Consider the following 72,089-nt stretch of genomic DNA (forward strand, 5'->3'; position numbering starts at 1 on the left):
AAAGAATGTTTATCCTTCAACTCTGGATTAAAAGCTCTGCAGATATCAGTTGGGTCCATTTATTCAGTGGTGTAGATTAGCTCTGTGGGTTCTTTGTTGATTTTCTGTCTAGTTGTTCTGTCCATTGATGAAAGTGGGGTGTTAAAGTACACCATTACTATTGAATTGGAATCTATGTTTCCCTTTAGATACATTAACTTTGTTTTAAATAGCCAGGCACACTGGCACTGGGTGCATATACATTTTTTATAGTCACATCTTCCTGTTGCATTGACCCCTTCATCATTACATAGTGTCCTTGTCTTTTTAACTTTTTTAACATTTTTGTGTTGAAGTCTATTTTCTGATATTAAGATGGGTACACTTGAATGTTTCTGTTTTCCATTAACATGGAATAACTTTTTCCATCCTTTCACTTTAGGTTTTCATGTATGTTTGTTGGTGAGATGTGTTTCTTGTAGGCAGCAAATAGATGGGCCTTTTTTTAAAAAAGCAATTTAGCCAGTCTGTATCTTCTTTTAAAGACTTATTTTATTTACTTGAAAGGCAGAGTTACAGAGAGAGTTAGAGAGAGAGAGAGAGAGAGAGGTCTTCCATCTGCTGGTTCACTTCCCAAATAGCTATAATGGCTGGAGCTGGGTCAGGCAAAAGCCACGAGCCAGGAGCTTCTTCTGGGTCCCCCATATGGGTACAGGGGCTCAAGGATTTGGGCCATCCTATGCTGCTTTCCCTGGTGCTTTAGTAGGGAGCTGGATCATAAGTGAAATAGCTGGGTCTCAGACCAGTGCCCACATGGGATGCCAGCACTACAGGCCATGGCTTTAACCCACTGCACCACGGTATTGGCCCTATCTGTCATTTAACTGGAGAATTTAGGCCATTTACATTCAAGGTTACTATTAATGAATAACACTTGGCCCTGACATTTTCCTGTAAATATTCAATCAGTTTCAAATAAAATACCAAATGTAATTGAAGGAAACAGGTTTAGATCTATGAGTTCTTAATATTTTTGGGAAGTAATAATTTGTCATCTTTTGAGGATGCTGGAGAATCTTTTTGTTATTTTGGAAACTGATGCAGGGAGAGAAAGGAACAAGGGTATATCCTACCTTCCTCTCATGTGAACAGCACCACTGGGCAATCGGAAAGATGGTAGGAGAGGCCATTTTTTAAAAAGAGGATTCCTGTCAGTAAATGAAAATCAATGACATAATTAGGATATGGTCATCTGACAACCCAAAGTGGAGCCCAGGGGACTGAGCATGAATTTGATGGAACACTGTCTGCCTGCAGAAAACAGAGAGGACAAAGGAACAAGTTAAACTTAATCCAGAGAGTCCCAGACTGGAGAATTGCACCGGTCAATTTTCTGAGATTATAACAAATTTTAGGAGAGCAAAAAGTGGGAGTAGGGAGGAGGAAATGGTTTTCATTAAAAGACGTCATACTACTTTTTAATGAAAAAGACCAAACCATAGTGGTGGAGACATATGATACTCATAAAACTATAGAGTCAGACAAGAAAGGGGTGGCTATAAATTTCAGGATAATGACTACTTTTAGAGAGGCCTGGGATAGAGGATCTTTGGGGGAGAGGGCAAAGTTCAGCTGCTATACCAGAGAATACTACAAAGCTCATTGAAATAGAGCAGCTCATGTTGGTGCACAACTGTTTCCTGTGGATTCCTAAAAATCATATTTATAAAATATAGAAAAAATATGTGTGTACTTTGGAGGAAGGGCTAACAAGGGACAAATTTAGATTTTGGAATAATCTTGTTTTGGGAAAACACAGTGTATATATGAAAATAGAATGTATAAAAGCATTCAGTTGAAAGTGAGTATGTATCCATTGCAGACTTCCTCTAAATAATTACAAGTCCTAAAACAGCTAAAGTCTCTGGACAATTATCTGATTTGTAAGATGCTTAAACTTGGTACCTGTGCTGTGGCATAGTGAGCTAAGACTTCACCTGCAGCACTGGCATCCCATATGGGTGCCTGTTTGAGTCCTGGCTGCTCCTCTTCTGATCTGGCTCTTTGCCATGATCTGGCAAAGCAGTGGAAGATGCCCCAAGTTCTGGGGCCCCTGAACCCATGTGGGCGACCCAGAAGAGGCTCCTGTCTCCTGGCTTTGGGTTGGCCCAGTTCCACCTGTTGAGGCCATTTGGGAATGAACCAGCAGGTGGAAGACCTGTCCAAATATCTGCTACATTGCGAACACCTATATTTTGTTTATGCATTGTTGCTACTTGAAGACTCCCTAATACAGAATATATCAGCTATTCTTGCTTTTGCATCTACTGGGTGGCACATCGGTAGCCTCTTAAAACATTCTGAGTACAATTAGTGCTTTTCTACTTTTCACATAAAATGTAAAATATTCCCAAGCAGTGGGTCCCCAAACAGTGGCATATCATTAAATCCTACTGTGTGCCTGGCAGTATTCCAAAAGTTTCAAGTTAGTGATTCAAACTGCAAAATGATCTCAGGAGAGCTACCGTGGTTAGCCTCATTGCCTGCAGAAGGAATCAGCCTAGCCAGCTCACAGCCTTGGATGCAGTGATCTAACCCATCAGCTGCAAGCAGGAAGGCAGATGGTCCAAACCAGGGGATGAGCCTGACATACAAGAAATCATTCTGTCTTCCACCAATGGATGTAAAAAATTGACACAACTTGCTTTCTCACTGCAGGATCCAATGATTATGTACTGTTTGCGGATGGCTGCAGCTCCTCATGTGTAGGTTTCATAGAGGCATCTTCCTCTTGCAGATCACTCTGAAATGGAATCCCTTCCCTGGGAAGTTCAAGCAATGCATCTGCACTGGTTTTCCAGTCTTCAGTAAAACTGGATATGTCTTGTGGAAATTCTCTGGCAACAGCTGTCCATTCTGTCTCCAGGTGATACTTGCACACCTTCCAAGCCTGAAAGAGGTCTGAAGCTACTTCCCTTCTCTCCTACCATGACCTCTCAGTTGATTTCCATCACATCTACAACTAGCCCTCTTCTCAATGACCCGGACAATCAGCAGGGGATCCAAGGACAGCACTATGTGATGATGAGAGTGACCAGTTGAAATCACTACACTGTTGCAAATGGTCTATCCCTGCAAGAAATGCTACAGAATTTTTTCACTTTGGATCTCTATGCAATAAGGCAATTTCACTTATCTCTGAGAAATGTGCCTTCCTTCACTCATCCCCTCTTCACAACACCTGTCTCCTGGGATTGTTGGATTAGAATACTCAACTTGAAAACTGGTCCTATAAACCTGATGAATGCTGCATCCATGAAAAGCAAATCACAACAGGTTTTTGCTCCACTATAAAGTAGGCATATATGGACTGGTAGATATCTCCTTTCTCTAAGCCTGTCCTGTTTCCTAGCAACCATCTGGACAGCTAAGGAGCAACAAGTAAGAGAATTCTGTGTTGGGGAGAAGGAAAGAGTAACACTACAGTTAGAAGCTGACCATGGGGAAAATTTCCAGGTCTCTCATTTCTCTCCTTGGTTAATGACATCTTTGTGAGGTCAGAAACTTAGAGAAGCTCATCTTCCCTCCTTCCTTCCTTCAGCACAGGCTGCATTCCCAACCTCACCCCCTCACAGACTTGTGGAGACAGCCACCAAGTTCACCAGTGCCCCCCTCCCAGCATTGCACACACAGCCTCACCTCCTTCCACACCTCCAACTCATATTGGCTATAGTCACAGTGGATGTTCCTGAGTCCAACTGTCACTCATAGCAGACATGGCCCCACCTGCATACCTTTGCTGTGCCACACCTCTACCTCCATTGTCTTCCCAATGTCTTCCCAGATTTTGATAAAAGCTGACCCCTCATATCCAACTCAAAGCAAGCTGTCTTTCAAAAAGCACTGGACAAGGCCAATCCTGGCTCTCCCAAATCCAATCTCGAAGACAGTATCATCCACACGGGGTGCCAGCTACACACAGCAAGTGTATTTTCACAGAAATCATGTCTTATCCATCTACCAGACACTTACTGTGTACTAAGGAAATGTTTGTTTATTCAAAGAATAGTCAATTTCCTGGTCAAATTCAAAGGAAGAAGGAAGGAGACCAAAACCAAGAGAAGCTAGTCGGTATCCCACAGAGACCATCGGAGTACTCTGGATGCTTCTGGGAGCCATTCTGCACCCAAAGTAGGAGCTACAACTGCTAGACTCTAAGCATCGCTTCCAGGTTCTTCCACTCCACTGCAGACTCTAGGAAGCAGTCACTTTTTTTTTTCTATTTGTGCAGTCTCAGAGACTAAGGGCAAGTGCTCCAAGGGGGATTTAGAGAATGAATGAAAAAATTAACGACCACAGTGCTGTATGACTATGGCCATTAAGTGAATTGTTTCCACAGATGAAAAATTATCCCAACAAACACCAGCTTTGTCTTCAGGCCAGAGCACACTTCAATTTTTCTCTTTAGCCTCTAATGTGAATCTTATGTCCTGGATGGGAAACTGGCATTCTGAGCACCAATAATGCATGACCACCACCAGCTGTAGAGACTCATAGATCCTACAACTTGGGCAGCGAAGGCAGTACTGAAACAAGCCTGACCTTGTGTGCTTTCTTTGTGGCCTCGAGTTGCCAATACCAGCACCCGTAACAGCAGTGACTCTTCTGAGGAAATCCTTTCCTGCCCATTGAAACCCAGTCATTTCACCTTGCCCTTGTTTCAGTGTCCTTGTCTCTGGTTGGTTTTAGAGACAGGCCACCACAGCGTCAGTCTGCATGCACAGGGGAAGGCAACAGAGACCCAAGGCCTGGTGCTAGGGGTGTGGGTTGCAGAGATGTTCAGAGCATGCCAAGTGAAGTCTTCCATCAGGAGAACATAACAGCTCCCTCACACCTATTAAGAAGAATGGGCAGGGGCAGGTTCCAAGGTGCAGTAGGTTAATCCTCTGCGTGCGGCACAAGCATCCCATGTGGGCACCGGTTCTAGTCCCGGCTGCTCCTCTTCCAATCTGGCTCTCTGCTGTGGCCTGGGAAAACAGTAGAAGATGACCCAAGTCCTTGGGCCCCTGCACCCACATGGGAGACCAGGAAGAAGCACCTGGCTCCTGGCTTTGGATTGACACAGCTCTGACCTTATGGCCATTTGGGGAGTGAACCAGGAGATGGAAGTCCTTTCTCTCTGTCTCTCCCTCTCACTGTCTGTAAACTCCACCTCCCAAATAAATAAATAAAATCTTATAAAAAAGAACAAAACCAAAGAAGAGTGGCCAGAAGAACAGGGTCCCCTTCTCCAGGACCACACACGAAGTCCGAGTGCACATGGCTTGATACCAGCAGATGACATGGAGCACATCTTTTCTGTAGTCTCCCTGGGGGAGGTGTGTGGTAAGTAACCATCCCAGGAGCCCACATTCTGGACTGGTGTTCCTGGCCTGCCAAACAAAAATAGTCCCTCTAACTCGGGCCCTGGGAGGGGTCCACCCATGGGGTCCCAGGAGTTAAGAGTCAGCCAAAGACAAGCCCCAGTTTCAGTAACAGCCCCTGTGCAGCAGGGCTCGCGATGTCCTGGAAAGTGTCCTCTCACCCACGGTCCCCTCTGCACTTTCGACTGAGTTCCTAAGGACAGCGTTCTCTTCTACCCTGAAAGGGAGGAGGACCGGACCTGAGCTCCCAGACGCAGTCTACAGCCATCGGGCTCCAAAGGTCAGAAACAGACTTTGCTCCGCCGGCTTCGCAGTGTCGCCGTGGTCACACACGCTTCTCCACCGCCCCTCAGGGAAGACATTCGTTTCCGTGAGGGCTGGGGTCGGCGGCTCGCTGGGTCGCTGTGCAGGTATGCTTTTGTGCGGGCCGAACGCAGCCACGAGCCCAACTCCACGCCCCTCTGCCTATTGCCGCCGGTGCAAAAGGGCGCAGCCGCCTCCGGCCCCGCCTCCTGGTGACGTCACATAGGGAGGTGCTGGGGGCCACGCCCAGCACCCAGTGTTTCCAATTGACCGCTCCTGCACCCCTGCCTCTATAGCCAGCGCTTTTCTGGTTTGTTCAAGTGCTAGAGGAGTTTGAATTAAGTAGGCAGAATCGGGTGTTTTGAATATAGTTGTGACCTCAAACTTTTTAGCTCTACGGAGTGTGTCACGTGTAAAAGAATCTCTTTGGGTTGGCGCTGTGGCATAGTAGTTAAGCCTCGGCTTTGCAGCAGCGGCAACGTATAGGAGCGCAGTTTGTGTCCCAGCGGCTCCGCTTCTGATCCAGCTCACTGCTCTGTCCTGGGAAAGCAGTAGAAGATGGCCCGAGTGCTTGGGCCCCTGCACCCGGGTGGGAGACCAGGAAGAAGCTCCTGGCTCCTGGCTTCAGATGGGCCCAGTGCCGGCCGTTGCTGCCATTTGGTGAGTGAACCGGAGGATGGAAGACCTCTGTCTCTGTCCCTCTCTCTGTAACTCTCTCTCTCTCACATAATTAAATATATATTTTTTCCTTTTTTGATTTATATTATCTTAAATAGAAAAATCATAATTGTATATATTTTTCAGTACAGTATAATGTTTTTTTAATCATTTTTACCATTTATAGGTATATGTTCTTTTTTTTTAACTTTTATTTAATGAATATAAATTTCCAAAGTACGACTTATGGATTACAGTGGCTTCCCCACCATACCTTCCCTCCCACCCACAACCCTCCCCTTTCCCAATCCCTCTCCCCTTCCATTCACATCAAGATTCATTTTCGATTCTCTTAATATACAGAAGATCAGCTTAGTATACATTAAGTAAAGATTTCAACAGTTTGCTCCCACACAGAAACATAAAGTGAAAAATAATAGATGATTTTTTAAATGATGATGAAATCAGATCAGACCTATTGTCATGTTTAATCCCAGTGAGAGTCAAGTTGGGAATTGATAATTTCTTCTTCTTTTTTTTTTTTTTACAGAAGATCAGTTTAGTATACATTAAGTAAAGATTTCAACAGTTTGCACCCCCATAGAAACACAAAGTGAAATATACTGTTTGAGTACTCATTATAGCATTAAATCTCAATGTACAGCACATTAAGAACAGAGATCCTACATGAGGAGTAAGTGCACAGTGACTGCTGTTGTTGACTTTACAAATTGACACTCCTGTCTATGGCATCAGTAATCTCCCTATGCTCCAGTCATGAGTTTCCAAGGCTATGGACGCCCTCTGAGTTCTCCGACTCTTATCTTGTTTAGACAAGGTCATAGTCAAAGTGGCGGTTCTCTCCTCCCTTCAGAGAAAGGTACCTCCTTCTTTGAAGACCTGTTCTTTCCACTGGGATCTCACTCATAGAGATCTTTCATTTATTTTTTTTTTGTCAGAGTGTCAAAAGTCAGTTATTTTGTTTTATAGGTGTTCCCTTGCATTTCAGACCCAATTAAATTACACCTACCCCGTAATTACAGCAGCGGTTCTCTCTAATATTGAACATTGGGTTAGTACATTTTATGTTATATATAAAGCTGATGATTTCGTCTTTCTCTCAACCTGGTGAGCCAACTTCCCAGCATTGACAGGTGGAGGAAACATAGACTATCACCTTGATTTCTAAGAGAGCTAGTACAGATGTATAATAATAAAATTGTATCATCTTTAAGGTCAGGCAAGTGAAGTAACAAAAACTTTTGTTGTGAGTTCCAGTTTCAAGTATTACAGCTTTAGTACAAAGTGGATTTTACTTGAAAGATGTTCGATGTCTAGGGTTCTAATTGTGAAATGTTGACACTTTGGGATAATTTTCTAATATATGCATTTCAAATTTGTCACGTAAAGTGGGGTATTTAGGAAGTCATGAAAATATTGCCATGCGTAATATATGGCATAAAAAGGCTAAATATGCAATTTAAAGATGGACTAGCATGAAAACAGCTATTTCTTGTCAGGATGGATGTAATGGCCAGGTGCTGTTTGCTGCAAAGTGTAATAGAAGGAATTTAAGATCTTTAGTTCTTTTGAAATAGTAGTTACAGAGAGGGCTTCTTCTCACTCATGTTTTACTAGAGCAGCACTTATCTGTACCCTGAGGCACACTTAACTGGGGTTCATCTGATGATCACATTTTCTAATAGCACTTTATGTGAAGAGAGAAAGACCATCATTTATGAATAGTAATTGCACAGAGGAGATAGGTTTTTAAGTGCATTTCAAAGCATATCCATCCATGTAGTTTATGAATCTCTTGCTGCTGAATTGCTCAATCACTTGCTTTGACTAGGTAAGAGCACTAGGCACAAAAAAGGAGACAAAACACAACACAGGAAATTAGGGAGTTGGGAATGCATTGGTTTATGGAGAGCATAGGTTGTGTGTCTACGTGACTCTGTGTGTGTGTGTGTGTGTGTGTGTGTAGATCCTGTTGGGCCCCAGGAGCCTCCTTAATATCGAAAAAGTCCTGTGGTCAAATTTGAGGTTGATCTGGTATATCTTTTCCTTGAAATCTTCCACCATGGCGGTCAGATACGGGTACCTTTGTTTCAGAAGGATATTCTTGTCTATTCATGAATTGAAAATAATACTACTTATGAAATGGTGATGGATTGGAAAAAACACTTTCCCTCTACTCTCTCAGATTTTATAGCTGAATCTATGAAATAAACCCACCACAGAGCATTTAGCAGGAGAAAAGTTATACAAGTTTACAGAATTTAATATTATGTGCATGAGTGTATCTTAAGAAAAGAAGTGAATACCCCCACAGCTGTGATGTTTAAGAGTTTATACACCCTCTTCATATGGAAGAGGTACATAATCAACAACGGGAGTCACTGTGCACTTGCTCTCCATGTAGGACCTCTGTCCTCAATGAGTTGTCCTATGAGAATTAACGGTAAAACTTGTCTTCAAACAGTACTATATACTTTGTGTGTCTGTGTGGGTGCAAATTGTTGAAATCTTTACTTAGTATAGAGTTGGTCTTCTGTATATAAAGATAATTAAAAATGAATCTTAATGAAGAATGGGATGGGAGAGGGAGTAGGAGGTGGGACAGAAGTAGGAGTAGGAGGGTGGGCATGGAGGGAAGAACTGCTATATTTCTAAAGCTGTACCTCTGAAGTTTGCATTCATTAAGTAAAATCTTTCTAAAAAATCACAATCATATCTCTCCTGCCAGGAATTCTATAAGACAGAGTCCCTGGAAACAGCAGAGAGTGAAGTCACTCCACTGCATTCATTCAGAAGTGGCAAAGCAAAATTTTAAATGCTATCTCTAGAACCCACATACTTTATTACTGCAAACACAGTTGTATAAATTCTTTCTCTCTCTCTCTCTCTCTCTCTCTCTCTCTCTCTCTGTATGTGTGTGCATGCATGTGTGCGTGGTTTTAGATAAATAGTTTATTTTGGAATAACTATGGTTGAGTAGCAAAGTTGCAAAAACAATACAGAATTCTCCTCACTCAACTACCTGTAATGCTAATAGCTTATATAATCATGACGCATGTGAAAACTTAAAATTTATCATTGTTTCCATGAACTAAACTACAGGTATTATTAAGATTTCATCAGTTTTCCCATAAATTTTCTTTTCCTATTCCAGGATTCCACTGCTGCATGATGCATTTTTTAAAATAATTATTTTATTTATTTGAAAGTCAGTTACACAAAGAGGCAGAGAGAGAGAGAGAGAGAGAGAGAGAGAGAGAGAGAGAGAGAGAAGTCTTCCATCTGCTGGTTCCCTCCCCAATTGGCTGCAATGGCCGGAGCTGTGCCCAACCGAAGCCAGGAGGCAGGAGCTTCCTCCAGGTCTCCTGCATGGGTTCAGGAGACAAGGGACTTGGGCCATCTTCTACTGCTTTCCCAGGCCATAGCAGAGAACTGGATCAGAAGTGGGGCAGCCAAGACTCGAACAGGCACCCATATGGGATGCAAGCACTGCAGACAGAAGCTTTACCCGCTACACCACAGTGCTGACACGGATGCACGAGTTTTGACCCTTAAACACAAAATAAACCGAATATTGAGCTACTGGTAGGGTCAAGCCCTTTCACTACAGATTAGCTGTGTGGGATAAATAGCACTTGCAGCTGATGCTCGGTGGAAACCCTATTTGAATTAGAACACTTAGAAAAGATGTGCAGAGATAAATTTTAATTATTTTAAGAACTTTAGGTATTTTACATAATTCAAGTACTTTATTCACATGTAGCAGATCAGTAAGTGGATTTGTGTATCTCAAGAAACAAAAAATCTCTATACAGAGAAAATTCTACAAAGAAATGAACTCCAGTGTTTGTTTTTTTTTTTAAAGATTTATTTACTTACTTGAAAGTCAGAGTTACACAGAGAGAGAAGGAGAGGCAGAGAGAGAGAGAGAGAGAGAGAGAGAGAGAGGTCTTCCATCCACTGGTTCACTCCCCAGATGGCAGCAACGGCCAGAGCTACGCTGATCCGAAATCAGGAGCCAAGAGTTTCTTCTGGGTCTCCCATGCAGTTGCAGAGGCCCAAGGACTTGGGTTATCTTCTGCTGCTTTCCCAGGCCATAGCAGAGAGCTTGATTGGAAGCGGATCATCCGAGACTTGGACTGGCACCCATAGGGGATGCCGGCACTGCAGGTGGTGGCTTTACCTGCTATGCCAGTGTGCCAGCCCCCCCAGTGTTAAGAACTTAAAATTGAAGATGCATTTGAATCCCAGTACATTCAGTACTACTAGTACATTCAGTAGTACTTCCCCTGAAAGCAGAAGCTCCTAGCCCTTGTTTCCCACTGGAATCACCAGGAGATCATCAAGAAACACAAGTGGATTAGGGTACCTTTTTCCCCAGGTGTCGCATCAACTGAGATGTCCATCAACAGATGACTGGATAAAGAAATTATGGTATATATACACTCTGGAATATCACTCAGCAGTAAAAAAAAATTAAACCTTGTGTTTTGCAACAAAATGGATGCAACTGGAAACTATTATGTTTAGTGAAATAAAGCAGTCCCAAAAAGGCACATATCATATGTTTTCTCTGATCCGGGGTAACTAATAGATGCCTAAAAATGTATTATATTGGGGTAAAATGGATATTTTGAGATTCGATGATTTTTTTACAGCTTTTTTTTTCTGCTGTTGAGTAACAGTATTTTTTTTCTTCATACTATTTGTTGAACTCTTAGTGTAGGGTTAACTTTATGAGTATAACGAAAACTGAAAATAGATTTTTTAAAAATTAAGAGTGGGAGTAGGAGAGGGAGGAGGAAGAGGGTTTGGAGCATGGGCAGGAGGGAGGATAAGGTGGGAGGTATAACTATGCTCCTAAATTTGTACATATGAAACACATGAAACTTTTATACCTTAAAAATTCAAAAAAGAAATACCAATTCCCAAGTCCCCTTGTACCTATACATTTGGATTTCATCAGTTCCAGGTGGGCGTGGATTTAGGAATTTTTAAAAGATACCCCAGTGATTCTAATATGCAACCAAATTTGCCATCTAATACCTCCAGTGTCTCAGCATTTCCACTGAAGATCAAAAACTGAGGACAATGGAAACAAGTGTCTACACACTCAAATGAGTGTTGATTGTCCCATATGGAATGCATGTAGAAAGCCTGATAGTCCAGAACCAACACTTCCTGGAATCCCAAACCTATGGTAGTTTCTGGTAACATCCTTCCTACACCACACTCTACCTCTTCCCAGGCCTCTTCTTCCTAGCGGGCATCTTCGACTCATCCAGCTTCATCGTCTCCGTGCAGCAGCTGACAATTCTATTTTCTCCAGTTCCAGGCCCTACCTTGTCCCCTCTCCAACTTCCCATAACTTGGAGCACTCTGGTCCTATTCCCAGCCTGCATCCACCTCATTCTCTTGGAATTCTTTGAGACAGGGACTGTGACTTTAACACTTATTGCGACAGCATTTCCCACAGCAGCTTAAATTGCTGTTGGTGACACCGGCACAGCTTATCTGCATGCCTGGTTCGCATCCTGGCTACTCCACTGTCCAACCCAGCTTCCTGATAATGCATCTTTAGAGGCAGCAGATGATGGCCTCAAGCATTTGGGGCCTGTAACCCATGTGGGAGATTCAGATGGAATCCCAGACATTTGGATTTGGCATTGCCCAGCCCTGGCAGTGGCAGGCTTTTGGAGTGTGAACCAGCAGATAGAAGATCTCTCTGTCTCTGTTTCTGGTTTTGTCTTGCTCTCTGCCTGCCTTTCTCTGTGTCTCTGCCCCCTCAAATAAATGAATGAATGAAAATATTTTATAAATTGTAAAATACTTGATGATGATAAAAAATTATAACAATGAGTAATTATGCACTTACAATATGATTATATATAGAGTTTACATGTACTGGTTAAGGGGACAGTGTTGTAATTCATCAGATAAGCTGCCGTATTTTACACTGGCATCCCACACTGGAGTGGGAGTTTGAGTCCTGGATACCCTGCTTTTGATCCAGTTTCCTGCTATTGTGCCTGGAAAGGCAGTCAAATATGGCCCAAGCACTGTGACCTGCTACTTATGGTGGGAGACGTGGCTCCTGGGTTCAGAGTGGCCCACTCCTGGCTGTTGTGGCCAGCAGATAGAAATTTCTATCTCTATCTCTGTCTCTATCTCTATCTCTATCTCTATCTCTGACTCTCTGTCTCTGTCTCTCTCTCTCTATCCCTCTCTCTCTCCCACTCTCCCTCTATCTTTCTCTCTGGAAGGAAATATAATTTAGGAAATAAAAAAACGTGTCTAGGGGAATAGTATGGGACTTAATACTCTAAACTTGCATATAAAAAATCTGTAAGATTTTACTCTTATACTTTCTGGTGGACATTTCTTGGTATAAAGAAGAGAAGAGCATGATAATTCCACTTCCACATCAGTTCCAAAAACTTCACCTGCCCTGGTGTTTGTGTGAGGGTGTATGAGCATTTGCATGTATGAGTGTGTGTTTGCAAACATTAATGGTGGTAAGTAGATTTACTGTTCTATTTCTAGCATTTCTGTGCTGTCTTGTTAATAGGAGAGCTGTAGAAACAGGACTCTGGTATGACCCTCATCTTCTTTAGTGCTTCTGGATTCAAACTGGGTAATTAACACAACAAATTTAAACGAGGTATACCTTGCGGCACTTATTCCAAAAGGCAATGTGAAACTTTTGTTTTTGGAAGAAATAAAAGATGCATTTGTGGCATATATATTTATATATTTATAAATATATTTATTTATAATATATTTATATTTATATATTTATATATATAATATACACCACAGTTTCTTTATCCAATCATCAGTGGATGGGGATCTGGGTTGATTCCATATCTTAGCTATTGTGACTTCAGCTGTTATAAACAAGGGAATACAGATAACTCTTTCATATTCTGATTTCATTTCACTTGGATAAATTTCCATGGATAAATTCCCAGGAGAGGGATGGCTGAGTCTTATGGTAGATCTACTTTCAGATTTTTGAAGAATCTTCATATTGTCTTCCATAATGGTTATACTGGCTTACATTTTCACCTACAGTTTATTAGGATACCTTTATTTCCACATCCTCACCAGTATTTATTGACTTTTGTATGATAGTCACTATAATTGGGGTGAGGTAAAACCTCATAGTGTTTTTGATTTTTGTTTGCCTGATGGCTAGTGATCCTGAGTATTTTTTCATGTGTCTGTTGGCTATTTGAATTTCGGCCTTTGAAAAATGCTTGTTTGTGTCCTTCGTCTCTTTTCTTACTGGGGTGTTTGTTTTGTTCTTGAGTTTCTTGAGATCTTTATAAATTCTGGATATTAATCCCTTATCAGTTGCATAGTTTGCAAATCTTTTCTCCTATTCTGTCTGTTGCCTCTTTGTTGAGTAATTCCTTCGCATTGTAAAAGATATAATCCTATTTTTCTACTTTTTTTGCTTTTATTGTCTGTACTTTTCCAAGAAGCCTCTGCCTATACCAATGTCTTGCAAAATTTTCCCAGTGTTTTCTCTAGTAATTTCATGGTTTCAGGTCATCGATTTAGATCCTTGATTTATTTTGAGTTGATTTTTAAAGTAAGATGTAAGGAGGGTGTTTTGTTTCATAAGTCTGTTTGTAGAGATTCCATTTTCCTAGCACTATTTGTTGTTGAAGAGACTTTCCTTTCTCCAGGGATTGATTTTAGCTCCTGATGTTAAAGATTCATTGGTTGTAGATGCATTAATTGATTTTGGAGTTTCTATTCTGTTCCACTGGTGGTCTACATGTCTGCTTTTTTTTTAAAGATTTATTTATTTATTTGAAATTCAGAGTTATTTAGAGAAAGGAGAGGTAGAGAAAGAGAGAGGTCTTCCATCCAATGGTTCACTCCCCAATTGGCCGCAATGGTTGGAACTGCGCCTGTCCGAAGCCAGGAGCCAGAAGCTTCTTCCAGGTTTCCCATGCAGGTGCAGGGACCCAAGCATTTGGGCCATCTACTACCACCACAGCAGAGAGCTGGACCAGAAGTGGAGCAGCTGGATCTTGAACCGGCACCCAAATGGGATGCTGGCACTTCAGGCCAGGGCTTTAACCCACTGAGCTGGGACTAGAACTGGCGCCCAAATGGGATGCAGGCACTTCAGGCCAGGGCATTAACCCACTGCGCCACAGAGCCAGCCCCGAGTTATAAGTTCTGTGATCTTTTGAGTCTGTTTTATTTCATTTTCTGCTGTGCATTCATCATTACTTCATGCTGTTGTTGAGTAAATCATTTTGTATATTTTATGCATACAACCTTTTAAAAATTACTTGATAAATATTGGATAGTATGCAATTTGGATTATTATGTTACTGCTATTATGAATATTCACATGTGGATCTTTGTTTGGCTATATGTTTTCATTTCTTTGGGCACATACCTGAGAGTGTGATTTCCAGGTCCTAAAGTGGTTTTGTGTTTGATATTGTGAGGAGTCAATTTGTTTTTCAACTCCTACATGAAATACATGAAGAATTCCTGTTCTACACAATTTTTCCAACCATTGTTACTGTCTCAATTACAACCATTCCAGATAATTTTAATTCTTATCTCATTGAGGTTTTTATTTTCTTTTCACTAATGATTAATGATTTTGTGTATTATTTCATGTTTAATTATAATGGTGTATCTTCTATGTAGAAATTTTTTTCACCTTTGTAAATTTTTAGAAAGTTCTTTTGTTCTCCTACCCTCCCTCAGCTCCCTCTACCCCGACCCCTGCATGGCATCCTGGATTTCTGTCACCTTTATTCAAATGATCAATTATCTTTTTACTACTGACTTACAAGAGTTTTTTTTTTTATAGTCAATGGCTACAAGTACTCATCAGCTATATAATATGAGATATTTTCTCCCAGTGACTTGTATTTTCATTTTATCCTTGGTGTTGTTTGAAGAGAAAAGGTGTAAGTTTGGGAGAATACAATCAATCATTTTTCTTGTTTTGATTATATTTTTCATGTGCTGTCTAAAAAAGTCATTACCTAACACAAGATCACAAAATTTATACAGGATTTGTTTAAGAACTTTAAAGCTCTTTTTCTTACTTTGAGATCTGTGATCCACTGGGACTACTATTTGTAGGTTTGCGTAGGGGCCCAACTTTCTCTAGGTGCTTGTGGACATTCAGTGTTCCTGGCACTATATGTTATAAAGAATGCTCTTTTCTCAAAGAAATTCTAAACACCTTTGTCAAAATCTCTTTAACATAAATGAAAATGTCTAGGAATGAATGGGCCTTCAAATCTATCTGATAGTTTACATGAATTTTACTTTACGCTAATAACACACTCTTTTGAACAATGGAACTTCATAATTAGATTTGCTTTTGGAAAGAGCAAATCATCAAATTTTATTATTCATTTTCAAGACAGTTTTTTGTATTGTTTCCTTTAAATTTTCATAAGAACTTTAGGTAATATTATCAGTCTTTATAAAAATATAGTCCATAAAACTTGAAGGGGTTTCATGGAATCTTTAGATCAACTGAGGGGTATTAGGATTTTTTCTTATTACTTCTTTTTAAAAATATTTAGATAGATGACTGACATGGTGGATGATATCTGATAAGCAAGAGATCTCCCATATACTGCTTCACTTCCCAAATGCCTGAAACAGCCAGAGTTGCTCCAGACTGAATCCAGGACCAAGAATTCCAATCAAGGTGTCCCACATGAGTAGCAAGGACCCAAATACTTGAGCCATCACTTGCTGATTCCCAGGGTCTGCATTAGCAAGAAGCTGGATTTGGGAGCTGAGCTGGGATTTGAAATCAGGCACTCTGATATGGAATGCAGGAGTTAAATGCTACTTCAAATGTCTACCCTTCTTACTAGTTTGTTTATTTATTCATTTATTTATTTATGAAGCAGGGAGAGAGAGAGAGAAAGAGAGAGTGAGAGCGAGAGTGAGAGAGAGAGAGGGCTTGCTTTGATCTGCTGATACAGGCCCCAGGTGTCCACCATGGCTGAGGCTGGGCCAGGACCAAAGGCAGTAGCCAGGAAATCAATACAGATCTTCCATTAAGGTGGCAGGAACCCAATTACTTTATCCATCATTGCTGCCTCCCAAGATCTTCATTAGCAGTATGCAAGAATCAAGACCCATAGCTAGTTAGTGAACCCAAGCACAGGGTGTGAATGTCTTAGTTTTATTTAAGTTATACAAATTTCATATATTTCATATATATAGATTTAGGAACATAGTGATACGTCCCACCAAACCTTCCCTATGTCCCATGCTCAAACCTTTCTTCTTTATCCCTCTCCCATTCCAACTCTTAATTTTTACAAAGATCTACTTTTAGTTTACTTATGATCATAATGTTAACCTTATACTAAGTATAAGAGTTCAACAAATAGTATGAAGAAAAAACCCACTGTTCCTCAACAGAAGAGACAAGGGCTATAACCAATCATCAAGACTCAAAATGTCCATTTCACTCCAATGCCTTGCATTTTTGGGTACTTTATTACTTACCTAGGGTGAGGGGAAACTCAAGAATCTCTAGGTCATATGCATATGTTGTTCACATGGAGACTGAACAACATTCTCCTTAATGAACAGTGGTTCATGGAAGAAATCAAAAGAGAAAAAAGTTTCTGGAAATGAATGAAGTTGACAATACATGATATCAAAACTTATGAGATATAGCAAAGCAGTGTTAAGAGGAAAGTTTATAGCAATTGGTGTCTACATGAAGAAATTGGAAAAGTATCAAATAAATGATCTAATAGTACATCTCAAAGACCTAGAAAAACAACAAACCAAACTCCAAATTACTAGAAAAGAAATAATTCAAATTAGAGAAGAAATAAAAAAATTGAAACAAAAAATGCAAAAGATCAGTGGAATGAAGAGCTGTTTTTTAAAAAAAAAAACAAAATTGATACAGCATTAGCCCAATCAACCAAAAAAGAGGGAGAAGATTAAGATCAATAAAATCAGAGATAAAAATGAAATGTAACAACAGATACAACAGGAAAAAAAAAGAATCATCAGGAATTAAATTGAAAAAATCTAGAAGAAATGGATAGATCCCTGCACACATGAATGTTTTAATTCCCTAGGAATGTGATTTTAACAGTATTATATTATATATTGAACATTGGATATCTTTCTATTTATTCAGGTCTTCTTTGGGTGGTTTGAGCATTAATTTTTTTCAGTGTAAAAAACTTTTCTTCTATTGTTACATTCCCCCCCTAAATGTTGCTTTCTTTTTAATGTTATTATGAATGAACCTGCTTTTCTAATTTCATTTTCAGATTTCTCAATTATAATATACATAAATGCATAGAATTGTGCATGTTGTGCTGTCTTGTGACCTCACTATCATACCTTGCAATCTTGAACTCATTTATTTGTTCTAGTGAATTCATTATAGATTTTTATGTACTTTATATTATCTGAAATAAAAGTTCTTTTCCCAAGTGGGGTGTTTTATTTCTTTTTCTTACATAACATCTTTGGTCAACACTCTCAGTTCAATGTTGAGGAAAGTGGTAAAAGTGGAAATTGTTTCTCCGAATTCAAGATAAACCACCCGGTCTTTCACCATCAAGTGTGGATTAGCTGTAGATTTTTCACAGATGCTACAGATGCTCTTTAGCAGTTATCAGGAGTTCTCTTCTATTTCTACTTTGCTTGAGGTTTTGTAATGACTACATACTGTATTTGTCACAACTTTTCTGTTTTTGCATCTTTATTAATACTGTGTATTTAATTAACTGATTTTTTTTGGATGTGAGGTCCAAATTACATTTGTTAAATATTTGTGCTTGGCCAAGTTGTTGTGTTTGGTAGAGTTTTTTGAGGATCTCTGTTCTTACACTTAACCAGGATTCCATTCAATTACTCTTCACATAGAATACTTTGGTTTGGTTTTGGCCTCACAGTGATGTGGGAGTGTTCCCTTCTCATCTACGGTATGGAAGTGTTTGTGCACCCTTGGCATCCTCATTAACATTTTGTAGAATTCACCAGTTAAGCCATTGTACTCTGGGCTTTTTTTGTGGGAATGGTTTTCATTTGAATTTTTTATTTATAAAAATGAACAAACTTCATGTATTGCGTTTATACAGTTATAAGAGCCTAATGATATTTCCCGACCTACCTTCCCTCCCTCACTCCGATACTCCTTCCTTCTTTTCTTATTTTTCTTTTAATTTTTACAATGGCATACTTTAAATTTTCTTAATAATCACAAGTCTAACCCTCCACCACACACAGAATTAAACAAGTAGTAAATAGAAAAACCACTATTCCTCAAGAATATAGACAAACTATAAGGAATAATAAAATCCCAAAATGTCAGTTGCACTCATATATGTTACATTCATTTAATCTCTTATTATATTCCACTCAGGTATTCTATTTCTTCTTGAGATTCTCTGATTAATTTGTGATAAAGCAAAATAATTTATTTCTAAATTTCTATGTATCTAGCATAAGAAATTCAAGAGGTATGATGTGGGAGAATGAGGCTTCGGGGTAATCAACGAAGACCAAGAATACAACTGTAGTACTTCACAAAGCAGTTAGTAAATCTAAAGGAAAATAGTAAAAAATGCTGTCTAACATAGAATTTTTCAACTTGATCCATTAACCAATCTCCTATTTTTCTTTTTCTTTCTTTCTTTCTTTTTTTTTTTTTTTTGACAGGCAGAGTGGACAGTGAGAGAGACAGAGAGAAAGGTCTTCCTTTACCTTTGGTTCACCCTCCAATGGCCGCTACGGCTGGCACGCTGTGGCCGGTGCACCGTGCTGATCCGAAGCCAGGAGCCAGGTGCTTCTCCTGGTCTCCCATGCGGGTGCAGGACCTAAAGACTTGGGCCATCCTCCACTGCACTCCTGGGCCACAGCAGAAAGCTGGACAGGAAACAGGAAGAGGAGCGACTGGGACAGAATCCGGTGCCCCGACCAGGACTAGAAACCTGGTGTGCCAGCGCCACAGGCAGAGGATTAGCCTAGTGAACCATGGTGCCGGCCTCAATCTCCTATTTTTCAACAACACTTAAAGAAGACAGAAAAAATAAATTTGAATAAGAAAAATTACAGAGGCCAGTGGTGTAGTGGGTAAAGCTGCCACCTGCCATGTTGGCATTCCGTAAAAAGATCCAGTTCATGTCCTACTGCTCCACTTCTAATGCAACTAGCTGCTGATCACCTGGGAAAAACAGTGGAAGATGGTTCAAGCATTTGGACCCCTCTCTCACATGGGAGACATGAATGAAGCTCCTGCTCCTGGCTCTGGCTTGGTTCAGCTCTGGTCATTGCAGCCATTTGGGGAGTGAACCAGTAGATGGAAAATTCTCTGTCTCTCCTTTCCTCTCTGTCTATCTTTCAAATAAATAAGGGCAAAATTAGAGCAATTTAGCAAACAAGGAATGCTGTGAACAAATGGAAATTTGGTGAATCAGAATGGCATGTACTTAATGTACTAGCCTGTACTATGTCTCAGAGACTGTTTCAGGCTGTTTACACAAATAAACTCAATACCTGAGTTTAAGTGGACAACATAAAGATTCATGAAAAATACCAAACTGACATATTTACAAGCATATTCCATGACATTAAGACAATAATTCCGGCCAGCGCCATGGCTTACTAGGCTAATCCTCTGCTTGCGGCACTGGCACACTGGGTTCTAGTCCCGGTCGGGGCACCGGATTCTGTCCCGGTCGCTCCTCTTCCAGGCCAGCTCTCTGCTGTGGCCAGGGAGTGCAGTGGAGGATGGCCCAGGTCCTTGGGCCCTGCACCTGCATGGGAGACCAGGAGGAAGCACCTGTCTCCTGGCTTTGGATCAACGCGGTGCACCTGCAGCGGCCATTGTGGTGTGAACCAATGGCAAAGGAGGACCTTTGTCTCTCTCTCTCTCTCTCTCTCTCTCTCACTGTCCACTCTGCCTGTCATTAAGCAATAACATTTTGGGCGTACAACTACATGAATATAAAGAATTTTAAATAAGTTTATTAGAAGTATGACTAATTAGATTTAAAGATGAATGGATAGCTTTTTAACTGGTAAAGAGAAGAAATACATTATATTCCAAAAACAGAAAAAAATGAAAGTCAAGGCTTCAGGACTAAGAATGTTGTTAACTTCATGAGAACAAAAATCCAAAGGTATTAATTAACTAAATGATAGTAGAAAACATGAATTACAACCAGCAAAGCATATCTAGCTGTACACAAATTTCACTTGCCTCCTTATTAACTTATGAATTACATGAAAAATTCAGCCAGATTATGTTTAAGAGTCAGAGATATGCTAAAAAGGAAGTACAGGGTTTAAAGTCAAAATACCTAAAATTGGATACAAAATTTATGAGTAATACTTTACTGTTATAGAGAAACGAATTCTGACTGCATCAGGTTGGTACCGTTCTCAGATGTGGAGTATATCTTTTCAGAAATGCACCTTAAAAGTAAAATATATTTTTAAGTTTAAAAAAATATCACCCTCTACAAATTGTGATTATTACAGGGTATATTTGGGATGCTCCATTCCAGGCATCTCATAAGATGTCAATTGTGTGCAACAGGATATCTGTCTGAATTATTTTATTCATATCATGAAGGACTGAAGAAAGTACGCGTAAAGTATCTGAAGAAAGCATATGCAAAAACTTTGCCCATTGGAGTTATGTTTAGAATGTTACAAAATAATCATGGGCAGAAGGGATTCTGTTATTTACTTTTGTGGAAAGAGAAAAGACTATATAATAGCATATTCGAACAAGAATAAAATATAAGGTAAGCAGTAGAAAAGTGTATCAAGTGAATAGACAATGTGTGGGCTAACCTTTAAATAAAAATGAGATGATGACAGGACTACTGAACTGGAAAACTGAGCAAAATGAATATAGTGAAGAGAAGGAAAAATCTTAAAGTATAAATATTACTATACATAAGTGAATACTAGAAAGAGAAGTAAACCATACCAACGTTTTTGCTAGAACATATTAAAAGAATGAATGGGTAATCAAATACATGGTGATACACAAATGTGTAAAACTTATATAATCAGAGAGTAATACTTGAATTTAAACATGCAGTGCTTCAAAAAGAGATAAATAAACGTAGTTAACAGAAGTCATAGTTGAACATCATAAAAGCAAGGAAAAACCCTTAGAAGAAAACATTTAGAAGTGAGAATAAAAGAGACACAGCCCAGAAAGGTGAGACCCCAAACACCATGACCACTAAACCAGAGACATAAAAATGAGCATGGAGAGTGTTGGCAGAAATCACGACTCAGCTGACATAGTCTGAATCAATAAACATAAACTTGAACATTCTCCAAAGAAAACGCTGAGAGGCTGGACACAAACGGGAGCTTCCTAAGATTTAATTTACACTTACTTAAATTAGAAATTTCTTGAATGAAGATCTGTGATTGAGAATGAAAGAGGGGAGTCCACTATGGGCTGGAATAGAGGACCACACTGCTCTTGGCAGCCTCAGCTGCGAAAGCCATGAGATGCACTAAAACGTTACCCCACACATTACCACTAATAGGACGGCACATTCTATGCAGTCCCTAAATGAAACTGACAGCATGAGAATCTAATGTTAAATACCAGTGAACACCTGCTGCACATTTCGCAGCACATGGCTCACCCTTCCATCAGAACTGAGTAGCACCAAAGGACTGAGAGTGGCATACACATTGCTCACAAGTGTGTGCACACTCAGGACGTCTGGGCCATAGGCTGACAACAAGGTTGGGAAGGTTGTGATGAGAAAGTCCATCCAGGACATGAACACAAAGAAACCCACCAGTAGCAGGACGGTCTGGGTGGCCCTTCTCTCTGGGCAGGGTCTTGGGGAGAGGCTGGCGCTGTGAAGGTGCTGGGCCCTCCTCTGGTGCCTGAACAGCAGATTGACCAGGTACACGCTGGAGAGCAGCATGACGCCTACAAAGGAGACATCCCTGGATGTTGTCAGGGCGTAAAACAGGTATCGGATGAGGGAGCTCATGGGGGGAGAGGGAGCAGTATTTATTTAGAATCATCAGATTGGTCTGGTTCAGATTGGAAAAGGGCACAATGTAGAAGAGCAGGTTACCAGAGGACGCCAAAGTGTGTGTCCACGTGAACACATAGGCACGAGTAACGGAGTTCACAAGTTTATGTTTGAACTTTGCCATCCAGGAGGTGCTGGGACTGAGGGTGACTGCTTGGATGGTGCTCAGCACCCCGGTGGTGCAGATGGAGAGGCCCTGCATCACCCTTCCTGTGTAGTACAAAGCCTTGCACTTGAAGTCGTTCTGGAAATGCAGCGACTCAAACAGGTCCGGAGATGCCAGGAGCACCACGGTGAGGAGCATGGCTGTGTGCACCAGGGCCAGGTGACAGACAGTCAGGCTGCTGGGCTTAGGCCTGGATCCTGGCGGAATGTGAAGATGTGGAAGAGGAGGAGGAGGGTGTTGGCTGTGATTCCAACGCCAGCTTGGGAGAAAAGGGCATTTTTAAGTAGCATCCTAGGTTGAAAGGGATTATCTTAATGGCAAAGAGGAAGGAATACGGTTCTTTGCATTCTGCCTGACATGTATGTAAGTGTAAATCTGCACCACAGAATGGCATAATATTCTAATCTTGTGAAAGTTTATTCTCTGTCCATCAAGGAGAAGAACGGGCAGGAGAGGTGACACTGCAAGGATAGGAGACAGTAAACCACCAGAGCAGAGTTTTCACAAATCCTAGGCTAAAAATTTTGCACATTAAACATCCTGTCAGCTAATGCACTTTCAGCACAAACGAGGCAGAAACAAAATGTAACCCTTCTGTTTTCCATGGGTTTCAGTTTACCATTGCATCCCTAGGAGTCCCAGGAAGGAGATCAGAGTCTCATGAACTGTGTCCTTCTACTCTAGGAAGGCAAGGGAGGGCACATCACCGTCTCCAGAGACCCATCACGTGAGCCTGGACCCCTCCTAGGAGACACCCTCCTCGCACACAAGACATGCAGGTGCTTTTAACGAGAGCAATTTAAAACAAAATACTCAAATGACTAGGACAGTCATAAATAAATGAATTAACAGTCATTGAATGAATCAATAAAATCTACTGATTTAATTTCTTGAGATTTTTGATGCCTTATGAGCCACCAATGCACAGCCTCTGTCATGGTCACGTCCCAGCTTTCTGTTTTCAGTGGGGCCCTGCTTCCAACCTGGCTTCCATTCTAAAGATACAGACACTAGAGGACGCTCACCCACAGGATTCAGATGCTAAGCAGTGAGCTGTAACATCCTCATTGTGAATATGCATCTTACTAAGCTAACTCTTTTTATAACTTTCTAAGAAATAACCAGAGATACTAAATTTAAAGAGTGTTTTTATAATAAAAATATGTCATTGAAATTTTGCAGATAATTACTATGTCATCAATTATACATACATACAGAACATTTTACATATCAATATTATTGCATTTTATACAATAATACATCACATACAGAAAATTTTATAATTCGTAGGCCATGGACAAACACAACATATTAAATTAATTTAAGGAAATATTGCAGCCACACTGGAGGTACCATCCTCCTTTTGTAAAGTGGTCAGGCAGCAGCCTACTGATATTTGATATGCAGCAGAAATTGAGGCTTCCAGGTAGTTCTGTGGCAGCAAGGAAAAACTTTTCTGTGTTAGGAATAATTAAAATAAAATGAATGTAATGTTCTGCACATCATTTGCTAGTTCTCATATTTATAACATCATCACTATTTAAGTAGTCCTTAAATATTAGGAATATAGTGATATACTTTTAATCTTAAGCTATAGATAAGTCATTCTGAATTAATTCTGATTTGGTATCTTAACAGATAAAGTTTCACATAAATGCATCCAATAATTGTGTTGTACTAATTAAAATCAGAAATTGCTAAGCAAGTTCTAATTCAAATATAGCATCACAAATGTATAGATCTAGGTGCTTACAATAGTCATGAAGATCACGTTCCACTGGGAGTGCCCTGGCTAGTTATGGGGCTTAGTGAGTTCTGAGATCACTCTGTTGAGAGCACTGCATTTATCTGTGGAAAAGCCTGCTCCTCCCACCCACCCTGCCTGGGGCTGGAGCTCCCCGTGCACAATCTGAGACACAGACACTCACCCAGCTGAGTGGAGGAGTGTTCCTGAGTTTGTGAACTGTGGCCCAGGATGTGTTATAAGAAGGAAGGCAGCAACTCATCTCCCTCCAGGCCATCACTGTTCTGTCACCTCAGCCCTGCCTGTGGGATTGTCAAGCACAGGAGCCCCCATGGGGACAGGTGCACTTCCCTGACACCTGCGAGATGGCACTGCCCCAGCTGCGGGCTCATTTCCCCACCCAGGCCTGTCTGGGCAAGTTGTCAGCTCCCTGGCTTCTCCAGCCCATGCAAGTGAAACACTGACTGTAGCTTCAGTTTGTTTTCAATATTGTAATTTCATACAACATTTTAAATAAAAGTTTTCAGTGTTTATTTACTTGAAAGATATGGTGTCAGATGTATCCTTACTGACCTGAGAGACTTCTGGTGGGCTTCAGTCTTGTTCCCCACGGGTTCTGGCTGTGTTGCAGGCAATGTTTACACCTCCTTTTGGGGAGTGAAGAAAAATCCTCCCAGCTGAGCCTCTGAATGCAGACAGATAGAAGACAGCACGCACGACATCACTTCTATCAGACAGCCTGAATGCAGACATCCTTTCTTATCTTTACTGGCTTCTCTAAAGCAATGCATATAAACTGGTTTTCATAGGATCCTGCGGGCTATGACATGTAGAAATTTAAGGTGCACAGGAGTGTCCCTTTTCCAAAACACGTGGCACCAGAAGGGTTTCAGATTATGGATTATTTTGGAATTTGAAAATTCACATGAATCAGGAGACTTCAAAAATTTTGTGGAAAGTGGAATAAATATTTATTCATGTATAATTTTTCAGAACTGTTTGGATACTCCTCATATTTTTGAGATATCTTGTGAATGTGACCCACATCTAAACATGAAATGCATTTATATTTCACATACACTTTCTATACATATTGTAATTTCATTAATATTTTTAATAAAATTTTTTAAGATTTATTTTACTTATTTGCAAGTTTCAGAGTGTGAGAGACAAACATAAACAGATGGAGATCTTCCAGCCTCTGGTTCACTCCCCAAATGGCCTCAATGGCTAGGGCTGGGCCAGGCCAAAACCAGGAGCTCTGATGTGATTGCAGGAGCCCAAACACTTAGGTCTTCTGCTATTGCTTTCCCAGGTGCATTAGCAGGGAGCTGGATCAGAAGTGGAGCATCTGGGACTCAAACTGGTGCCCACATGTGATGCTGGCATTGCATGCAATGGATTAACCCATTATGCCATGATGCTGACCCTAGTAATGTTTTGCTTAACATAGTTTCATACTATGGAATTTTACACCTTTGTCATAAATTTAGTGCTCAAAAACATTCTGATTTTGATGCACTTTAGATTTTTTTATTTAGGGCCACTCAACTTGCATTTGCCATTAAGAGCACAGGGCAGTTCAGTGAGATAATAGGCATATTAGGCTACTAAAATATTTCTAGATAATAACTTAGTCCAATAATGCAGAGAACCAAAAATGGGAAATGAGATGGTTACTATAAAAAAGTTTAAAATAAGTAATCACTCCTCTTTCTACTTTTAGCTTTTTCTTTTTTTTTAACTTTTATTTAATGAATATAAATTTCCAAAGTACAGCTTATGGATTACAATGGCTTCCCCCCCCCCATAACGTCCCTCCCACCCGCAACCCTCCCCTTTCCCACTCCCTCTCCCCTTCCATTCACATCAAGATTCATTTTCGATTCTCTTTATATACAGAAGATCAGTTTAGCATATATTAAGTAAAGATTTCAACAGTTTGCTCCCACACAGAAACATAAAGTGAAAAATACTGTTTGAGTACTAGTTATAGAATTAAATGTCAATGTACAGCACATTAAGGACAGAGATCCTACATGAAGAGTAAGTGCACAGTGACTCCTGTTGTTGACTTAACAATTTGACACTCTTGTTTATGGCATCAGTAATCACCCTAGGCTCTTGTCATGAGTTGCCAAGGCTATGGAAGCCCCCTGAGTTCACCGACTCTGATCATATTTAGACAAGGCCATGGTCAAAGTGGAAGTTCTCTCCTCCCTTCAGAGAAAGGTACCTCCTTCTTCAGAAACATTATCTTAAAGAGATAGGAACATGTTTCCTAGGTTCCCATTTTAATCACCATAGTTAAACTAACTCAGTTGTACTGCATATCTAGATGGTCCTATATAAAATGGAGATAACAGAAGCACCTCTCTTACTAGACTGAGGGTTCAGTGTGTCCACACAGGCAAGTGCTTCATGTGGGGTCTGTCTGGCACCAAGCATGTACATACCACATCGCCATTACTATTATACTAAGAAAAATGACTCTAAGATAGTTTGAGTCAGAACAAAATCACGTCCTTGCTCCTTCCTATAGTTCAAATTAATTACACTTGTATCTTTTTGTCAAATGATATGATCTGGAGGCCAAAGCTGTGCTGCAGTGGGTAAAGCCGCTTCCTGCAATGCTGGCATCCCATGTGAGCACCAGTCCAAGTCCCAGTTGCTCCACTTTCATTCCAGCTCTCTGCTATGGCCTGGGAAAGCAGTAGAGTATGGCCAAACTCCCTGGGTCCCTGCACCTGTGTTGGAGACCTGGAAGAAGCTCCTGGGTCCTGGCTTCGGAATGGCTCAGCTACAGCCCTTGTGGCCATTTGGGGAGTGAAACAGTGGATCCATCACGTCTCTCCTTCTCTCTCTCTCTCTCTTCATTTAACTCATAAATAAATATATATAAAATATATAATATATACATAAATAAGTAAATCTTTAAAAAGGATCGGGACTCATTTTACCCATATGTAATTTATCAACTGGACAAGGGAACACATGGTGCTGTCATCAATTATTTGAGTATCTGGAAATGTAATTAATCTGCCCTGGGTAAGTGGGAATGAAGAAAGAACTCTGTCGCAGGTGAAAAGCTAACAGGAAGAGAGATATAGTGGCACCAGCAAAAGTAGGAGCTGTCTGCAATGAGGGGAGCTGCTTGGGTAGGTCTGCTTTTCTCATCCTATGTGCACAGGCCCAAGTGTGCTCACTGTGGCTGCTGGTGAGTGCTCTGAGACTAGTGAGAGGCTTTAGCTAATTCTTTTCTAAAAGCTCCTTTGAGTGGCCAGCTTTGTAGCACAGTGTAAACTGCTACCTGCTTGGCCAGCAACCCATATGAGCACCAGTTCAAGTCCCTGCTGCTCCACTTCTGACTGGCTCCCTGTTAATGCACCTGGGAAACCAGTGGAATTCGGCCCATGTACCATGGAACCTGTCACCTATATGGGAGTAACAGATGAAGTTCCAGACTCCTGGCTTTAACCTGGCCCAGGCCTAACCATTGCAACTATTTGGGTAGTATATCAACAGATGGAAAACTCACTCTCACTCTCTAGCTCCTTTGCTTTCTCTTCCCTTCTTCCTCCCTTCCTCTGCCTTTAAGATAAATAAATAAATCAAATAAAGGGGAGAGTGATCCAACATGGGAAGCGAGATACTCAGCAGACTCATAGAATGGCAGATGTCCTAAACAGCACTCTGGCCTCAGAATCAGCCCTAAAGGCATTCCGATCTGGCTGAAAAGCCCATGAGAGTATTTCAGGCATGGAAAGCCAAAACACTCTGGCAAAAAAAGAAAAAAAAAACCCTAAATGAAAGATCTCTGTGAGTGAGATCCCAGTGGAAAGAACAGGTCTTCAAAGAAGGAGGTACCTTTCTCTGAAGGGAGGAGAGAACCTCCACTTTGAATATGACCTTGTCTAAGCAAGATAAGAGTCGGTGAACTCAAAAGGCTTCCATAGCCTTGGAAACTCATGACTGGTGCATAGGGAGATTATTGATGCCATAAACAGGAGTGTCAATTTGTAAAGTCAACAACAGGAGTCACTGTGCACTTACTCCTCATGTAGGGTCTCTGTCCTTAATGTGCTGTACATTGAGACTTAATGCTATAATGAGTACTCAAACAGTATATTTCGCTTTGTGTTTCTATGTGGGTGCAAACTGTTGAAAGCTTTACTTAATGTATACTAAACTGATCTTCTGTAAAAAAAAAAGAAATTATCAATTCCCAACTTGACTCTCACTGGGATTAAACATGATAATAGGTCTGATCTGATTTCATCATCATTTAAAAAATCATCTATTATTTTTCACTTTATGTTTGTGTGGGAGCAAACTGTTGAAATCTTTACTTAATGTATGCTAAACTGATCTTCTGTATATAAAGAGAATGGAAAATGAATCCTCATGTGAATGGAAGGGGAGAGGGAGTGGGAAAGGGGAGGGATGCGGTGGGAGAGACGATATGGGGGGAAGCCATTGTAATCCATAAGCTGTACTTTGGAAATTTATATTCATTAAATAAAAGTTAAAAAAAAGAAATAAATAATCTTAAAAATAAAAAAAATCCTTTGAAAGAGTGGGAGTTTAGGGTTCTGAGTCTGATATTCTTTGTCAGCTTTTATTTGGGATAATTTCTAGTTCTGTTTTTATTGTGATTACACATAATTTTATATTTGGTGAGGGAATGATGCTGAGGTTTTTTTAAAATTTTATGTGAGGTGTACTAATTTCATATATATATGAAGTTATATAATTTCATATATATATATATAGTTACGAACATAGTAACACTTTCCAGTGAACACTCCCTCCCACCCTTCCTTATTTCCTCACAATTTTTACAATGATCTGCTTTCAGTTTACTTTACACTCATATTATTTGTGGGGAGCCATTGCACGGCGCCCTAAAGATGGCGCCGGCTCCTTTCCCCCGGAAGGACTGGCGAGAAACAAACATCTCCTAATAAGGAGATGGCTGAGCTCCCTTCCGGCTTCCGCGTTGCTGTACCAATCAATGCTTGCCACTTGGCCGCTTTTGATTGGTGCGCGGATGGCTATAAGAGGGAGGGGAGAAAAAAGGGCGCGAGATTCAAAGTTTGAAAGAGGTTCCTGAATAAACTGCTGGAAGAAGAGTTCGGGTCGTGTCTTCCTTGCTGGTCGAGGGACGCGACAACTGGTGGCCCGTACGGGGAACATCTCGAACGCGAACTCAGAACTTCCTGCAGTCAGGGCAGCGCTGGTAAGTCCCCCGGGAAAATAAGGTGGGGATCCGCGATAAGAGCGGGCAGTCCTGCGATAAAAGCGGGAGGGTAGTTCTGCGATTAAAGCAGAGGAAGTTCTGCGACAAAAGCAGAAGGAGCTCTGACCCGTGGCCAGGGAAGGAGCGCAATTTTTTGACGATGGGTAATTCACAGTCCCATGAAATTTTTCTGGCGCTGAATGCGCTGCTTCGGGAAAACGGTTTGAAACTTAAGCCTAGTACGTTGCATAGGTTTTTACGTAACTGCGATACCATTGCACCCTGGTATGGGGTTTCGGGAAGCCTTACTATCCCTTCATGGGACAAACTAGGCAGGGATTTGGATTTTGCATTTGAACAGGGTAATCTTGAAGGGGGAGTGAGACCAATATGGAAGTTAGTGCGAGCATGCCTCGAGGATGAGCAGTGTAGTGAAGCTATTCTGAGCGGTCAAGCTGCCTTGGAGGAGCTTCAGGAAGAGTGCTCTGAGAGAGCTGCCAGTGAAAAAGGGAAAACTTTGAAGGAGAGTCGGAAAAGAACTAGGAAAAAACTGTACCCCGATCTTTCCGAGTTGTGCAGCCCCTCCTTAGTAAGTAGTTCTAGTGCAGAAAGTAGCTCAGAAAGCAGCAGTGAGTCTGAAGAGTGTGGCGATAACAAAGAGTCTGATATAAAGCAAGTACGGGAATTAAATCGGCAAATGAGGAAATTGCAATTAAAAGGAAAAAAGGAACTTAAGCATGGTACTTTCAAGGGGAACTTAGGGGAGGAGCCTGAAGCCTCTCCTCCTCAGTATGAGCCTGTATCCGCGCAAGAAAGAGGGCGGACTTTCTGTCCGGGAGTCTGGAAACAGGTTGGTGCGGAGTTGTTAAGTGCCTATCCTGTCTTCCAAGATCCGCAAGGGCAGAGGTACGAGGAACCCCTCGACATAAAGATAATCAAATCACTAGCGGAGTCAGTAAGAGCCTATGGCATCAGCGGCTCGTTCACGCTGGCTCAAGTAGAAAATCTTCAAAGATACTGCATGACTCCAAATGACTGGAGCGGGTTGGCTCGTGCCGCATTGTCACCAGGACAATACTTAGACTTCAGAGCTTTCCTGATTGACTTTGCCAATGAACAAGCGGCAGAAAATGCAGCGGCAGGGAATCAGCATTGGGACAGAGATATGCTGCTAGGCATAGGGAGATTCGCTAACCAGCAGACAGGTTACCCACATGCAGTGTATGAACAAGTTAACAAGATAGCCATCAAGGCTTGGAAGTCTATACCCAACAGAGGAGAGGTAAGTGGGAATTTGACAAAGATTACACAGGGACCCACCGAGCCATTTTCAGACTTTGCAGCGCGCATGGTGGAAGCTGCGGGTAGGATTTTTGGAGATCCAGATCGCGCCATGCCGCTGATAGAACAGTTGGTTTTTGAGCAGTGCACTAAGGAATGCAGAGCCGCTATAACACCATGGAAGAGCAAAGGGCTTCAGGTATGGATAAAACAATGCAGGGAAATAGGAGGGCCGCTATCCAACACTGGCCTTGCTGCAGCAGTCCTTCAAATCACGAAGGGCAATAGGGGATCAGGGAACGCTGGAGCATGTTTCAGCTGTGGAAAAATGGGACATATGAAGCGGCAATGTCCGCAAAGGGGAAGAGGCAAAGAACAAAGACAGGAAGGACCAGGAATTTGTCCAAAATGCAGGAAGGGAAAGCACTGGGCCAACGAATGCCGCTCGGTAAAGGACATTGACGGCAACGTCCTTGTTTCTGGCAATGGTGGGGCGCGTCCAAAAAACGGGCAGCGGGGCCCTCGTCCCCAGGGCCCGCAAATATATGGGGCATTCGAGAGTCAGCATCAGGGCGCCCATCAGGACCAGCAGCAGGGGAGGCAAAGTCAGTGGCCCAGCTTCAGACATCCCAGAGACCACGGAGAGCCACTGCAGGCTCTGCAGGCCTGGACCTCTGTGCCACCACCAGACTCATACTGACACCAAAAATGGGAGTGCAAGCCATTGAGTCAGACTTTCAGGGACCCCTAGAGGAAGGGACAGTGGGATTGTTGTTGGGACGTTCATCCTCTACCTTGAAAGGTCTCATAATTCATCCAGGAGTCATAGATTCGGATTATACTGGCATGGTGAAAATCATGGTTGAGTCCCCTAGAGGTATAACAGCTATTAATCCAGGAGATAGGATTGCACAACTTGTAATCCTTCCTAGCAAGCATTTGCAGTTCAGTGCATCAAAGAAACAACGAGGAAGTGAAGGCTTTGGGTCCACAGGCGTAGATTGTACCTTCTTGTCTTTAGAACTAGACCAGAGACCAACCTTAAAGATAAAAATAAATGGAAAGGACATTCTCGGCCTACTAGACACAGGTGCAGACCGTAGTATCATCGCCTCCAAGGATTGGCCTCCAAAGTGGCCTAAGCAGGCATCCTCACAATCCCTTCGGGGACTGGGATATTCAGAAACTCCTGAGATGAGCGCAGTAATGCTGCGCTGGGAGGATGCAGAGGGACATTCAGGCACGGTGCAACCTTATGTTTTGGATTTACCTATCTCTTTATGGGGCCGAGACCTTTTGAAAGACATGAACTATAAATTAAGTAATGAATACTCCCGTGTTTCTCAAAAATTGATGAAGGATATGGGACACCATCCGAATTATGGAATAGGAAAATTCTTACAAGGAAGAAATGAGCCCACTGAAGTAGTGCAGAGGCCTTCTCGCCAAGGGCTGGGTTTTTCATAGGGGCCGCTGAGGAAGGTATTCCCATTACTTGGAAGCACGAGGACCCAGTGTGGGTTCCTCAGTGGCCTCTGTCCTCAGACAAATTGGTCGCAGCGCAGCAATTGATTCAAGAACAATTGAATTTAGGACACATTAGACCCTCTGTATCGCCTTGGAATACTCCTATTTTTGTAATAAAAAAGAAATCCGGGAAGTGGCGGTTGCTACATGACTTGAGAGTTATTAATATGCAGATGCAGGTCATGGGGCCGGTGCAACGTGGGCTGCCTCTTCTATCTGCACTTCCACAGGGATGGCCCATAATAATAATAGATATTAAAGACTGTTTCTTCTCCATACCCCTACATACAAAGGATTGTGAAAGGTTTGCCTTTACCTTGCCAGCGTGCAATCATGAGCAGCCTGACCAGAGGTATGAATGGGTTGTGCTTCCACAGGGCATGGCTAACAGCCCCACAATGTGTCAGCTATTCGTGGGTCAAGCGATTGGGCCTTTACGTAAGAGATTTTCTTCCCTAAAATGCATCCATTACATGGATGACATCCTCTTAGCAGCAAAAGACGAATTTGTATTAGATGATGGCTTTGCATATTTGATTCAGTTGTTAGAAAGTAAGAAGTTATTTATTGCCCCTGAAAAGGTTCAAAAAGGAAGCATTGCAACTTATCTGGGATCCTGCATAACTAGTACTCAAATTGTTCCTCAAAAGGTGGAATTGCGCAAAGATAGTTTAAAGACTTTAAATGATTTTCAGAGATTATTAGGAGATATAAATTGGGTTAGGGGTTATTTGAATCTTCCCAATTATGAACTTAAGCCACTTTATGTCATTTTGCGTGGTGATTCGGCATTGGACTCACCGCGGTGCTTAACTCCGGAGGCCAGGGAGGCCCTAGAGAAGGTAGAAAAGAAATTACAGGAGGCATTCTTATGCAGAATGAATGAAAATCTGCCATTGTCATTATGCATTCTCCCAACGCTTAGCCAACCTACAGGGCTAGTATGGCAGGAAGGTCCGCTTTTATGGATACATCCAAGGAGCTCTCCAGCCAAGTCTATTGAGTATTATCCGGCAGCGGTGGCAAAGCTAGCACTGGAAGGTTTGCAACAATGTTTACAATATTTTGGAAAATTGCCGTGTGAAGTGATTGTTCCTTATGATGCCAAACAAGTCAACGTCCTATGTGCTCTTTTAGATGATTGGGCAGTGTTTCGCTGTGGGTTCCCAGGCTTTATAGACAATCATTTACCAAAAAGTCCATTGTTACAATTCTTTAAAGAACATCCGGTAGTATTTCCAAAAATTACAGCTGCTGAGCCATTACTAGGTGCTCCAAATATATTTACGGATGGGTCAAAAACAGGCTGTGGGGTTTATATGGTAGAGGGTAATGACCCGGTATTTCATCAGTTTCAGCCAGGCTCACCTCAAGTTGTGGAGTTAAAAATAGTTATTGAGGTCCTTAAGCAGTGCTCTTTTGCCTTTAATTTGTTGTCAGATTCCTTATATGTGGTGAACGCATTAAAGATATTGGAAACCGCAGGGCCGATTAAACCTTCTAGCCCAATTGCATCCCTATTACATATAGCCCAGCAGTTGCTTTGGTCACGGAAAAATCCCTTTTTTGCTCAGCATATTAGAGCCCACACAGGCATGCCTGGTCCTTTATGTGAAGGCAATGCGCGAGTAGATCTGTGTACTAGACAGGAATTCATCTTTTTTACCACTTCCGCAGGGGCTGCTAAAGCTTTCCATCAATCTTTTCATGTCAACGCGCGCACTTTGCAGCAGAAATTTCATCTTTCCCGCGCAGATGCCAGACAGATTGTACTTGATTGCGCTGACTGTGCTGTTACTCGTGCACAACCTAGTGTTGGCGTAAACCCTAGAGGGTTACTGCCTGGGAGAGTATGGCAGATGGATGTGACCCATGTATCGGAATTTGGGAAATTGAAATATGTTCATGTCTCAGTGGACACGTGCTCAGGCATTATGTATGCCTCTCCCCTCAGTGGTGAATCTACACGTCAGGTGATTGCTCATTGTCTGGATGCATGGGCCGCCTGGGGGAAACCCCAGGTGTTAAAAACTGATAATGGCCCGGCCTATACATCTCAAACCTTTACCACCTATTGCCAAAAAATGGAGGTTCAACTTGTCCATGGATTGCCATACAATCCTCAGGGCCAGGGCATAATTGAGCGAGCACACCGCACACTGAAAGAATATCTTTTAAAACAAAAAGGGGGAGTTGGCTATAGCCGCACCCCGAGAGAGAGAATTGCCTTAGTCTTATTTACAATTAATTTTTTAAATTTGGATGTGCATGGGCACTCAGCCGCGGACAGGCATCAGCAACAAGGAAACCCAAGTAGAGGGTTGGTAAAATGGAAAGATCTCTTGACGGGCCAGTGGCGTGGCCCTGATCCCGTGCTGGCATGGGCACGAGGTGCTGTTTGTGTTTTTCCACAGGATCAACATGACCCGGTGTGGGTTCCGGAGCGAGCGGTCAGGCGGGTCTGCCACGAGGAGAATCCTGCTGTTGCTTTTGATACTTCTGCCTCAAATGCAGCGGACACTGGCGGAGCAGAGATGGGGGATTCTATCAGTATTCCCAAAACCGATGCCGAATTGGTCCGCGGAATTTGACTACACCTTGGAGCAACTGCGCCTTGCCGTGGTCACCATCAACTCCACGCGTGTGGATGTCTCCTTCGCATCTGGACTGTCATCCCAGATCCAGCTGTCTCCAGCCTGAAGGAGTGGGTGGGACTTGGAGCTTTGACGGGGTTGCTGTTACTTGTTGTGTTATTTTGCCTGTGGTGTTTGTGCAGGATGAGGACGGCTCATTGGCGGGAATTGGCCATGATAGCTCAAGCCTTTTATGCCCTTGAGGCTGGACAACTGCCGCAAGCATGGCTGGCCTTCCTTGAATGCTAGGCATGGGTGCAGGGTGCGAGGCAAAGCACTGCAGAGAGAACGAGCCATTACGTTCTCTGGAAGGCAAGTCTGTCTGCATGTGGGTTGGCATCCCAGATCCCACCCCCGCGAAAAGGATGCTGTTCCAGGTGGATGCCTGGCAGTGGGGGACAGACCCCTACCTTCTCCTGTAATCCTTAGATGCCTAGTTCTAAAACAAAAAGGGGGAACTGTGGGGAGCCATTGCACGGCGCCCTAAAGATGGCGCCGGCTCCTTTCCCCCGGAAGGACTGGCGAGAAACAAACATCTCCTAATAAGGAGATGGCTGAGCTCCCTTCCGGCTTCCGCGTTGCTGTACCAATCAATGCTTGCCACTTGGCCGCTTTTGATTGGTGCGCGGATGGCTATAAGAGGGAGGGGAGAAAAAAGGGCGCGAGATTCAAAGTTTGAAAGAGGTTCCTGAATAAACTGCTGGAAGAAGAGTTCGGGTCGTGTCTTCCTTGCTGGTCGAGGGACGCGACAATTATTAACTCTGACCTAAGTAGAGTTCAAGAAATAGTAAGAAAAAAATCTCTTCCTCAAGATTAGGAACAATATTCTAACTTATCAAACACCTCTTTATTCAGGATTTTAACTTCACCTTCCTCTAAATTATGATTTATCTTTGGTATTCAGGGATTCTATACTTGAAAATTTGTCTACTTGCTGAAATTTATTAATAAGGTACATTCAGAACTCACAGAGATTTCATGGTCATGTTCAACCATGCACAGAAGGAAAAATTTGATTCATCTGATGAACACATTCAGTGAGGTTAAAGGAAGCAATATTTTCCCTTGTTTTTAGTTTTCATGATGCAATCTATGTCCTTTTCTTTTTTTTTAGATTATTTGTTTCTACATACACAATAATTGTACATATTTATAGGTAACACTGTAATATATTGATACATGCATATGAATTGTATATTTAATGCTATGTTTTTTTCCAGAGATTTGTGATTTTTCTTGTTAATTCCACTGTTTAAAATCATAGTGCTGAGGCATTGTCCAGTGTTCCTAAATGCTGGAAGATAGTGATGTGGCTTACAGAGAACATCCTTACAAGTTTCTAAGATAAGTTTCACACAAGCATGGGTTATATTGTTGCTAAGAGTAATTTCAGTGTTAATGGAACAATGATATACACCAAAGTACTTTTAGTCAGCAGCACACACTAAAAAAGCTTATGTAATAATTGGCTGAGGAAAATTCTCAGGCACCTAACTTCGTGTTTCCAGAGAGCAGACTTCAATCATTTCCTAATCCAATACTGGTAATGTCTTTATAAAATATAAAATATGACCCACCTAAGGTCATAAATGATGTGAAAAAGGAAAAAAAAATCTGCTCCACATGGGTCTTGGAACAGAGTAAGCTAGTAAGACAGGCAATTTAGTCTATGATTTCAGCAAAGGAGATGCAAACACAGCTCAGCACAGTTAATTCAAGGTATTTTAGAGACAACTGGATAGGGTACAGATGCCTGGACCACTCTCCCACTGGCTTGATGGCCTTGATCCAGGGCAGTTTCACACAGACATCATTACACTTTTTGTGTCAGTTCTTTGAAGACAAATGGTCAGGGACATCCCAGACCACCGAACAGGCCCTTAGAGGAGTCATCCTTATTTACCTCCTCCCACTTGTTTGTGGGCAAGAATGTGGGTCCAGGCAGACTGGAGTTCAAAAGTTTTGCAGGGTAGGATCACATTCTGGATTTAAAGTTGCAGCTAGTCCAAACAAAGTACATTTCAGCTGCAGAGTGATCATGAGCCTCTAGTCTCTTGTCTCCTCTCCTATGCTCGAGACCCTGAATCTAGCAAACCAGATTATCAGCATCTATAGTTGATACTGCCAACTGTGAAAAGACTTGGAAAGAGCCAACAAATCCCAAGAAATGAATCTTGCAGAAAGGCTACTCATACATCAATTCAATCCTTCTATATCCACTCTTCTATCACAGATACACTAACATATGCAGGCACCCATCTATCCATGCATCCATCAATGAATACACACACACACACACACACACACAAGCTGACCACCCACACATGTGTGTATCCATGTATCTATTTATCCATGAACCCACCCACCCATCATGTATATCAGGAGAAGCACACCTGTCATTTGCTCAGGCTATAACACAAGTTATAGCCCTAGCTCCAAAAATGGCACCTCATATGAGAAGAAAATTGGAAGGATCGCCAGATATTATCTTATAATCTCTTCTGTCATCTGATTCAGCTGAATCTTTTTGAACTTCCTCCCACTAGTGACCCACCTAGCACCTCATGCAAGTCTATTTGTAGCATGTATTCATCAAGGTGAAAGGAAAGCTCATTGGAATTCATCCGATCAACAAACATATTTATTCAGCCACCAAGAGGTTCCAGGTATCATGCTGGGAACGCTTTCAAAAAGCTAAATGTGGAAAACTCATCTAGTCTACCTTCAAAATCCACCCCAAGCCCATAATAAATTTCACTGCTTCCTGGGCAAGGCCAGCATGACTCTTCTGAATGACCTTACTCCCTGCCTGGCTGGCCAGGCTGATTCCATATTGCTTCTTTCCAGGCCATCCCTACACTGCAATCTAGCTTTATTTTTTTATTATTTTACTCTCACATAAACTGCTTCAATGGTCTCCATTTATTATGATGAAGATGAAAATCCCTGAGTTAAATCTCCAACCTCCTCTTTTGCTATTCTACTCTCTCTATGAACTGCCTCCCACATAGGCTATGGTCCAGTCCTATCTCCTACTTCAGTTTGCTACAGCTATCCTCTTTGTCTTAGATACTTTCCCATCCCCACTCCATTCCTGACATGATGGGATCTTTGTTCTCTTTCTTGATCGATTTAAATGTAATCTCATCTGTGAGCTCTTCTCAAATTTTCAATATATACTTCCTTCATAGCATAATAACAATACTTGATGATACCTTTGTTTCCTGATTTCCTGTATCCTTTTAATAGAATGCAAGAATGGGGGCCGGTGCTGTGGCTCACTAGGTTAATCCTCCACCTGCGGTGCTGGCATCCCATATGGATGCCGGGTTCTAGTCCTGGTTGCTCATCTTCTAGTTCAGTTCTCTGCTGTCCCCCCGGGAAGGCAGTGGAGGATGGCCCAAGTGTTGGGCGCCTGCACCCACATGGGAGACCAGGAAGAAGCACCTGGCTCCTGGCTTCGGATCAGCATAGCTACAGCCATAGCGGCCATTTGGGGGGTGAACCAACAGAAGGAACACCTTTCTTTCTCTCTCTCTCTCTCTCTCTCTCTCTCTCTCACTGTCTAACTCTATCTGCCAAATAAGAAAAAGAATGCAAGTCTGTGAGAACAGGGACTGCTTCTCATCTGCCCTATGACATCTGTATCTCCTGAAGGAGACCAGTGACAAGCAGGTATTAGGTGCTCAGTAAATACATATGAAGCAAATTGAGACACAGATAAATGAGTAACAACACATTTCTTCACAACCAAGGGTATGAAGGGACTATACTGAGGCCTAGAAAGGGCAGAGAGAAAAAAACATGCTGATAATTACTTTTATTTCAGGTGACAGCATTTAGAATGTTTTCTGAGAAACTTCTAGGGAGCAATCATTACTGCCACTCAGTTTGTTGATTTGGAAAGATTCATCAAATTGGTACATTACTTCCTGATGCTGATAACTATAGATATCTTATCTTACATTGAGGTAGCATATGAAAAGAATTAAAATTCATATGAGTACATGATTAGGTGAGGTAACTCTTTATATGTGGAAGTTCATGTTCTCTCTATTGAAAAAAGTACTTCTATCAAGCAAGACCATGGATTTCATTACATTGTATCTTGATGATTTTTGTTGGGAAGGCAGGATTGAGCAGACAATCATACTCTTCTCCTGGTGTGACCGTTTACTCACTCAAAGCTCTTTATCTTAAAGTCTATAAAACTGAGCCAAGAACCTATGGCCTCAGAACTCAGAGTAAAACAAATGAGGCCCAGAAACCCAAACATAAATGGCTGCTCTTCTCCAATATAACTTGCAATGTTTACATAAAGTCAAAATCTCAGAATTCCGAGCAAAAATGCATACATTTGTGATTCTTTATATTGTGCATCTCCAGCCCAGCTAAAATGTTCATAGTGGACATCTACCAAGTGCCAAGCATTCAGTGGGCATTTTCTCACTTCATCTTCACAAAAACTGTATCAGCCCATGCTCACATTATCCTGCTTGTGCATACAAGGAAACTAGGCAGATGAATGCTAAGGGATTAACCCAATTAATTACCAAATGTTGGTGGAGAATTAGGGGTTCAAGTAAGTTCAGCTGAGTACCAAACAAGGCACCCTATTACTTCAGGCCAGAAGAAGTCTGTACATTAACACTCCTGTGATGTCTGGGACCTTGTCAGTGGATGGAGCCCACTATGCTCAGTTCCTTGTTCCCCTAAGGTGAGTTGTATCTTCCCAGAATACTCACTTAAGTCCAGGATAAGACAGACCAGTGCAGTACAACTCTGAATGGAAAGGAATGGCACCACCCCATTAATACTGAATTCCACTGAGACCAAACCAGGCAGCTGGCTCGGGGAATGCCTCAGCTCTCTCTGTGGATAGAGGAGGCTTCCAGGGTTGAGTCGACTCTTTGCTTCTTGTGACTATGGGAATTCTGAGACTGTGCAATAGGGTATGGGGTGTGATTTTGTCTTTAGGCAATCACTGTGGTGCCTGGGGTGGGTCATCACAGAGGGTTCCATGCTACACTGAGAAGAATGTAGATCCTTTGTGCTGTTCATGTACTTGAATGTAAGGCCATGTAGAGACTGTGGGCTCACCCTGGGCAGTTGTTTCACCTTGGCAGAAAGGGTATGAGGTGGCAATTACTCTAGTTGGCATGATCATACCCAAACCAATGCAGACAATTCAGGAAATCTACTATGCCCAACTTGGATGTCACTCTGGAATCTTGCCCCACACTCAAGCACTGTCCAGAGCTCCCTGTACATACCCAACCTATGCATATTGATATCTGCTCCTGAATAAACAGTTGGTCATAGAAGAAATCAAAAGGGAAATTAAAAAATTCATAGACACAAATGAAGACAACACAACATATCAAAACTTACGGGAGGGTGGCACCGTGGCACACTAGGTTAATCTTCTGCCTGCGGCGTCGGCATCCCATATGGGCACTGGTACTAGTCCCGGTTGCTTGTCTTTCAGTCCAGCACCCTGCTGTGGCCTGGCAAAGCTGTGGATGATAGCCCACTTGCTTGGGCCCCTGCATATACATGGGCAACCAGGAAGAAGCACCTGGCTCCTGATTTGGACCAGTGCAGCTCTGGCCATTGTGGCCATTTGGAGAGTGAACCAACAAAAGGAAGATCTTTCTCTCTGTCTCTCTTGCTCACTGTCTGAATTCTACCAGTCAAATAAATAAATAAAATCTTTAAAAAAAAAACTGATGGGATACAGCATCAACAGTGTTAAGGAATGTTTGCGGTTATTAGTGCCTACATAAAATTTAGAAAGGCATAAAATAATTGATCTAATAATTTATCCTAGGCTCTAGAAAAATAACAACAAGCAAATTCCAAAATTGGTAGTAGGGGAGATATAAAAAATTAGAGAATAAATAATTATACAAAAAATTATAAAAAATTATATGGAAAAATCAATGACACGAAAAGCTGTCACTATGAGATGCAATGATTTTTAACAGCTCTTGTCTCCACTGTTGAGGAACAGTTTTTTTCCCTCTATACCATTTGTTAAACACTTTACTTAGTGTCAGGTTAATATTATGAGTATAATATTATGAGTATAAATAGATCTTGGTAAAAAATAAGCATGGGAATAGGAGAGGGAAGAAGAAGAAGAGTGGACGCAGGGATGAGAGGGAGGGTAGGGTGTAAAGCATCACTATATTCTTGAATCTGTATATATAAAACACATGAAATTATACCTTAAATAAATTAAAAATAAAATTTAAAAACTAGAAAAACAATTAACAAAATGGATACACCATTGCCTCTACTAACAAAAAGAAGGGAGAAGATCCAAATTAATGAAATCAGCAATGAAAAAGGAGATATTACAGTGGAAACCACAGAAATAAAATGAATCAACAGGAATTATTACAAACAGCTACATGCCAGGAATCTGGAAAATCTAGAAGAAATAGATACATTTATGGACACACACAATCTACCAAAATTGAGCCATGAAGACACAGGATACCATATTGGATGAATAATAAAGATGGAGATTTCTTTTTTTTTTTTTTTTTTTTTTTTTTTTTTTTTTTGACAGGCAGAGTGGACAGTGAGAGAGAGAGACAGAGAGAAAGGTCTTCCTTTGCCGCTGGTTCACCCTCCAATGGCCGCCGCTGCAGCCGGCGCACCGCGCTGATCCTGGCAGGAGCCAGGAGCCAGGTGCTTTTCCTGGTCTCCCATGGGGTGCAGGGCCCAAGCACCTGGGCCATCCTCCACTGCACTCCCTGGCCATAGCAGAGAGCTGGCCTGGAAGAGGGGCAACCGGGACAGAATCCGGCGCCCCAACCGGGACTAGAACCCGGTGTGCCGGCGCCGCAAGGTGGAGGATTAGCCTATTGAGCCACGGCGCCGGCTAAGATGGAGATTTCTATCTGCAATCAAAGCCCCACCACCACCAAACAAAAGCCCAGAACCAGATGGTTTCCTTTCTGAATTCTAGCAAACATTTATTTATTTTTTAAAGATTTATTTACTCAGAGAAAGGAGAGGCAGAGAGAGAGAGAGAGAGAGAGAGAGAGAGAGAGAGAGGTCTTCCATCCAATGGTTCAGTCCCCAATTGGCCGCAACAGCCGGAGCTGGACCAATCAGAAGCCAGGAGCTTCTTCCAGGTCTCCCATGTGGGTGCAGGGGCCCAAGGACCTGGGCCATCTTCTACTGCTTTATCTGTATTGCCATGTTTATAGCAGCTTTACTCAAAATACCTCAATCCCCATCCCACATCTTACCTTGCCTAAGCTGCGTCTCTGTCTTTCCTGCCTTCCCACATCAAAACAAGTCAACTGCTTGAAGCTAAGCTCAAACAAATAACTTCAGAAAGGCACTGCACAGGGTTCCAAGCAAGGTTTAGTTTTCTTCCAGGATCTTGGCACTCCCAAATCTAACTTCTATAATGGTGCCACATTTGGGTAACAGCTACGTACTCATAGTTAGTTAATTCCACATAAACAGTGTCTTCTAGCTTAACTGTCAAACATTTAGCATGTACTGAGGGGAGGTCTTTCTACAAAATATAATGGCGAGTTAATCAGTTTCATTCAAGATTTACAGATCCTGAAACATAGGAAGGGAAGGCAGCATGAAAAAAATCTTCAAGATGTATGCTTCCTTTGTTGCCTCAAACTGCCACAAATAAGAATGTGCGTCACTGGGATAAATCCTCTTAGGAATTAGTTTCCTGCCCCCCAAAACCCAGTCATTCCCACAGGAGATGTTTCAAAGTCCCTTATAACTGGAGAGTTTTTTACAGAGCTTATATAGCCAAGGCAGCCAATCCAGACAAGGGGCAGTTTATACCATCCAATCACCACCTGTTGCTAGGCAGGCTCTGTTACCAGCGGCTGTCTTGGCATGGCCTTCTCATTCCACCACATTTCCCATTTTTTGTTTATTTTTGAGCAATGGGAGGCATGATTCTTGGCCATACCACTGTTGACCCCATTTCCATGTGGTCTCCGTATGCGGCTGTGCCTGTCTTAGGTTGTCCCCCAGGGGATCTTACCCGTCATTGACTAACCAGCGCTCAAAACAGGAGACCACAGGAGTGCTTGCTCAGATGGGGGTAGGAATGAGGAACAATAGTAATCAGGAATGGCATGACCGCATGCAGGCTGTGGGCCATTTGAGTGGTTGACCAGAGCTAGTGCAGTAACGGATGTGGCTATGGGCAGTTCCTCAGGGTAGAATGATAGGGCAGGTGCATCCGTTAACAAGGCGGACTCTCAAATTGTCCAGCTGGTTCTGGTTGACTGCCAGTTGCAGGCTTGATGTTTCTGGCTGGTACCCAAATGGGGTGTCCTGCATTCTCTGAAAAGACACAAGCATATCCTTGGCCCTTGGTTAGCAGAAGCCTTTTTAAGGGCATTGGAATCCAGGGCCTGAATTTTGCGTCTGCTCCTATATTTACAGCAAACATGCAGGTTGATGGGGTCTAGCAGCTCCCCTGAGAGTCTGGGGTACCCAGGGACTGCCACAAACTTGGGGATCCTCACTGGGTGTGAATGGAATGACCTTGTATGTGTTACTGCCTTGAGGTCACCTAAGTTCATTCCACAGATATTTGGGGAGTGGCTGACTAGTCATTGCTGTGTTGTCTGCTGTCATGTCATTTTCACTGTTGGAGCTCTCTCCCTAAGTCAACTGTTGCCTGTGAGGCAGAGGCCTTGAGTGACAGGCTCTTATCACTCACAGATTCATTATGTTTGGTAATCTGTGTGGGTCTCTGAGAGGGGGGTATCTTTCACATGTTTGAGTGCTTAAGAGCAGCATGCCATGCCAAATCTAGCGAAGGAAAGATACCCACAGCACTGCTGCTATAAAAAAGCAAATTCCTAGCACCTCAGCGGCTGATGGCATTCTGCAGGGGGTTCCCTACGTTAGATGAACAGACAGTGGTGTATCAGATTGTAAGTATGTCCTGTGCTTAGTGGGCGAATTCCTTGACTCATTAGGTCAAGGCCGTATGCCCACACAGTGTCTCTGGAGCGTCACCTCTCTCGAGTGAGGGAAGATGACTCGGTTCCAAATTCTGGGATTATCAGTCCCTTATGTGAATTCACCAGGCGAACCGAAACTAAAAGGAGGAGGAGTCAAGAAGCGGCATTACGCTTCTGGGCGATGTGTGCCTAACCTGGGGTCACTTAGACAGAGGACAAGGACAAGGAAAGGTGCATAGGAGGGGGTCCTGTGCTCACCCTCTCAGAACCAAAAGGCACACAAAACACTCAAGGGCCTACTTGCCAAAATCAACGGGGGACCTTGCCGAGTCCGACATGCTGTCTCTCTCTCAGTCATGCTAGGCGTCAGATGTTGTGGATTCATTCTGAGAGGAGCCTGGTGGGGTCAAGAGGCATGGAGTCACCACGCAGAACCTGGAAGCCAAGTGAAAGCAGGCCAGAAGATAGCAGCCTGCAGACTCGTTTATTTCAGTTGGTACAGCAGCTTATATAGCCAAGGCAGCTAATCCAGTCAAGGGGCGGTATATGCCCTAATCAATCACAGCCTGTTGCCAGGCAGTTTCCAAAGCCATCAAATCACAGCCTGTTACCAGGCAGGCTCCATTATCAGCAGATATCTTGGCATGGCCTTCTCACCACAAGGATGCAACTGTACTATGGTTAGTTTAGCACAGAGGAGAAGAAAGATGTAAGTGGTAGGGTGTGGAAGAGTGAGGAAGGGAGAGACATTCAGAGCATGTAGTGTTATGTCCAGAGGGTAAGCTAACAGCTCCATGACACGTATTAAGAACAATGGCTAAGGGAGCAGGGTGCCCTTTCCCAGGAACACACATGAAGCCTGAGACTACAGACCATACCCATGATCTTGATACCAATGGCAATGACTCAGCCCCTCTGCAACAGCATTTGCTAGTTCCTGGAGAGAGTCCTCTTGCCCAGAGTATTTCTTGGCTTTTTTCTGCTGAAAAGGGAGTGGGGCTGAATCCTAAGTTCATGAAGGCCAGAAATCCAGACACTTTCCCTTTCAGAAATGGCCAGGGAAGAAAAAGACAATGAACCTCATCTTCACAGCTGGTCACAAACAAACCTCTCCTGACATCATCAAGCTTGTCACCTGGTTTCAATGAGTGCTCCAGCCCACACCCAAGTACAAAGTGGCATCACAGGCCATGGGTCAGCACCTCCAGGACTCTTTGGGGAAACTTCCCTGCCTGATGGGGAGGAGGTGGTGAGGGTCAACTTCTCCCTGCTAGACAGGAGGCTCTGACACTGTGAACTCTTGCCATCCTGTAGGTTATGCTCCACTGGAAATCTCCTGCCACTTACCCAAATAAGGGACAACATATTATATTTGTCTTTTTGGACTAGCTTATTTCACTAACTATAATGGTTTCCAGTTGAATCCATCTTATTGAGGAAGACAAGTTTTCACTGCTTTATATGGCTGAGTAATAATCTATGGTATATATGTACCATACTTTTTTAATCGAGTCATAAGTTGATGGGCATTTGTGTTGATTCCACATCATAGATATTGTAAATCAAGCTGCAATAAACATAAAGATACAGATAACTCTTTTATATGCTAATTTCATTTCATGTGGGTAAAATCCCAGGAGTTTGATCACTGGGTCATATGGTATATTTATTTTCTTTTTTTAAAATTTTTAAAATTTATTTTTATTTTTATTTTTTTAAAATTTTTTGACAGGCAGAGTGGATAGTGAGAGAGAGACAGAGAGGAAAATCTTCTTTTTGCCATTGGTTCACCCTCCAATGGCCGCCACGGCTGGCGCGCTGAGGCCGGCTCACCACGCTGATCCAAAGGCAGGAGCCAGGTGCTTCTCCTGGTCTCCCACACAGGTGCAGGGCCCAAGCACTTGGGCCATCCTCCACTGCACTCCTGGGCCATAGCAGAGAGCTGGCCTGGAAGAGGGGCAACTGGGACAGAATCCGGTGCCCTGACCGGGACTAGAACCCGGTGTGCCAGCGCCACTAGGCGGAGGATTAGCCTGTTGAGCCACGGCACCGGCTATGGTATATTTATTTTCAAAGTTCTCAGAATCTCCGTACTGTATTCCACAATAGCTCTCCTAGCTTGCATTCCCACCAACAGTGGATTAGGGAAAATTTCCCCTTATATCCTCACTAGCATTTATTCTTTTTGATTTCTGTGTAAAATCCATTCTAATTGGGGTGAGGTAAAAACTTCATTGTGGTGTTGATACGCATTTCCCTAATGACTAGTGATCCTGCTTATTTTTTGAAGTGTCTGCTGGCCATTTGAGTTTCCTTTTTGAAAAATCCATTGCCCATTTCTTTTTTTAAAGGTAATTATTATTTTTTTAATAAATATAAATTTCCAAAGTATAGCTTACAGATTACAATGGCTTTTTCCTCCCCATGACATCCCTCCCACCTGTAACCCTCCCATCTCCTGCTCCCTCTCCCATTCCATTCACATCAAGATTCATTTTCAATTCTCTTTATATACAGAAGATCAGTTTAGTATATATTAAGTAAAGATTTCAACAGTTTGTACCCACACAGAAACACAAAGTGAAAAATACTGTTTGAGTACTAGTTATAGCATTAAATCACATTGTACAGCACATTAAGGACAGAGATCCTACATGAGGAGTAAGTGCACAGTGATTCCTGTTGTTGACTTAACAAATTGACACTCTTGTTTATGGCATCAGTAATCTCCCTAGGCTCTTGTCATGAGTTGTGAAAGCTATGGAAGCCTTTTGATTTCGCCTACTCTGATAATTTTTCGACAAGGTCATAGTCAAAGTAGAAGTTCTCTCCTCCCTTCACAGAAAGATACCCCTTCTTTGATGGCCCGTTCTTTCCACTGGGATCTCACTCACAGAGATCATTCATTTAGGTCTTTTTTTTTTTTGCCAGAGTGTCTTGGCTTTCCATGCCTATAATACTCCCATGGGCTCTTCAGCCAGATCTGAATGCCTTAAGCATTGCCCATATTAACTGGATTGTTTGTTTTGTTGTTGTTGAGTTTACTGAGTGCTTTATAGATTCTGGATATTAATCCTTTATCAATTGCATAGTTTTCAAGCATTCTTTCACGTTCTGTTGTAAGATCATATGGGATATCTTTTTCAGCTTCCTGTTGATTGCCTCTTGACTTTGTTTCCTTTACAGCACAGAAGCTTCTTAGTGTAATGTAATCCCATTTGTCTATTTTTGCTTTGTCTGTGCTGCTAGGGAGTTTTCCAAGTACTCATTGCCTATGCCAATATTTTGTAGAGTTCCTCCACTGTTCTCTAGTAATTTGATGTTATCAGGTCATAGATTTAGATCCTTGAACAATTTTTGAATTGATTTTGACTACAGTTAAGGTACAGGTCTTGTTTCATACTTCTGCACGTGGAGATTCAATCTTCCCAGACCATTTGTTGAATAGACTGTTGTCCTTTTCCAGGGACTGATTTTAGCTCCTTTGTCAAAAATTAGTTTTTTGCTGATTTGTGTGTTAATTTCTTGGGATTCTATTCCATGCCACTGGTCTACATTTGTATGTCTGTATCCATCAGACTGTTTTGATTGTAACTGACATGTAGTATGTCTAGAAATCTGGGATTGTAGTCTCCAGCTTTGTTTTGTTAGTTAAGATTGCTTTAGCTACTCAGGGTCTCTTCTGTTTCCATGTGAATATTAGCACTGTTTTTTTCTAGATCTGAGAAGAATGTGAATGGTATTTTAATTGGAATCTCCACAAAACTGCAAACTGATTTTGGCAGTATGGACATTTAAGTGATATTAATTCTTCCAATCCGTGAACATGGAAGATTATTCCATTTTTTGTGTCTTCTTCTATTTCTTTCTTTAATGTTTTGTTATTTTTTTCATAAAAATCTTTCACCTACTTGGTTAAATGTATCGCAAGGTGTTTAATTTTTCTTTAACTATTGTGAATGGTATTGATCTCACCAGTTCTTTCTCAGCTATGGCATTGTCTATATATACAAAGGCTACTGATTTTTGTGTACTAATTTTATGTCCTAAAACTTTGTCAAATTCTTGTACGAGTTCCTATAGTCTCCTAGTTGAGACAAGACAGAATCATATCATCTGTAAAACAGGCATAATTTGATGTGTTTCTTTCCAATTTGCATCCCTTTGATTTCTTTTTTCTGACTAATGGCACTGACTGAAACGTCCAAGACTATACTGAATAACAATCATGAAACTCAGCATTCTTGTCTGGTTCTAGATCTTAGTGGAACTATTTCCAACTTTTCCCCATTCAATATGAAGCTTGCTGTGGTTGGTTATACATTGATTTAATTTTGTTGAGGAATGTTCCTTCTATACCCAATTAGCATGAAGGATGTTGTATTTTATCCAATGTTTACACTGTGTGTATTGACATAATCATATAATTTCTATTTGACTCAATAATGTGCTGTGAAACATTTATTGATTTGCATATGTAAAACTATCCCTACATGCCTGGAATAAATCCAACTTGCTTTGGGTGAATGATCTTTCAGATATATCATTGGGTTCATTTAGCTAGTGTTTTTTCAAGAACTTTTCATCTCTGTCATTCCTGTAATAGTAATTCCTGATGGTTTTATTTATTTCTGTGGTATCTGTTGTTACATCTCTTTCTCATCTCTGATTTTTTTATTTGGGTCTTTTCCCTTTTTTAGTTAGTTTGGCAAATAGTGAATCAATTTAGTTTATTTTTTTCAAAAAAGAAGCTTTTCATTTCACTGATATTTTGTAATTTTTGTTTTAATTTTGTTTCTTCTCTATTTTTTTTTTTTCACTTTTAGTCTGTGCATTTCTTTGTTGGTGAGGTATGTTTCTTGTAGGCAGCAAATGGACGGCCCTTGTTTTCTAATCCATAGAAGTCTGAAACTTTTTTTTCAAATTTTTATTTATTTATTTATTTTGACAGGCAGAGTGGACAGTGAGAGAGAGAGAGACAGAGAGAAAGGTCTTCCTTTTGCCATTGGTTCACCCTCCAATGGCTGCTGTGGCCGGCATATCGTGCTGATCCGAAGCCAGGATCCAGGTGCTTTTCCTGGTCTCCCATGCGGGTGCAGGGCCCAAGGACTTGGGCAATCCTCCACTGCACTCCTGGGCCATAGCAGAGAGCTGGCCTGGAAGAGGGGCAACTGGGACAGAATCCAGCGCCCCATCCGGGACTAGAACCCGGTGTGCTGGCACCACTAGGCGGAGGATTAGCCTATTGAGCCACCATGCCGGCCAGAAGTCTGAAACTTTTAACTAGAGCATTTAGGACACTTACATCCAAGGTTACTATTGATAAGTAACGACTTAGCCCTACGATATTTCCACAAACATTCCTATTGTTTACTGTGAATTTATATTAGAATTGAATTATGTCTTTCCATTTTATCCCAGCTGGTAGGCTGTCTGATGAGAAGTCAGCTTTGAGTCTAATTGAAGACCTTCTGAAAGTAATTTGGCATTTCTCATGAACATTTGACAATCTTTTCTTTATGTTTTCCTGTTGAAAGTTTGACTACAATGTGTTGTGGTGAAGATATTTTCTTGTTATGTCTAATAGGAGTTCAATATGCTTCCTGTACTTGGACGTCCTTTCTTTTTCTAAATTGGGAAGTTCCACATTGCCTTTATTTCTATGTTTCCAAATGCTTTATTTATGGTAAAACAAGCAAAACCACTGAAATACATTGACCACTGACCTGCTACACAACCATTTATAGGCTAAAACAAGAAAGTCTCTTCTTTTGCATAAGTAACTAGTCTGTGCTAGCTGAGAATATGTTATAGTTCAAACAATCTACCCATTCCTTCATAGTCCCTGTGAATTTCCTTCAATCTAAAAGCCAGGTATGTTTTTCACTTTGAGAGAACTTCTTGTCTTCTGGGATCTCACCTCTTAAAAAACAAAATCCACATATTTTTCATTCTGGCTACCTAACATGCAAATCACACTTCAAATATGACTGTCAATGTCATTTTTTATGAACTTGAAGGAATTGTTGTCAACTCTAAAACACATCATATCACTGTCCTGACAAATTCTCTGAAATAGTTTAAGAATCTCAATTCTTAACTTACACAATCACAGTGGTTTTTTTTTTTTTTTTCATCCTAAATGCCTTGAAACACTTTTTGGTTTGGTTTTGAGTTTTCTTCTGATATGTACATATGGATGACAGCTCTGACCAAGAAAGTTGGAAACCGTTTTAATAAGTTATAAAAGGAAGCCTGCTGACACTTTGATCTCAGCCTTTCAGCCTCCACAATTATGGGAAAATGTATTTCTGTTTTTTAAGCCAAATAACAACAATAAAATACAATAAATAAAAGAATTACACAGTTCAGAAAAGGAACGATGTGCACAGTGAGATGACAGCTGATATCAGGGGCCTCTTTGTTATGGGACAGGGTTTATCCAGCTAAGCTTACTTCAGGTTCTTCCTCCACACGTATAAGAAATCAAATGTGGAGTCATATGGATTTACAGAAAAAAAGGAATTATTTGGAGCCAAACAAAAGTGCAAGTTCAAGACCCAAGTCATGCAACTCCGCCTTTCAAGTAAATAAATAAAATCTTTAAAAAATAGCAGAAATCCCATGGTGTCAGGTATATAAGAATGGGCGTGCCCCATGGTAATTTATTATAATGACCTACAAGTCAAAGGGTGCTAAACACATCCAGCAGCCATGCTGGATATTTCCAGCTAGAGCTAGGTTCAAGTTTCCAACACTGTAGAACTTGCAGTTCTGCTACTCTTAAATGGGGGTGCGACTTGCTGGTATATAGAAGTAGGGTGTGTGCCTTTTACAGGAAAAGAGGGCTGTCCTGCACACAGGGCAGGAGAGGAGCAAGGATATTGCAAAGAAGAGTACCCATTAAATGGGTGGTGCCAGGTCATCACAGGGGTCAGCAGAGCTATCCTGCTACATGCCAGAAGTGGGCATCAAAATGTGATCACTTAGAAATGCCAATCAAGGACTTAGATGATCAGCAAAAACCTAGGATTGCGGATTACACACTCCATTGCGGCCAGGTTTCACTGGGGCTGTTGAAATTATGCTTGCACCTCACTGCTAAACTCCACCTCAGCTGGAGCTGTCCAGTCACTGACCTACAATGTTGGGCAGGTCAGAAAGGAGCAATCAGACATTAGCTGTCAAACTGCAACAAGGCTGAAGCTGTCAATCATTAGCTCCTCTCATTAAGTACCAATCTTCCACAACAATTTGAGTATTTCAAATGAGGACTGATCAGCAGAGGCAAGGAAAGACTGATTATTGAGAGGGAACCACCTGATGAATCATAGGTAAAAATGTCCCGATATCAGAGACATCTGGGCCAATGCCTGTTCCCTCAGCCACAGTGAATCCCTCATCATTTCTGAGGTGTACTCTAGAATAATAAAAAATTCTGGTTTTATCATGGGGAAAAGGCTAACCCCAGGCTCAATAATGTTGTAGAAATGCCTTACCAAGTATAAAATTAAACTAGAAACCAAAGTGTTCTAAAGTGACATAAATTATTTCCAGAACAGACCAAAGAATTAAAAATATACAGCACCTAAAACAAATGGACATCCAGAAGAGAAAAAATATGAACTACATACATTATGTCTTACACAGAATGTTATTCAATATGGATCATAGATCCAATTATAAAATAAAACACACGGAATTGTCTTCATGAGAAAAATGTAGCTTTGGTAATTACTTTCCAATACAACAAAAATGTACATTAATAAAGAATTCATAATTCAGTTTCTGTGAAAGTTAAACATTTTGGTTTGTGAAAGACTCTTTTAGAATGAGAGAGGTATAACTATAAAAATATGGGTGTAATCATAAATGAGAGAAAGGACAAGTATCCAGAATGTACAATTACTCTCTTAAAACTCAACAAGAGACCCCCCACACCCACAATTAAAAATGGAAAAAGCCCCTACACAATATTTCTCCATGACTGACCTCCAGATACAAAGAAGCACAGGGAACAATGTTGCACATCAAACACCATGAGGTAATTGGGAAGGACACCACACACAAATGCTCACACACACACACCCATTACAATGGTAAAAGCTCAAACATCTGTCAAGGGGACAGATTACCAGAATACAGACAAAGGGAATTCCAATTCATGGCTAATGAGACTTCAGTTTGGCAGTTCTGTATAGAGCTAAATGATGTCTGAACATGACTAAGCTATCATATACCAAGGCATATTTACCCATCTGAATTGAAAATATAGGTCCATACCAAAACCTTCATGTGGATGCTGATAGCTTCTTTGAGTTGCAAGTTATGAAGATGACTCCATAGACAAATGGGTAAACAAATCCTGCCACATATAGCAGAATTTGATGCAAAAAAGATGCAAAAAATGTTATAATTAAGTGGAATTTAAATAAGGAATGCAATACTTGAGTCAATAAATATGATGCATCAATCAAAAACAGTGAAAAAGAAAAAACGTAATTTAATAGATGAAAAAGCAAACTAAAAAATTCAATATCCCTTCAAAATAAAACTTATCAACATATTAGATATAGAAAGGAACACTTATACAAATTAAGTTCACATCTGACAAAATTCCCAGCTACTATCATATTAATGACAAAAAGTTAAGAGTGTATCTATTCTCTAAGATCTACAACAAGACATGGATACTCATGTTCACCATCCTTACTCAACCTTGTCCCATTAGGAGCAATGGACAAGGGGGAAAAATAAAAGACATACATGTTGGAAAACAAGTCATCAAACTACCATACTTACAGACAATATAATTTTATAATTTTTTTGACAGGCAGAGTTAGGCAGTGAGAGAGAAAGACAGAGAGAAAGGTCTTCCTTCCATTGGTTCACCCCCAAAATGGCTGCTACAGCCGGTGCCCTGAGCTGAACTGAAGCCAGGAGCCAGGTGCTTCCTCCTGGTCTTCCATGCAGGTGCAGGGCCCAAGCACTTAGGCCATCCTCCACTGCCTTCCCGGGCCACAGTAGAGAGCTGGACTGGAAGAGGAGCCACCGGGACAGAATCCGGTGCCCCGACCGGGACTAGAACCCAGGGTGCCGGCGCCGCAGGTGGAGGATTAGCCTAGTGAGCCACATTATAAAAATTATAAAATTTTTATACACTGATTTATTGATTTGAGTGTCAGAATTATGGGGGTAGGCAGAGAGGGAGGCGGGGGAGGGAGGGAGAGAGAAAGAGAGAGAGAAGGAAATTTCTTCCATCTACTGGTTCACTCACCAGATGGCTGCAACAGCTAGGGATTATCCAGGCCAAAGCCATCAGCTTCCTCCAGGTCTTCCAGATGGGTAGCAGGGGCTACACTCCAGTCTATTATGAGGGAGCTGGATTGGAAGTGGAACAACTGAGACATGAACCAGCACCCATATAAGATACGAGCATCACAGGTGGCAGCTCTACCCACTATGCCATGAGGCCAGCCCCAACATGATGTTACATAAAGAAAAACCCAAATACTATACCAAAAAACTTAAAGCTAATAAAATAATTCAGTAAAGCTGAGGAGTACAAGATCAACATGCAAAAAATCCATATTTTTATGCACTAATAATGAATCAGCTGAAAGAGAAATGAAGAAAAAAATATTTTACAATAGTTGCTAAAAAATCTAGGACAAAATTTAACCAAGAGGTGAAAGAACTCCACAACAAAGCCAATAAAGTATTCATGAAAGTAACTGAAGAAGACAAAAAATGGAAACATACCCAATGCTCACGGATTGGAGGAATTCATATTTTTCAAATGCCCATGTTATCCAATACAATCTATATATTTAATGCTTTTCTAACAATGAACTAATGACATTCACAGAAAAAAAGGAAACAAAAATAAAATTCATATGGAAACATGAAAGACCCTAAGTAGCCGGAACTATCCAGAGCAAAACAAATAAAGTTGAAAACATAACAGTATCTGACTTCAAAACATACTGCTAAGACTGTAGTAACCAAAATAGCATGGTTGTGGTGGCAGTTTTGGTGCTGGTATCGAAAAAGACACATACAGCAGGAAAACAGAATGAAGAATACAGAAAAAAGATCACAAATCTCTGACAAAGTCATGCAATGGAAAAAGGACAGTATCCTCAAGAAATGGTGCTATGAAAACTGGGTATCTAGCTGAGGAACAATGAAAACTACTACCCCTATCAGCAACTACAAACTTCAATTCAAAAGGGCCAAAAGTATAAAACTCTTACAGGAAAATACATGGGGAGCGATTGTATTGGTCTGAACAAAGAATTGTGGGATAGGACCCCAAACAAAGGCAACAAAGGCAAAAACTGACAAATAGGATATCATCAAACAAATGAGCTTGTGGATGGCAAAAGAAACAACATATCTCACAGGAACTTCAGAAGGGGAAAAAATATCTGCAAACAATTTTTCCAACAAGTTAGCCAGAATACAAGGGCATCAAAAACTCTGAGAAAATGCAATTAAAGGTTACAATTATCTCCTTCCAAAGATTTCTGAAATCCATGGGAAGCTTTTTCATGATATGAACTCTTTATACACTTTTTGAAGAACTTGGGATGCATGATTTCAGAAATTTTGCACCAAAATTCAATGCTCTACTACTTCCATTTTAATGTTTCTGCAACATGAAATGAAGTATGCATGTTGATGCAAAATTCTTTTAATTCATGAATATGAGAGGTCTTCAAAAAGTTCATGGACAACATGAACTATGCAGGAACTGGGAATGTACTTCAAAAAATTTGCATCAACATAAAGTTATCCTTAATTCCATATTTCTTTTTGTAATTTTGCCCTAATTCAAGTTAATTCTGTAAATACATTAAAAAACTACATTATCCTTACATGAATATAACAAACTATGGCACTAAAAACTTTTCTTACCTCATTTTTTGAAAGGCAGACATGTTTGTGTGCATGTGGGCATGCACTCACACAGCATTATTTTAACCCCAAAAGCTTAGTTCACTATCCCAATGTCTGCAGCTGATGAGGTTGAAATGAGATCTGCTCAGCTCAGGAACTCAATCTGAATCTCTCACATGGGTGGCAGAAACCCAAGCACTTTAGCTACCATCACTGTCCCCCAGGGTGCACACTAGCAGGAAACTGAAACGGGAAGCATAAATGGGATTATAACTCAACCAATCCAATATGGGTTACAGGTATCATGAGGAAGAGTTAATGGTTATGCCAAATAACCAGACACTCATGAATGTTTTTTAAAGAAGTATTTACTTATTTACCTAGATATCTATGCATTTATCTATTTGACAGAGAGAGAGAGAGAGAGGGAGAGAGAGAGATGATCTTCCATCTGCTGGTTCCCTTTCCAAGTGGCCTTAACACCTAGGGCTGGGCCAGGCTGAATCCAGGAACCAGGAACCCCATCCTGTTCTCCCACATGGAAGCAGGCATCCAAGCACTTCAGACATCATCCACTGTCTTCCCAGACACATTAATAGGAAGGTGGATCAGAATTGAAACATACAGGAATAGCAGCAGCAATCCAGTACATGATGTCAGCTTCACAAGAGGCAGCTTGTCCCACATGCCACAATGCCAGTTTCAAGCCCCCACAAGCTTTCTGAATTACCTTTGTACATCCCTGGCTTCCACAGAAAGGGACCATAGCCCCTGAGCCCACCCCCATCACTGCATACTCCCCTACATGTGGCTCCCACTACAGACAGGCAGGGCAGCAGCTTACAGGAGTACTGTGCCTGAGGCACCAGGCCTAGGTGGTTGATGAGGCACCAGGCAAAGGCAATATGGCCTGACATAGTATGCCTGGTTTCACCCAGTTCAAGCAGAGTACCTGGGATGCTTCTAGCAGCTGATGCTGGATAGCTTGGCAAACTGGGGTTACCAAATATGCGTTCATTGGATTTTGGGCCCTGTATCTCAGGCAGTGATTAACTCGACATCCACATATTAAAAATTTAAACTACTATTATGTTACACCATGCCATTAAAATCAACTCAAAATGGACTGACGATTCACTCAGAAGATCCAAAAACTTACAACTTGTAAAAAAAGTAGGAGCAACTTCTTTCCCATTAGTCTCAAAAATAACTGTTTATATATAACAGCAAAAGCACAGGCAAGTCGCCAAAGAGATACATAAAATGGAGTTGAACACTGCCAATGCTCAGGGAAACTCAAATCAAGACCACTATGAACTCATGTTGCTAAAATGGCTACTATCAAAAAATTAAAAGGCAACCAGTCTTGAACTGGATATAGAGAAAGGAAAACATATACATAGTTGGTAGGCAGGTGAATTGGTGTATCTACTATGGATAACTGTATGGAGGATCTTCCAATAAAATTAAAAATGGAACTATTTTATGCTAAATCAATTCCACTAATGTATATGTTTGCAGAGCAAATAAAATAACTACCTCAAACAAATACCTGCACCTCCATGCTCAAGTCAGAATTATTCACAGAAGCAATATATATAAATAAGCCAACTGTCTATCAAGAGATAGAAAAATACTTTGTATGGTGTACACAAAAAAAATCCTATTCATCCTTAGAAAAGAAAGAAATCATGGTATCTATTACACATGGATTTGAAAGTATGGATGGATCTGGAGGACATTGTGTTGTGTGAAGTAGGACACAGAATGAAAAGTACTATATGATCTCACTTCCTGTGGAATCTAAGGAGGTCTGCCTGGTTCTAGGAGTGAAGGCAATGGGAAGACAACACAAATTTGGAGCTATGAAATGAATTAAGTTCTTAGACCTAATGTAAAGTTCAGTAGCTATAGTTAATACCAAATTATATACTTGCAATTCTGCTAAGATTGTAAATATGCTTTAAAGAAAGATAACTATGTAAGCAGATAGCCATGTTAGTTTGATCATGCTAATCACCTCATAATGTATATGTGCATGGGGAGTCCAAGGACTTTGTGAATTTTTAGGATTAAAAGATCTTGGAAATTTTCCAAAATAGTTTTAAAACCATAACATATATCAAACCACCTAGTTTCATGTGTCAGAAATGGCTCAATGGTGTATTTTCATCAGAACGTAGCTTAGCCTTGATGATGCTGTGATACCAGGCCTCAGTAGCACACAGGGTAGAGAATTGCAGAAACCCACAGTAGTTTAACTGCTGAGCCTGCTTCATATGTCCTGCCCTTTGTATTTTTTGTAACCAGTGCCTCAACTATATCTATAACCAGTAGCTACACAGCCCTTGTTGGTGCTACTTCCTGGTATCAGTCTGAACCAACAGCTGTTGAAAGTACCCTCCTGGATATTTCTCACAAGTCCCCCTTCCCTATGTTGCTCCACCTCTTAACCCCAGCTAAACCATTCCCTCCTTCCTTCTCCTATCTGCCCAGCAAATGGTCTGGGTACTCACTCTTTTATTACCTGACCTCACAATTAGGGGCCATCCGGGTTTAGAATGGAGCTCTCAACTTTCTCAACAAAGTGAGAAACAGGGGGAAAGGACCTTTGCATGGCAGGGAGAAAAAGAACTGAATGCCTGAGAGTATCAGCCTGCTTCCACCAGCTGGCCACTGCTCTCAAGAACAGGGGAAATAAATGCCTTGCTTTCTGCTTCCTTCACGTTCCTGAGTGTATCCTGTGGTGGGCAGGTATACATTTCCCACACATGGCTTAAATATATACAGCATCTGTTATATATATGATATATAACATAATATACATATATTAGTTATACTCCTATAACCTTGAAAATATTTCTACTAGCACAAAACATTCCTTTATTAAAAATATAAATTGAAAATAATTTAGGAAATAAATGAATATCTTGGAAACAGGGAAGTTTTCATAAAACAAAATGAAAATTTGAGTAGCCTAAATTTGAAAAAGTCTTATATTTTGACATTTTAAAGTTAGATGTCTACTTGTCTAGAGAGCATGTTTTCAAAAGCTAAGGTGATACCCAAATAGAAAATTATAATGTCCCTGTGCGCACCCTAAAATTGAAAACTCAAGGAATATATAAGAATGTGCTTGTGAAAAATAAAAGAAAAAGAACACTGGAGTTATATATTCTTCTCCCATCAAGAAGTTAAATGATTTTTTTCAAGTATCCAGTACGTGTAAACACAGAATCATATATTGTAGGAGGGGTGAAAATCAGACCAATCAACCAATGGAAATGAAGACAAAGGGCCAAATGAGCTTGTAGATCAGGGCAGTAGCACGTAGTCAGTGCTCAGTAGAGGACCACCCTAGGCTTATGATTTAATGCTCTCTGGTTGCTGTTGTGGATTTCTTATTCAATTTGACTTGTATTTGTTTTCTCTTATGAAGTCAGATAGGATGATGGTAAATGTGTGTGGGCTTGAAATTCATACACAGTTTCACATCTCTCTACTTAACTGGAATGGGTCTTGGCCACCTTCCTCAGCAACATGGCCCTAAAAAGCCTTCCTTTGCCCACTCTTGTCTGGTGACCACTGCAGCCCACTTGGTTCCAGGCAATGGTTGGGTGTGGTCACATTATGTTTTGGGTTACAGATTTCCAGAAGGGCCCTGATAATTTCTCATCTAAAATCAATCTCAATTCATCATGTTTCTATATTTAAATCCTTAACAATTTGCAAATAAATTGTTTTGCATTTTCAGTGTTTCCTAGGTCCTACCAGCTACGGAGCTGGTCACCTGAAGAATAAGAACTCAATTGGAAAAACCATAGAAACAAACGTACTGACAAAATGAAGATACTGCATATCCAAAGAAGACAAAGCAAAAATTACTAAAGCCAAAAATATGAAACCAGGACCCACACAATTGCATTTATAAAACCTCTCCCTGGGATGAGAAGCAGTACAGCTCTGTGGCACCCTAGTCACCAGGGACATGGACTTTGCTGGGGACATGAGGGCTCCCTCCGGACATTCTTCTCCTTTGGCATCATCACTGGATCAAGGCAGCCATCTCTCTACTAAACAGGGTGCTCTGTGCCCTTTTATCATAAACACTGGGAACACAATAAATGTCATGATATATTTCACTGGAAAAGTACAGGAGCAAATATACATATTTCTTGAACCTCAATAACGTTGGATGTCCTGAGAATCACTCCATTTCTGAATACACAGAACTCAGCTCCACGCCCAGTATAGACTGCTCCAGCACAACAGTCTGTCTTCCCATGTGATGGGCATGGATCCTTCCCACAGAGACACCAGGAGGTAAAATGACACATCATAGCTTCATGGGGATAAGAGGTCACAGAACACTTAGGAGCTAAGTACAGAAACAACAGATTTCTTTCCCATAACTAAGTGAATATGTAATTTATTATTCTGATTTTGAATATAACAATTGATGTATAGAATTTATTTAAATGTGTATCTTTGAAAATAGCACTCTTTAAACTGCAAATATACCATTTCAGGCAGGGATTCACTGTCCTCCATGTCTGTCCTCCCTCAACAGTAGCATAATACGAAGTTCACAAATACTTGCAATGTTGAATAGAAGGGATTATGTAGCTGTCCCTTATACATGTGCATGTGCACACCATTGACAACCAACATTCTAATACTGCTGAAGTGAATGCATTTCTATTTAACTCCCCATATGCCTCTGTACATTCTGCAACAGTATGATCAACAGGGAAAATGCACCCTAAGATATTGGGTATAAATTATTTAAAGTTTCGGATTTTTGTTAAAAAAAAGTTGGCCCATTTAGTCTTCCACCAGTACACTGTGTGTTTATAGCCTAGGGTCCCTGTATGTGGTGGTCATAGGAGCAAAGACAGAGAAAAGGTGACTGAATAGAGAAAGATCTTGAAAGCAAAAACCAGAGAGTCACATATAGGTGTGGCTTTAAGAGAAGCAAAGGGAACAGATTCAGATTTCTGTATTGTGTTTCTGGAAAGACAGTTGTTGCCAAAAACCATAAGAAGGGCAAAAAATCATTTTTCCCCTTTGGCTTGTGTTGTTTTTGTGTGTGGGGTGATTATGATGAAATTACGGAGCCAAGCTAGAAAAACATAATACAGCAAGAAGACAAATTCATGAGCTGTTAGAAAGAATTCTAGCTAAGGATGGGAGAAAACACAAGACCAACTCCAAACCCTGCAAAGTCGCAAAGCTGTCTAGGAAGAGAAAACCTAAAAGAAAATATACCAATCTTAACGCAAGGTCATTTTAACTTGAGGACTGGAACAAACAAAAGGGATTCAAAGAAAGATCTAGAGAGAACAAAGAACAGCCAGGCACATTGCAGGTAGCTTCATCAAAGGGCGGTTTCTAAGCCCTCACCAGGTCGGAGCTGGTAAGGTGAACACTGAGGAACTGGCACCCGCAGCTCAGGGCTGACCCGAAGGACTGAAGGCCGACTTCCCCACACCCCCAGGAGGAGCGAAGCGCTGCCCTGAGCCCGTCAGCATGCCCTCAGTACAAGGGTCATCGCCCGATGCTAAACTTCAAGCCTCGACAAAACCACTCAAACTAAACCGCTTTCTTTCACCTAACCCAGCTTCTTGTATCTGCCCTCAGCAGGATAAAACAGAATCGGGCCTTAGTAGGAGCTGGACTGAGAGGACAGGGTCCTGAAACTGAGACCCTGCTTCCCCTAAGTCAAAACACAGGGAAATGAAGTCACCACCAGGGAGGAAGGGGGAACCAAGCAACTGAAAAACAGCAGCTCCGCCCCGCAGGAAGCCCCTGTGCCCAGTCCCGCTGCTCCCTGACCACCCTCCCCTCCTCCATGCACAACGGCGCGAGGCGCGAGGCTGCGGGGCATGCGCTGGGGCTGAGGGAAGTCCCCGCGTGCCCAGACCCGCTAGGATGCTCAGGTGCTGGCGGAGGCCCAGCCTCAACCCAGGGGCCAGCGAGGCCCCAAGAACGTGCAGTCCCAGCGGTGAACCAAGGTGCATGTAGCCCTGAGCCGCCCTCTGGAAGGCTGCTTCCAGCCACAGCTGACCAGCAGCACCGCCTTCCCCCTCCAGGACGCCCTGCCCCCACACTCAGCATTCCCGTGGCCTCTATGGTGTCCAGGTTCTGAGGCAAGGGACGCTCAGGGAGCACAGAGGCTGAGTCACCTGCGTGACTCAACAGCGGAACAGCCTCGCTGCGTCTCTGGCTCCACAACCCGGAACCCATGCCCAACTGTGGCGTCAAGATCCCACAGGATCTTGTAACATGGCTGCCAGCGCGTCTCACTGAACACACCGCACAACCCATAGACACGTACCACGTCACAAAAGATGCAGCCAATAACAAGCCTTCATAACACAGAGACTCTTAGGGCCCAGAAATTCATGATTTTAAACAAGATCTCCCCAGGAGGGCTGCGATCAGACTACTGTGCTGATCTGTGATTTAGAGTTCTATTGAATGTTGCAATACGTTTCTTGATGAGTAAATGTAATTTATGTTTAAGGATCAACCAAGTCATTGATGTGGTATCTGGTTTCCTTTTACAAAACATCTGAGTAAAATTTTCTATTTTTACAAAATATGTTCCTAAGAAACTTAATTAATTGCAGAGAGGAAGATGAAACCAGCTTCTCTGTTTCTCAAAGAAGAAAGTTCCTGTGGTGTGAACTCAGATTTATTCAACACCGTGGCATTATAATTAATGTACTGGGTGAGAAGACCAATTTTCTTATCTACCTTTTCCAGGTAAGTACATTCCCTGAACTCTGTCATGGTTCTATTTTGGCTTTTAATCAGAAAAATAGAAAGAAATCTGTCAAGCTGTACAGTATTCCTGATAACTGCAGTAAGAAACAGCTCCAAGAGTGTAAAACAAATGTCACTTTTAGAAGTGCCTTAAAAGAACATTTGCCTTTCAAGTAAAATGTTTCTCTTAATGTACAGTGTAGAGAATTATAAATATGAGTTACATGTTAGAAATAAAACTGGAAAGATGAGAATAACATATGGACTGTAATGAGACCTTGTAAGGTCAAGAATATTCAGTAAATCGATCACATCCAAACAAGGGAAGAAAGGAAACCACAAACACTCCAGCAACCAGGGGAACCTGCTCCCTATACCTAAAAGGTCTACCCTGGAGGCTCCTGGGAAACATTCTTCCAATACAAAGCAGATATGCAGATACTGTGCACTAGGTTGTGGGCACCATTCAACTGCCAGACTCTGAGCTTATCCTCCAGGGTCTTCTACTCCACTGCAGTATCTTGGAGGGCAGGCAGGTGGGTCACTTTTTTCTCCCAACTTTAAAGCATCTGAGACTGAAGACAAGCCTTCCAGAAGCGATCAGTGAATGAATGAATCAGTCATTGGGGGGCCACAATACTGTGTGATGTAATTGCTACCACCGATGACGAACTATCCAACAAATCCCAGCACTGTCCTCTGGCTAGTGCAGACTTCCATTGCTTTTGGCTCTTCCTGTGAGTCTTTCCCTGGGGCAGAGCAATTGCCTCAGGGAGCAACAAAGAAGAATGCAAGACCTTGGCCAGCTGCAAAGACTTGCAGATCCTACAACCTGGGAAGTGAAAGGAGCATCATATTGTACAGTCCCCTTGGGGCCTCCAACTGCCCCAAACATCAGCACCCTTCACAGCAGACACTTAGCAGAGGCATTTGTTTCCTGCCCCTGGAAACTGAGTCATTTCCACATGGCACCTGGATCCAAGTCCCTGTCACTGGGAGTGCATGCAGAAAGGGTGTTACAGCAGCACAGCTGACTGAGCAGAGGGGACAGCAGGCAAATACCATGACCTGGAGGGGTAGTTGCAGGTAAGGGACATTCAGAGCATGCACAGCGATGTCTCCCAGCAGTGGAAGATAACAGCTCCTGTAGGCCTCTATCAAGAGTGGCCAAGAGACCTGGGTACCCTTCCCCAGGATCACACACAGAGTCCTGGATCACAGATCCAGCAGCACACAATCCAAATAGCAACACTTGGAGATGAGCACCCCTTTTCTGCACACTTCCAGATAGATGTGAGTGGTAAAGAACCATCCAAGAAACCATCCTCTTGTAACTTGGATGACTAACTGACTGCTACTATACCAGCCTCACCAAGTAAGCATGTGGTCCCTCCAACTGCCCATGGAGTGCCAGGAATAACAGAGAGCCAAAGACTAGCTCCACTTTGGGGTTTTTGCAGGATTTTTGATTCCCTGAGAAGGAGCCTCTTGCCCAGGGTTCCCCTTTTCATCCTATCCACTGTCTCCTGGGAGCCAGTGTCCTAGGACATCCTGATACCTGAGTTCATGTAGGTCACCTGCAGCTACTATGCTCCAAATGCCAGAAAAACTCCCCCATTGAGATGGCCATGATGGAAAACGGACAAAACTCACCTTCCTCTCCCTCTCCAAAACAAAGCCTCCTGTGCCCTGCTGTCATGCAGCAGATCACCTGCTGGGTACCACGAGCCCAGGACCAGAGTCCTCCAAAGGACTCCTGTCCTTTGAGACTTCCTGTCAGGGCAGCTCGCACAGGACCTAGAGTGATGGTTCTTGACCTGCTGGAGAGAACCCTGCCATGTGCAATGGGAAAGGGCACAGCAAGGCTTAACCTTCTCTGGAATCCACTTTCCACTGTTCAGAGGCCGCCCTGCCATGCCGCCTACCTGAAATTCCCCTGCCTTCTTCCTTTGGTGTTTTGAGCCTAAAGGCACGAACCTTCCTGGACCGAAGCCAGAAGGTGAAGTGACGTGGGAAATTGACTATAGCAGTAGAGCAGTAGAGCTCCTCAAGCTACCTTGGGGCTGTGAGCCCCTCCCAGGTCTCCACAGCTGGAAGCACTTCTCACCTCTGGGCACTCACCCACTCTGTATTTGCTGGCATCTCTGGCAGTTCTGGGTTTCTGTTTGGGTCCCCGTCGCGGGTGTGCTGTATGGCTAGCGGCCAGAGCTTGGAAGGTACCTGGGAAGGGCAAGTGGGTCACTCATGGACTTTTTACACCTGAGCTTCCCTGAGATTTGCTGGAGCAGAACAACCCTGCCTACCCCTGCTGCTCTACACCTCTCAGTTACCTGGCTGCAGAACAACATCAAATCCTACGGCTTCTATGTCTCTAGCTTGTCCTAACTTACAAAGCTCTAATATTCCAGCTTGTGACATAGAACAACCAAATGGGGTGCTATTGTCCTTAAATAAGTAAACAGATGGCCAAGAATTTTAAAATTAGAAATCTCTGGACACTGCCATGTCATGGAATGGCATGAGAGAACTAAACATGAATGGAGGTCAGGATGGCTACAAGGCTGGATGTCTCCACTTTTACACTTCTAAATAATTTCCAAAGTGCAGAGAGCTCAATTTCTCCTGCCCAGTTTCCTATTAAAAAGCAGAGCCAGGCTGAGTGCATCTCATCCCATCTAGAGCCAGGACCAAGGGAACCCCATGGCCTATGGAAAGTAAAGATGAGCACATAAGTGCCAGAGAAGCTGCAAAGCGGAGCAGATTTGTGTTCAGACTGAGACAGGAGAGCAGCAACGTCTTGTGTGGAAAACCAAAAACTGTGGCTGCAGTTTTCCAAAGTGGCCCAACCTACCCAGTACCATCCTTTCCTTCCCTCTGTTCTGTGCCAATCTTGAACATCACAGGTGGGGGAGCTAGTCTCCAGCTGTCTCAGGTTGTATAACCAGCAGTCCAGCATAGCAAGCCCTCATTTCCTGAGCAGGTCATTCCAACAATGAGCATGGGGAACAGGAACAGCCTGGGTCCATGTGCACTGAAGAAAGCACCTTCCACTCTGGGCAGGAGCTGTTCTCTTCCAACTCAGCTGAGTCTGCCAAGCCCAGAGAAGCTGGGAAACAGAAGGGATAAGGTTGACATGGAGGGACCACATGGGATGTGCCCCATCTCCTGAAGGCTCTGATGCAGGGACTAAATCTCTGTGAATGGTGGGTAGTTCCCCTTGCAGAGCTAAGCTACACGCCAATGAGGCTAAAGCTAGAGGCAAAGGTATCATGAGTGATGAGAAGGCTTGATGGGCCTGGAGGCCACTTCCAAGAATGAAGCCATTGCTACTCACTCCTGTGGGTGCTGAAGAGCCTGTTGTAGGGGCTCCTTTTGCTCCTACATCACAGGCTGCATCCTGGCTAAGGATCAGGGCCTCAGCATTGTACAGGGACGAATGTTATTTTGTGGATACCAAGTGTTCTCAGGGCCACAACTCCCAGTTAGTTGGGTTCCATCTCAGAGCTGAATCCCAGGACATGCTAATGTTCCTCTCACTGACAGCTGAGCCAGGCCTAGATAACTCAGGGGTCACAGCAGTGCTTTTGCTGTCAGGAATGGTTCTGCCCCTTTGGGGTTTCACCTCCCAGGTCAAGTACATCACTTCCATCCCAGGACCCAAAGTGGTAGGATCCCTTACTACATGGCCCTCCCAGGACATTCAACGTAATTCTACTGCTGGGGAGAAGATCCTCATCCCTATCCCAACTCTGCTTTTTCAATAGTCTGGCTTCCATGCTAGCCACCATCTCCAAAAGAGTGCTGTAGATGGGAAGCTATTCAGGTTGCCTCAGCAGAGAAGAGAAAAGAGTTCCATGAACATGTAAATCATACTAGAACATCTCTAGATTTAAATCATCTTCCAGTGCATCTGTCAAAGATAAATACTATATTTGTGGTCCCTGAATCAATGTGGTATGCCAATTCTGACAAGCCTGAGGAAGTACTTGCCTTGAACATGTAGAAATCAACAGAGGGGCTGGTGCCGTGACACAGTGGATTAATCCCCTATCTGCAGTGCTGCCATCCCATATGGGCACTGGTTCATATCCTGGATGCTCTCCTTCTGATCTAGCTCCCTGCTAATGTGCCTGGGAAAGCAGTGGAGAATGGCTCGAGTCCTTTTTCCCCTATGCCCACTTGGGAGAACCGAAGAAGCTACTGGCACCTGGCTTCATCCTGGCTCAGCATCGTTTATTTTGGCCATCTGGGGAGTGAACCAAAGAATGAAAGATCTCTCTCTCTTTTTGGTCTCTGTCTCTTATTCTGTGTAACTCTGCTTTTCAATACAGATGAATAAATCTTAAGCAAGAAATCAACACAACATACCAACCTGGCTGTAAAATAGAGTAGTCAGCACTGTGTTTTCCCAACCTGTCAACATGAACATTGGAGGCACGACATGGCCACACCCAAACCATCCAGAAGTTGATCTTTTCTGTTAGTCTTTTCTGAACATCAGCACTGGTACCCTGGTGTGTGTCTGGAAAGCAATGTATTTAAAAACAGAGCGGAAAAAATGCCTAAAAATGAGACTCGATCTTTTATACCAGCTACTCGTTCTTCAGTATGTGGATTTTTACTATCTGCACTGTTTGTTTGTTTGTTTTTTCATCCACGCAGATTCAATCAATTGTTGTGGCCAATGAGTAGCTGGCTCTGGCACAGTGCATCTCACACTGTGGACTACAGGAGGCTTGCTTGAGCCTTTCTCCATTCCTCTCTGTTACAGGAAAAGGAGCAACTACAGATGTCAGCACCTTGCCATCTGGTCCTTCCACTTGATAGCTGTGTGATCTTCCTCAATTCCTTTTTTTTGACAGGCAGAGTGAACAGTGAGGGAGAAAGACAAAGAGAAAGGTCTTCCTTTTCTGTTGGTTCACCCTCCAATGGCCACTGCGGCTGGTGCCCTGCACTGATCCAAAGCCAGGAGCCAGGTGCTTCCTCCTGATCTCCCATGCAGGTGCAGGGCCCAAGGACTTGGGCCATCCTCCACTGCACTCCCGGGCCACAGCAGAGAGCTGGACTGGAAGAGGAGCAACCAGGACAGAATCCGGCACCCTGACCGGGACTAGAACCCGGTGTGCCGGTGCCACAGGTGGAGGATTAGCCTATTGAGCTGCAGCGCCGGCCTTCCTCAATTCCTTTGATCTCTCTGTGCTTCAGTTTGCTTATCAGTAAGATGGAGACAGTATAAAAGCATCTGTCTCATAAGATTGTTATGATCATTAAGCTAAATGAGATGCTACATGTGGACAGCTTAGAGCTGCACATGTCCGACAACAAGTGTGATGAAATGTAAGTTATTATTTTTACATTGAATTGCTATACTTTATGTATTTCAGCTACATTCATTTCATTTGTTCCATGTAAAACCATGTGGATAAACCAGACCAGAAATTAAAACCTTCCTTTGCAGTTAAGGCAATTGAAATTTAGTTAATTTGACTCTAGAAATACTATTAATTCCAGAAACTAGGCATAGCCTTATGACTCTACAAGCCCACAGTGCTATCACACAAAGTCTATACCACCTCACAAATTCAGACAGACATTCTACATAAATGTTAAAGCAGGCATCACTAGATGTACTTGTGGTTGTCACATGGCCACATCAAGAAGTGAACAAAACATGGATCCACAGCATGTGTTCTGCTTTACCTCCTTGAGCATACTAGTGCTGAGGCCAAGGCAACTTCGACCACCTGACATGGTCAAAGCAGAAGGTCTTTCTCAGCAAGGCATGATACGACACAATTCTATAAACAGGGTAACCTTAAGGCTCCACTAAGAACCTATTGGAACTCATGAAAGAGTTTGGTCAAGGACAGCATATAAAATTAACACAGAAAAATCAATAGCTTTTGTATATGCAGACAATGACATGGCTCAGAAACAATTTCCAACACCAATACTACTCACAACAGCTAAAAAAATTAAATACCTTGGAATAAATTTAAACAAGAAGTCAAAGATCTCCACGATGAAAAGTACAAAACATCAAAGAAAAAAAATAGAAGACACAAAAATATGAAAAATTTTTCCATGTTCATGGATTGGAAGAATTAATATCATCAAACTGTCCATACTACCAAAAGCAATTTACAGATTCAATGAAATCTCAATTTAAATATAGACAATATTCTTCTCAGATAAAATATGCTTCAATTCATATTGAAACACAAGAGACTCTGAATAGTAAAAGCAATTTCATACAACAGAAACAAAGCCACACGTATCATAATATCAGATTTGAAAAAATGCTACAGGGCATTTATAATCACACAGCCTGGTATTCCCAATACATGTGTATGTGTTTGTGTGTGTGTATGTGTGTGTGTGTGTGTGTGTGTGTGTGTGTAGACCAATGGAATAGAATAGAAACTCCAGAAAATTGATTCTGCATCTATATCTTTGACAAAGGAGTTACAAGGAGCCCCTGCAGCAAGAACACTCTCTTCAAAAATGCTGGTTGAAAAAATGGATCCCTGCATGCAGAAGTTGAAATAAGACCCCTACTTGGGCAGAGCCAAGATGGCGGAATAGTGAGGGTGTGCACCGATAGTCCAGGAAAAGATAGTTTAATAAAAGTGGAGTTACTGTAGCCTCAGGAAAAGGCTCAGGAAAAAATTGCAGAGGAAACTCTTCCGGATCTAGTGGATGTAACACGGAGGACCTACGGGGAGAGCAAGGTCGCCCACCAGGTGGAAGCCAAGCTGCAGAGTCTGTGCACCAGCACTGGAAGGGGGGGTGAGACAAAAACTTCTGTAACCTGAGACATTGGCGGGGAAAGGCAGAAGAGCCTAGAGGGAATGAGGCCTGAAGCCCCACTGGGGAAACTTCACCAGGCTGACTGGAGGAGAGAAAAAAATGAATAAATAAGGGAAACCGGCATGGACACTAGCCTCTCTCTCCACTCACCTTACAAAGCAGAGCAAGATAAAGAGCAGGCACCATTTTGCGTATGTAAAGCAGTGCCCACCATTAGCCAAGCAGAAAAACCTGACTCTGGTGGGGAGAAATAACAGGAGGTTAGGACCTAGTGAAGGTGTGGAGCTAACGAACTGAGACTGTGAAAATCTGAGGGTGGGCGAGAGAACTCACAGAGTACACAAACTCGGTAACCTTGGCAACCCGGTGAGAGACTGCAGAGAAAATTGAGACCACACTGAGGGCTGCATAAACTCTTTGTGTGGTCCCAGGGGTAGAGCAGAGGAATACCCACAGGAGCCAGATTTCATACATCAACTACCCTCAATTCATCTCAGCTGTGCGGAATTACTTCCCAACTGAGTCAAAAAAAAAAAAAAAAAAGAGAGAGAGAGAGAACGAGAACAATCTGGGTGAGTCACCTTTGGCACAACCTTAACCCTGAAGAACCAAACAGAGCTCTCTGGCCACACCCATCACAGCCTCTAAGGATCCATCAAAAGCAGAGAGTCCACTTAATCTAGAGTCATAGTATAACGAGAAAAAGCACCACAGCGAAGAAACCAAGAATATCTTCAATATGCCAAACAACAAACGCAGAAACCGAGGTAACAAGAACAAGGAAGACACTATGATGCACCCAAATGAAATAGACACCCCAGTTCAACATTATGAAGATGATGAGATAGAAGAAATGCAAGAAATGGATTTCAAAAAATTGATAAGAACATTAAGAAGTTCTCAAAAACAAATCCTTGAACTACAGAAATCCTTAATGGACAGGGTAGAAAATCTCTCTTGTGAAAATGAAATATTAAGGAGGAATCAAAATGAAATGAAACAACTAGTAGAACATGAAACTGTGATAGTGAAAGGAAATCATAATGAAATGGAGAATTCAATAGATCAAATGACAAACACATTACAGAGCCTTAAAAACAGAATGGGTGAAGCCGAAGAGAGAATATCAGACTTAGAAGACAGAGAACAGGAAAGTATACAGTCAAACCAAAGAAAAGAAGAGGAAATTAGAAATCTAAAAAATATTGTGGGGAATCTACAGGATACTATTAAAAAAACCAACATTCAGGTTCTAGGAGTTCCTGAAGGCATGGAAAGAGAGAAAGGATTAGAAGGCCTTTTTAGTGAGATACTAGCAGAAAATTTCCCAGGTTTGGAGAAGGACAGAGGCATCCTAGTACAGGAAGCTCATAGAACCCCTAATAAACATGACCAAAAGAGATCCTCACCACAACACGTTGTAATTAAACTCACCACAGTGAAACAGAAAGAAAAGATCCTAAAATGTGCAAGAGAGAACGTCAGATTACATTCAGAGGATCTCCAAATAGACTCACAGCAGACTTCTCATCAGAAACCCTACAAGCTAGGAGGGAATGGCGCGATATAGCCCAGGTACTAAGAGAGAAAAACTGCCAGCCCAGAATATTATATCCTGCTAAGCTCTCATTTGTGAATGAAGGTGAAATAAAGACCTTTCATAGCAAACAGAAATTGAAGGAATTTGTCGCCACTTGTCCAGCCCTGCAAAAGATGCTTAAAGATGTGTTACACACAGAAACACAGACACACGGTCATCAATATGAAAAAAGGTAAAGGAAGGAAACCTCACAGCAAAAGATCACAGGAAGTTCAAATCATATATTAGAAAATATCTTTGGCAAATGTCAGGGCAAAGTTACTACTTATCAATAGTCACATTGAACGTTAATGGCCTGACCTGTCCAGTTAAAAGACACAGATTGCTTGATTGGCTTAAGGAACAAACCCATCTATTTGCTGCTTACAGGAAACACATCTTTCGAACAAAGATACATGCAGACTGAAAGTGAAAGGCTGGAAAAAGATACCATGCCAACAGAAATGAAAAAAGAGCAGGCGTAGCCATCTTAATATCAGACAACATAAACTTTAACACAAAAACTGTTAGGAGAGACAGAGAGGGGCACTATATAATGATTAAGGGATCAATTCAACAGGAAGATATAACGATTATCAATGCATATGCAACTAATTACAGGGCACCGGTTTATTTAAAAGATTTGTTAAGGGACTTAAAGAGAGACTTAGACCCCAAAATAATAGTACTGAGGGAATTCAATTCTCCATTTTCAGAAATAGACAGATCATCTGGACAGAAGATCAACAAGGAGACAGTAGATTTAAATGACACTATAGCCCAAATGGATCTAACAGATATATACAGAACTTTCAATCCTACAGCTAAAGATTTTACATTCTTCTCAGCAGTGCATGGAACCTTCTCTAGGATTGCCCACATACTAGGCCATATAGCAAGTCTCAGCAAATTCCAAAGAATTAGAATCATACCATGCGGATTCTCAGACAATAAAGGAATGAAGTTGGAAATTAGCAACTCAGGAATCCCTAGATCATATGCAAACACATGGAGATTAAACAACATGCTCCCGAATGAACAATAGTTCATAGAATAAATTAAAAGAGAAATCAAAAATTTTCTGGAAGTAAATGGGGATAACAGCACAGCTTACCAGAACTTATGGGACATAGCAAAAGCAGTGTTAAGAGGAAAGTTTATATCAATAGGTGCCTACATCAAGAAATTGGAAATGCACCAATAGATGAGCTTTCACTGCATCTCAAGGATCTAGAAAATCTGCAGCAAACCAGACCCAAATCTGGTAGAAGAAGAGAAATAATTAAAATCAGAGAAGAAATCAACAGGATTGAATCCCCCCAAAAAAATAAACAAAATTGACACCCCATTGGCCCAACTAACTAAAAAAAGAAAAGACCCAAATCAATAAAATCAGAGATGAAAAAGGAAATGTAACAACAGACACTACAGAAATAAAAAGAATCATCAGAAATTACTACAAGGACTTGTATGCCAGCAAACAGGAAAATCTATCAGAAATGGATAGATTCCTGGACACATGCAACCTACCTAAATTGAACCAGGAAGACATCAAAAACCTAAACAGACCCATAATTGAGACAGAAACTGAAACAGTAATAAAGGACCTACCAACAAAGAAAAGCCAGGACCAGATGGATTCACTGCTGAATTCTACCAGATATTTAAAGAACTAATTCCAATTCTTCTCAAACTATTCAAAACAATCATAAACGAGGGAATCCTTCCAAATTCTTTCTATGAAGCCAGCATCACCTAATTCCTAAGCCGGAAAAAGATGCAGCACTGAAAGAGAATTACAGACCAATATCCCTGATGAACATAGATGCAAAAATCCTCAATAAAATTCTGGCCAATAGAATACAACAATACACCAGAAAGATCATCCACCCAGACCAAGTGGATATATCCCTGGTATGCAAGGATGGTTTAATGTTCGCAAAACAATCAATGTGATACACCACATTAACAGACTGCAGAAGAAAAACCATATGATTATCTCAATAGATGCCGAG

The 72,089-nt window shown here is 41.9% G+C and overlaps 1 pseudogene; it reads right to left on the reverse strand.

Annotated features, from left to right (window-relative positions):
* On the reverse strand, window positions 22,001-22,909 carry ORYCUNV1R-PS1564 (vomeronasal 1 receptor oryCunV1R-ps1564 pseudogene; annotated as a pseudogene).

The sequence above is a fragment of the Oryctolagus cuniculus genome, chromosome 6 (assembly GCF_051225735.1).
Source record: "Oryctolagus cuniculus isolate XC-2025 breed Fujian yellow rabbit chromosome 6, ASM5122573v1, whole genome shotgun sequence".
NCBI classification, from domain to species: Eukaryota; Metazoa; Chordata; class Mammalia; order Lagomorpha; family Leporidae; genus Oryctolagus; species Oryctolagus cuniculus.